General features: G+C 42.1%; 7 protein-coding genes and 1 long non-coding RNA gene across 18 annotated transcripts in view; 4 read left to right on the top strand and 4 right to left on the bottom strand.

Moving 5' to 3' along the window:
• The first annotated feature begins 4,718 nt into the window (after positions 1–4,718).
• On the top strand, positions 4,719–14,302 carry dna2 (DNA replication helicase/nuclease 2). The gene is made up of 25 exons (XM_061276962.1): positions 4,719–4,973; positions 5,305–5,355; positions 6,583–7,237; positions 7,310–7,418; positions 7,546–7,695; positions 7,778–7,961; positions 8,192–8,340; positions 8,420–8,542; positions 8,634–8,880; positions 9,250–9,364; positions 9,793–9,949; positions 10,024–10,203; positions 10,359–10,595; positions 10,688–10,801; positions 10,874–10,983; positions 11,096–11,205; positions 11,289–11,417; positions 11,481–11,573; positions 11,638–11,831; positions 11,963–12,052; positions 12,195–12,408; positions 12,479–12,568; positions 12,652–12,837; positions 12,907–13,053; positions 13,657–14,302. The coding sequence occupies exons 1-25, from the start codon at positions 4,944–4,946 to the stop codon at positions 13,708–13,710; spliced, it is 3,918 nt and encodes a 1,305-aa protein (XP_061132946.1). The 5' UTR covers positions 4,719–4,943; the 3' UTR covers positions 13,711–14,302.
• On the bottom strand, positions 9,400–11,374 carry LOC133152978 (uncharacterized). Of its 2 annotated transcripts, none has more exons than XR_009714230.1 (5): positions 11,251–11,374; positions 10,636–10,778; positions 10,349–10,553; positions 9,970–10,217; positions 9,400–9,879 (listed from the first exon to the last, which is right to left on the bottom strand). It is a non-coding gene; the product is annotated as an uncharacterized LOC133152978 (long non-coding RNA). The 2 variants fall into 2 exon arrangements; XR_009714229.1 differs by having other exon boundaries at positions 11,246–11,363.
• Positions 14,212–16,839, bottom strand: LOC133152974 (phenazine biosynthesis-like domain-containing protein 1). Its single transcript, XM_061276979.1, has 10 exons — positions 16,434–16,839; positions 16,237–16,336; positions 15,811–15,909; positions 15,513–15,622; positions 15,401–15,430; positions 15,251–15,339; positions 15,017–15,108; positions 14,716–14,799; positions 14,525–14,587; positions 14,212–14,435 (listed from the first exon to the last, which is right to left on the bottom strand). The coding sequence occupies exons 1-10, from the start codon at positions 16,515–16,517 to the stop codon at positions 14,323–14,325; spliced, it is 864 nt and encodes a 287-aa protein (XP_061132963.1). The 5' UTR covers positions 16,518–16,839; the 3' UTR covers positions 14,212–14,322.
• Positions 16,840–16,909: 70 nt separating this feature from the next.
• Positions 16,910–22,992, top strand: hnrnph3 (heterogeneous nuclear ribonucleoprotein H3 (2H9)). Of its 5 annotated transcripts, XM_061276975.1 has the most exons (12): positions 17,540–17,580; positions 17,944–18,011; positions 18,290–18,382; positions 18,922–19,077; positions 19,153–19,296; positions 20,015–20,153; positions 20,615–20,814; positions 21,204–21,302; positions 21,721–21,839; positions 21,916–22,051; positions 22,262–22,315; positions 22,387–22,992. In XM_061276975.1, exons 2-12 carry the CDS (start codon positions 17,999–18,001, stop codon positions 22,452–22,454), a joined length of 1,221 nt encoding a protein of 406 aa, XP_061132959.1. In that variant the 5' UTR covers positions 17,540–17,580; positions 17,944–17,998; the 3' UTR covers positions 22,455–22,992. The 5 variants fall into 5 exon arrangements, with proteins under 5 accessions (XP_061132961.1, XP_061132962.1, XP_061132960.1 ...); XM_061276977.1 differs by lacking the exons at positions 17,540–17,580; positions 17,944–18,011 and adding an exon at positions 16,910–16,995; XM_061276978.1 differs by lacking the exons at positions 17,540–17,580; positions 17,944–18,011 and adding an exon at positions 16,926–16,979.
• A 56-nt stretch (positions 22,993–23,048) lies between these two features.
• rufy2 (RUN and FYVE domain containing 2) lies at positions 23,049–40,599 on the bottom strand. 5 transcript variants are annotated; one of them, XM_061276968.1, is made up of 20 exons: positions 40,546–40,599; positions 34,771–34,938; positions 32,330–32,503; positions 32,124–32,241; positions 30,538–30,639; positions 30,279–30,402; positions 30,091–30,155; positions 29,948–30,013; positions 29,792–29,861; positions 29,598–29,699; positions 29,328–29,444; positions 29,152–29,244; positions 29,006–29,080; positions 28,834–28,931; positions 25,758–25,877; positions 25,531–25,660; positions 25,316–25,410; positions 25,022–25,070; positions 24,880–24,960; positions 23,049–24,797 (listed from the first exon to the last, which is right to left on the bottom strand). In XM_061276968.1, the coding sequence occupies exons 2-20, from the start codon at positions 34,844–34,846 to the stop codon at positions 24,654–24,656; spliced, it is 1,899 nt and encodes a 632-aa protein (XP_061132952.1). In that variant the 5' UTR covers positions 34,847–34,938; positions 40,546–40,599; the 3' UTR covers positions 23,049–24,653. The 5 variants fall into 5 exon arrangements, with proteins under 5 accessions (XP_061132952.1, XP_061132953.1, XP_061132951.1 ...); XM_061276969.1 differs by lacking the exon at positions 40,546–40,599 and adding an exon at positions 36,215–36,374; XM_061276967.1 differs by lacking the exon at positions 40,546–40,599 and adding an exon at positions 35,285–35,539.
• Positions 38,844–39,898, top strand: LOC133152977 (bone morphogenetic protein receptor type-1A-like). Its single transcript, XM_061276981.1, has 3 exons — positions 38,844–38,997; positions 39,070–39,180; positions 39,717–39,898. The coding sequence occupies exons 1-3, from the start codon at positions 38,949–38,951 to the stop codon at positions 39,824–39,826; spliced, it is 270 nt and encodes an 89-aa protein (XP_061132965.1). The 5' UTR covers positions 38,844–38,948; the 3' UTR covers positions 39,827–39,898.
• A 4,382-nt stretch (positions 40,600–44,981) lies between the features above and the next one.
• fam120b (family with sequence similarity 120 member B) lies at positions 44,982–55,024 on the bottom strand. Of its 2 annotated transcripts, XM_061276964.1 has the most exons (15): positions 54,886–55,024; positions 54,526–54,645; positions 53,797–53,987; positions 53,562–53,695; positions 53,368–53,490; positions 52,641–52,832; positions 52,298–52,562; positions 52,029–52,212; positions 51,862–51,963; positions 51,369–51,541; positions 50,417–50,509; positions 48,444–48,650; positions 48,017–48,158; positions 45,671–45,917; positions 44,982–45,610 (listed from the first exon to the last, which is right to left on the bottom strand). In XM_061276964.1, the coding sequence occupies exons 2-15, from the start codon at positions 54,641–54,643 to the stop codon at positions 45,580–45,582; spliced, it is 2,202 nt and encodes a 733-aa protein (XP_061132948.1). In that variant the 5' UTR covers positions 54,644–54,645; positions 54,886–55,024; the 3' UTR covers positions 44,982–45,579. The 2 variants fall into 2 exon arrangements, with proteins under 2 accessions (XP_061132948.1, XP_061132949.1); XM_061276965.1 differs by lacking the exon at positions 44,982–45,610 and having other exon boundaries at positions 45,859–45,994.
• A 5,534-nt stretch (positions 55,025–60,558) lies between these two features.
• LOC133152968 (delta-like protein D) overlaps positions 60,559–62,515 on the top strand; it is a 7,679-nt gene continuing 5,722 nt past the window's right edge. Inside the window, exons 1-3 of the mRNA XM_061276963.1 lie at positions 60,559–61,057; positions 61,212–61,520; positions 62,159–62,219. Of these exons, the coding sequence (XP_061132947.1) occupies positions 61,004–61,057; positions 61,212–61,520; positions 62,159–62,219 (424 nt within the window). The 5' untranslated portion in view covers positions 60,559–61,003. The remainder of the gene's footprint in view (positions 61,058–61,211; positions 61,521–62,158; positions 62,220–62,515) is intronic.

The raw sequence follows: 62,515 nt of genomic DNA, 5'->3' as shown, positions 1-62,515 counted from the left end.
CTACGTTCCTTTTCAAAGTTCATCTTTCCTAATGGCAGATACTCAAGCGGTACATAATGAAGATAGGACTTCTTGCAAGATTTCTCTTTTGGGTCTTTTATTTAAGTGTTGGTTGTGTTCATTTCAAACAGATGAAGATTTTCTTCCAAATTAAGAACAAGAAGTAAACTGGATGCTGATACTAAAAACAACCATCACGCTAAAGCAACATGATGCATAACTCACAAAATTAGAGAATAAAAAGTCTTTGCAAGCACTGATGGGCTAAAACTATAAGATCACTGGTGCCTGAACATTAAAATGTCAGATACAAAAACAATTCCTGCTCACTTAATAAATTTTACGATGTTCCCAATTTGCGCCCACAACACATTATTTCACTTTTCATGATTTCCTATGGGGAAATTTATCTTGAAAAATGGACTTTATTAATTTTTGGGTGGTCCCCTGTAGTTTCTTAAAACTCACAATTCAAGTGATTCAAATTTTAAAATGTTTGTCAAGTGTTCAGTAAAAAAAAAAAAAAGAAATTCTTACTATCCTATTCTTTCTCTACTCGGACAAAATTGTATGAAAATCCATTCATTTTAAATAATACAATTTATGTATGTATGTATGTATGTATGTATGTATGTATGTATGTATGTATGTATGTATGTATGTATGTATGTATGTATGTATGTATGTATGTATGTATGTATGTATGTATGTATGTATGTATGTATGTATGTATGTATGTATGTATGTATGTATGTATGTATGTATGTATGTATGTATGTATGTATGTATGTATGTATTTATTTATTTATTTATTTATTTATTTATTTATTTATGGGGTCTTTGTCACAGACACATTTTCAGATAGCTACTGCCCACCCCAGATCCAGTAATCAGAAAGTACATTTTCAATGTTTTTGACATTCTAAATGTCATCATGAAAACAAAGTGTGAACGTACAGCCAAGACTGTAGTGCCCAAATGTCCCCAGGAAAGCAGCACACGAGAACATTTGCTGGCTTATTCACGGTGCATAAATAATTTCTGTTTTTATGAAACTGATGCAAATGCGTACAACTTTCAAACTGTTTTGTTAAATTGATGTTTATCCAGGGAGATAATATGAAAAGATGATCATGTGCGGGGTCACGTACCGCATGGATTTTGTCCTGTATGTGGGGTCCGTTTAAAATTTTATCCCTGAGTTGTTACCACACAGCTGCTCATAAATGAAATCCCATTTTCAGTTTCACCCTTGAGTGCAGTGACTGTAAAACAGAGCTCCTATTACTGAGATTGCAGTGTGGCTAATATCATGGTAGAGAAAAATAAAACACAGAACCAGAAAAACTAAAAGCTATAATCAAAAAACACTTGGATCAAGGGCCAGTAGCCTTGTTGGCTCTTGAAAAACTCAGTTCCAAATGCCCTTGAGAAATACTTGAGGGCTGACCTAAACAAGGTTCATGTTTTTTTTCATAGCAGTCAAAAATAAGTATAGCCGTTAACAATTGTGGAGAAAGTTGTAAAGAAAAGACTTTAGCACAGGACTGAAGTTGAAATGCATCAATGGGTTTCCACGTACTGTTTGGAAACACACAAATACCCAACATGGTGCCACTACAATTTAGCAGTTGCTTTACTGTCTGCTCTGTATTCTTGCCAATCCATTCGTCCTTCTTGGTCACTATGGTGCAGACTGTCTGAGCACAAGTGTCTGCTGTAAATGAAGTCCCTGTAAATTAATTGGAACGGACATCAAATATTAATGATCTGATTTAGGATCTTTGTAATAAATATCCAGTAATAAAAGAGAAAAATGTCAAGCAAGACATTTGACATTGAGCAGAGAATACATGGAAGTGAAACACAAGGACAATTAGAAGCTGAAGCTTTTACAAAGTCATTCTTTGCATATTGAGCCGGATAAAATTAATCTGATTCCATTTGCCAGCTGATTTTGTCCTCAGGGGAGAGCAGTCAGGTTCTAATATTACATCCATTTTTTAACGCACATTTTCGAAACAATCTCTGATGTCGATAAAATATGTATGAGCACATGTATGCCCTCTGAGAAGTCTCTTTTCTCCTCCGTCAACTTTTTTCATTAGACATAAATTTCAGATCATTTTAATCAAAGTGTGACGAACTTGGTTATTCAAATCTGATCAGACCTGTGATTGGGACTCCTTTTATTGGCTTGGCTGGGTTTGTGCTCGCATGCTGAATGCAAATTAAACAAAGACACTTAAATATTAGTTATTTAAGACAACCATATAGCTTTGCCTTATGTCTGCTTAGCATTATGCAAAACCCATTCCTTAACCATAGATGGGTTAAGGAATAGCATCTCTGCGCAATACACATGCATACATTATTTATCCTCTGCAAGAATTTTCTTTATTTTTTTTACCGCATCTTACTGAGAAGGTGAGGCACAAGTCTGTATTCTACTGCCTCCAGGTGGCGAAGGCACACGCAACAGATGTAAATGTGATAGAGTGTATTGTGTGAATGAATTTGTATTTAAAGTGAGCGTGATTCATAATAGTAGAATTAGATCTCGCTTCAGAGTCTGCATGAATTGTAAAATTTTGACTGCAGATGAAGAGCTGGAAAAGCAGCTTGGCTCCATCTGAGCTGCTGGGCTGCAAAAAAAGTCCATTGAGGTTAGAAACTTGACTTTGTATTGGCGCAAATTTTGCACCTTGGAAAGGATGAAAAGAAATTTCCATCTTGATGCCCCTCTGGCATCACATTATTTCTCATTTACAATGAACTGAGGTGTGTGTTTGACGCCGTCATGTGTTTTACAATGCTGAGCAAAAATATTAAAAGCACTCATGTTCCAGTGGAATTGTACAACACTGCAAGTTTTGACGTGAATTCTGGTGGACGAGAGATGATGAGGTGAAGCTTGATTAAGATAATTATGATAACTGAAGCTTAATAGGAATAATGAATAAAAAAATACCTGTTTGTAGATAATTGGACAATTTTCCAAGCTGGTGGTTTTAGGCTGGAACAAGACAACACCTTTTTTAAATCCCAACTATTTGTGTCCAATAACTTCTGTGAAATAAATCCAAGGATAATAGCGAAATATCTCACATCTCAAGATCATGGGTAGGAAGTGCCAGTGAAAGGACACACAAAAATACACTGTGTATATAATATAATATGTAATATACTTGTTACTACCCACCAATGGCTGAGTACACAGACATGACTTATTAGAGTTGTGCAATTTGCGCAAACAACCTAAATATAGCCTTTCATGGAGACAGACTACATGAACACTGACTGATGAAGCTTTCCTTACCCTTTAAAAAACGGCCTTTTACCAGAGAACATTGTCGGCCGGAAGCTCCTGGAGTCATGGAGTTCAATTTCACTTACAATACAAGTCAGCCCACGCCATAGATTAATAGTTTCCCAGGAAAGGATCGGGGGCCACTAATCATAGCCTCCCGACCATGCATGTGTGTGTGTCACAAGCCCTCCGACAAGCTGAGTGTGTCGGCGCTGGAAAACAATTAACTCCTCCATTCTTTGCCTCCACCTGGAGGCATACAACACATCATCACACGCCGCTTCTGCTGCTTCACGCAGCCTACAGAAAACACGTGTGCTGTATTCCTGGAGTTAAGTACAAATTGAACCCTTTTAAACCAACTGCAATTTCAAGGGCTTGATTGACTGTGACTACATGCTTAATTTTCTCACATTGACAGCAATTAAAAAAAAAACTGTACTCTGGAATTACAAAATTAATTCTTATATTAAACGTCATTCTGATGGAGTTGTTTTGGCATCAATTTAGAAGACCTTGTGCCATGTTTGGTTTATGATGAGGATTTTTTTCACTATACTGCGTGTCAAAAATAATGAGGTAGTTAATCATAAGATCTGCTCTTCTTGACTTTGTATCTCACGGTGCTGCCAGACACACACGTCCACACACACACGGAATAGCTCAAATCACCTACTATATATGTATGTTCAAAACAGGCAGTACATTTACACACACACACACACAAACACACACACACGATTAACTCTCTCAAATGGGCAAAGTGGTGTTATGTTTTGCTTGTACTGTCTTAGGATGCTTAAGTGTTCAAATTAACTTTCCAAATATAGTTCTCTGGCCTATAAAGAGTGACATAACACTTGTAAAATGAAGCCTTGTCCATTTGTGGCATTAAAGGTTAATGCTTGTTGTGATTATGCACCATCTGGTGCAGAGATGTCGAGCTTTTTTTTTTTTTTTTTTTTTACAGCGGGCTGCATGAGATGGGACCAGTTGGAATGGTGAAATGCAAATAAAATATACAGTGGGGTTTTAGTTTCTGAAAGAACTTGGAAGATGAGGAGTTTTGTTTTCAAATTGAATGTCACATTATATTCAGTGGGGGCAGGGGGTTGTGTGGAAAAGGCAGAAAAGTAGGATTTTTTTTTTAATGTGTAAAATAATGTCCTGAATTTTGTAAATATTTGAAAGTTTGAATGAGTTGAGACAATTCGTGAGAATATAAGGTGTCTTCCTCAGACAGGCAGTAACATTTATAAGATGAAAATTGCTTAATATATATTTCTCTATACTATTTTATTAATAATATTGCTACCACTACCATGTGTCTTTTATTTGTGCATTATTTACTTATCCATTTAATTTATTTATACCGGAAGTCGATGTGACGTCATTTCCATTGCGCGAAACTCATTTTACGTGGCGCGCAAAGGCAAACCGCAGTATGATAAATATCGATGTAAAACAAAACTCAGTCTCGTCAACAAGATTCAGTTTTCTTGAATTGCGTCGTCGGTAAAAGTGCTAAGTTAACCGGCGCCGACTGGACGTTAGCGATGGTGCCTGACTTAGCAAGGAAATAGCCGTTTGTGATTATCCCTTACACACCCTGTATTTGATTACTTTGACCAACATGAACAGAACCAAGCTGAAACTTCCCAAGGTGAGTTTGACGTTGCTGCTATCAATATTAACCTCACACTTCTAATCGCCTTAGTGTATTAGTGATTTTGATAAATGATTATGTCTGTGTATGTTCTTCTGTGGGTTTTTAGCTTGTATTTTTTATCTTTTTATTCTATTTATTTTTTATGCACTGATCGGTTGGCACTTTTTAAATTTCGTTGTACATGTGTGACAATGACAATAAAGATCTATTCTATTCTATTCTTGTAAAGAAAGGCGAAGTGTGCTGAATAGGCGCTACTATGCTCTTTCCTTAGTGATAAAAAAAACTTCTATCCATAACAGAATTCTATTTCATTCTCCTTCAGGTGTCACCAGGACAGAGAGCCATCTCTACTTTCTTTACCTCTGGAAACAAGGTGCATAATGCTGTGATTATACTGAAACATCAACACAAATGATCAGGGGTGTCAAACTCTATCCGATCCATATCTTCACAGGCTGCTTTAAGAAAGTTCTTCTGTCCCCTCTAAGCTATTCCTACCTAGTGTCTCTTTGATTGCTTCAACATCGCTAAGTGTCTATTTTGTTCTCTTGTTTCTCATTTTGTATAGTGTATTTGTTTATGTATGTATACATACACATTCGTAGTATGTATGCATGTATAAATATGACGAATTAATATATAGCTTGTTATGCTTTTGTTTATTTACTTGTGCATATGTATGTGTGTATATGTGTATGTATGTATATATGTATATGTGTATGTATGTATATATGTATATATATGTATGTATGTATATATGTATATATATATATGTATGTATATATGTATATATATATGTATATATATATATATATGTGTGTATGTATATATGTGTATATATATATTTTTTTTTCTTAAACACTTGAATGACATTTGACGACACAGCACTTTGTTTGCTTTGTTTGTTTTTGCACTTTGTACATGAGTGGAGCTCTTTACAAGCCCTAGGCTTCGTCTCCCTCCTTGCACTGTTATTGCTATAATAATATGTGCTAAACAATAAACTAACTATAAAAAAAAAAACCTGATTTTTTTCACGGGCCGCATTGTAGTCATAGCTTCTTTCGGAGGGCCATTATGACTGTCAACCCAAATAAATGTATGAGCACCTCATATACACACCATAAGCTACAAAACAAACTGACAAATAACTCGTTTTCAAATCAGACGAGTAAAAACTGGTCAAATATTACAAAAAAAATAAAAAATACCAAAAGTAAAGACAATTTGCAATTCTAGTCATGACACACGAATTCAATGCACAATTTGTCTTTGCGGGCCGTATCTGGCTCCCGGGCCTTGAGTTTGACACCTGTGGTTTAGGTATTCTGTAAAGTTTACAAGTTCAAGAAATACTCATTTAGTTTAACAGAATTTTTACTTGTTGAAGGAACGATGAAATGCTTTTTTTATGCATTCATCCACTTTCTGTTGACGTGTTTATTTAGCTGGATGTGAGTCTGATATCTCTCACGGTTCATCTGGTTACCATTGTGTCAAAAGCTTTGTTAAACACCAGTAAGCCTTTGTTGTACATAGACAGTAAATATTGTAGGACCATTATGTTTGATTATTGGTTGATTATTGACCATGCTTTCAGGCTCTACGTCCTAAGTCACCAGGGACGACGTGCTCTGTGCTTTGCAAGACGGACGTGCAGGTGCAAAATGAAGGTGTCGTCGCCAATGAAGTATACTCTCCCTTAAAGAGAAGCGTCCTTGGGGATATCGAGAACTTTCTCCCCTCCTCTCCAGACCAGGTTCCCGAGACCCCGAGTAGTCAGATGATTGCTGACGTTAAAGTGCTGAGCCTTGAGCCAAAGACAGAATCATCTACTTTGTGCAATCCTGTCCACTTGTCCCCTGTCTGTCAAAGTCCTCGCTCCAAAGGGCTGAGTGTAATGTCAGACCGTGAAAGCGTGAACTGTGGCTCATTCAAAAGGTTCTTCAATCCTGAAGATCTCCCTGAAACAAAGAGGCCAAGAACTGCTGAAGCATTGGAACACAGCCCCAAGAAAGAAAACACACATGGGAGAGAGACTGTTTTTACTGCCATAATTAAGCAGAAGAAGACAGAAAGCAAAAGCGTAGGGATCCATGTGCACACTCCTGATGTACAAATTGACACACTTGCAGCACAGACGCATATAGAGGAAGAAGAGGCTGACACAGTGGAGAAAGAGACAAAAACAGCTTTGGAGTATTCAGATGTGGCCGAGCACAAACTGAAATCATCCAACGAGAAGCCAGCAGAAGGTGCGCCCCTTCAATAATTGTTGATGGTTATGTTTTACATGCAATAACACTCTTTATTTTCTGATAAATAAGGTGAAAATGGGACCACGTCAGCATTTCCCGTGGAGGAGGATCTGGAAGAAAGCTGGTTCACACAGCAGATGGAGCCAAGTGATTGTCCTGTCCCCAGGGAGAAAGCCTGGTAATGCCGCGTTGACACCACAGTCTGTTCTTCGTAAATTCTGACCAGTTTTTCTTTCCGTATTCAACTCTTATGTTTGTCATGTTTTATCATCGTATCCAGTCAGTGATTATGTTTATCTCTGCAGGAAGTTACCAGATCACCTGATCCTCTGTGGAGGTCTAAACAACCGCTACTGGGTTTTAAACGTGGAGGAGAGGCCTGATCAAAAAATCCTGACCATCACACACTCCAGATCTCTACAACCCACCGAGACGTGTCTGCTGAAAGACGGGTGGTAGGGCGTCCTCCACCACGCTTGCACATTTAGCTTTCCAAAATGATTTTGACAATTCCATTTCCTTCCTATTTTTTCCCAGGGAGATGACGCCTGTTGGTTGCGGCGACGTGGTCCACCTGGAGGGCAAAGCTGAGGCTGGATCCTGGGTGGTGGACCAAGAACACGGACTGCTGGTTTTACTGCCAGACTATCTCATTTCAGGCACCAGCATCTCCAATTCCATTCGCTGTATGAGGCGGGCAGTGCTCGGGGAGATGTTTAAGGTCAAATTTTGTTTTACTTTGGAACTCACATTGTTGTTATTATTATTCCAAATGAACATTATTTAGAAAGAAGACGAGAATTGTATTAATTTCAAGCTTTGGTTGATTACATAAAATTATTTGACAGGCCAAATTAAGTTGGCACCCCACCATTTTGATGTTTTAATCTGATCTCACACTCTTTGCTCTCCACTGTATCTTGTCCTCTGCTGCTTTATTGGGGCAAGTAGAGTTTTGACGGCGGCTCCAAGCAGATGCTGAACGGCACCATCGTCCACGAAGTGTTCCAGAGAGCAGCCACAGCGAAAGATTTCTCTCTGGGCACTTTGTCGACCATGGCTGAGGAGGCTCTGCACAGTCCCCAGTACCTTGGGGACATGTAGGTTTTTTTTCCCCCCAGCCTATAAAAGTATTACATGAGATAGTAAAAGAGCAAAGTCTGACTCTGATGTGTGTAGGTACAGTTTGGGTGTAACCCAGAATGAGATGAAGCAGGAGCTGCATGATTACCTGCCCTCATTGGAGCTCTGGGCAAAGGAATACCTCAACTCGCCAACATCAAAAGTCATCAGCCTCAAAATGTGACTATGCAACAATAAAAACATTTCCTTTGTTTTAAAATGCTTGCTTTCCCTTTTAAATTTGTCAATGTTTTCGTTGTTGTGACTTCAGGCCAAGAAATAGCGGGGTGGTAGCAGGAAGAACACATGACTCTGCCACCGCTACGATTGCAGAGTTGGCCGACATCGAAGAGAACGTGTGGTCGCCGCGATTCGGCCTCAAAGGCAAGATTGATTTGACGGCACGGGTTCGAATCCATAGGACCCCAAACGTTAGCCAAAAACCTTCTGAAGTGATGACTATCCCCTTGGAGCTGAAAACTGGAAGGGAGTCGAACTCGATAGAACATCGCAGTCAGGTTGGTAGAAATTGTTTGGTATTGAAACATTAGTGGGTTTGACGCCAAGTAGAGCAATCATTGTGTGACAGCCGTCAGGATCTCCCCTGCTAGGATTAAAATAAAATAAAAAAGCTGTTTTGGCATTTCTGAATAGAAATAATTACCGTTACAAACAAATACAGAGATTAGGAGTTAGTGACATCTGACCTCACAAATTCCCACAGAGATACGCGAGACAAAAGTGGAAGCTTTCAGTGCTCCAAAGGAGACAAATATCACTCCCCGTATGAGTAAAGGGCAGGTGGACCGATCGTGTTCATGATTCCATTGGGTGTTTGATAGAGGAGTGATTTCAAAAGGTTCATGTCGAGTCTTGTCTGTGCCAAGGTGATTCTGTACACGCTGATGACGTTGGAGAGATACAATCCCGCAGCCGGTTTCCTGCTTTATCTGAAGACTGGAAAACTGCATGCTGTTGTGGCCAGCCACATGGACCGTCGAGGTACTGTATGTGTATGTGGTACCCAAAAATGAAGATTGTCCGTTGAACACATTCCATTTTATATACTGTTAGTAAAGCAAATCTGGTCCCCAAATGTAGTATTACATTTTTAAACATAATCCATCGCAAGCAGACAATGTTCAGGCAAGGTATGTTTTGCTCAATTACACCATAGCCTTGGGCCCAAGGGATGTTGGAGGTCAACGGCAAATTGCCACTTCCTCTCGAGCTTTGTCAACACTCAACTAAGCTGACATTTCATGCTCGCAATTTTCTTCCAGTCAATGATTTGAATTGAGATCACCGCAGGGCAGTCTTAACCACTTGACCCAATACGAGGCTTGAAAATTACAAAATGTCTGATCCTACTAAAATTCCTTGAGGCAGGCGAGGCTGGAAAAAGCATCATTCATTTTTGTTCACGATAGAATTGCTGAAGCTGAGGAACACCATGGCCCATTACGTCCACAACTGCGTGCAGAAGGGCGTGGAAGGAAGTCGCCTGGCCCGACTTCCTGACATGGTGACGGACAAAAAGACCTGCCATTATTGCCCTCAAAGAAGAAACTGTGCTCTGTATGAAAGGTACACCGGTACATACATACTTGCAAAGTTACAAAGTTCTTCTCCATCTATCTTGGATATCGTTTGTTCACCAGGGTGTTGGAAGGCACATCCACAGATCTCAGTGATGACTTTATGCAGCTGGAGACAGGTCACCTGACTGGCACGCACTTGGATTATTTCGCCCACTGGCTGCTGCTGTGCAGCCTCGAGGCCGCCAGCATGGAGGCCAAGAATGGCCGAAAGCGTGTGTGGCTTCAGACGCCCGAGGAAAGGTAACAAGGCTTCGCTATTGTCATGATGTTAAAAAAACAAGGGAACACAAAAAGAGCAGAAGTCCCCAAGGTTTTACCTGTACTTTACTTTCCACCAATGATGGATATGTGAATGGATGACGTATTGGATTAAACTCCTAATTACCTTCCCCCAGCGAGAAGAAAGGAAGCTGCATCGGGAACCTTCATCTGATCGGCTCTGCAAGTGTGCAGCCATCGGGTGTTTTCCTTCATCATTTCCAGCGGGGGAACGAGACGCACGAGTCAAGCGGTTGCGGCCTGGCCAGCGGCGATCGCGTCGTCCTTAGCGACCAGGGAGGTCATTTCATCGCCATGGCAACAGGCTACCTCTGTGATGTAAGCAAAACATCCATCAGTTGTACCTTGGACAGGTGAGGGCATATCTGTGTCTCTATCTATATCTTTGAGTACATATTGTTCCAGTATGGCCTCCAGTCAAATAAGAGTCGTTTGTCTGTCGCAGGGATCTGTCAAAGCTCATGGAGGAAACGTTTCGATTGGATGCTGACGAAGGAGTGATGGGTCTCAGCACTCATCTCACCAATCTCTCCAGGCTGATGGAAAGCAGCCAAGACAGGTAGATTTGTGTATTTTGCAGTACATTTTGTTCACCTGACTTGTCTCCTGAAACGTTTTTTTGTTTGCGCAGTAATCGTCTGAGGGAGTTGGTTGTGGATCATCGTTCTCCGGAGTTTATTTCCAATCTTAGTGATGTCCTACCCAGAGAAGCCAAAGACACGGTGGCAAACATCCTCAAAGGTTTTCTTTCCTGTGTTCTCTATGGATGAACGTATTCTAAAATGACGTATAAACAGATTTTTTGTTTTTTATTATTATTCTAAATGTACTGTATGTGATTTAACATTGGCAGGTCTCAACAAGCCCCAGAAACAGGCCATGAAAAAGGTGCTGTTGTCTAAAGACTACACACTGATTGTCGGCATGCCCGGCACAGGCAAAACCACCACCATCTGCACCCTGGTATCTTTATGAACCTTCTTCAAAACATGAAAAATCATACCTTACCACGAGCATCACAATGTCATGACTTCACTTCTTTGCAGGTTCGCATCTTACACGCGTGCGGCTTTAGCGTGTTGCTAACCAGCTACACCCACTCTGCTGTCGACAACATCCTGTTGAAGCTGAAGCGCTTCCAAATTGGCTTCCTGCGTCTTGGCCAAGGGCAGAAGGTCGGCTTTACTGTCGTACTGTACATTGATCAAAATGTCATAACAGATTTTTCCTCTCCCCAGGTTCACCCTGATATCCTTCCATACACGGAGGAATGCGTCAGGAAGAAAGGAGTCCACACACTGTCAGAACTGGAGCAGCTTTATAACAAAGAGGTGAGCCACTTTGATTTTCTCTCGCTAGTATTGCTGAGCTGATGAGATTCCCCCCTTCTCCTAGCTGGTAGTGGGAACAACTTGCATGAGCATCAAACATCCCATTTTCACAAGACGGCGCTTTGACTTCTGTATTGTGGATGAAGCGTCGCAGATCAGCCAGCCCATCTGCTTGGGCCCGCTGTTCTACGCCAATAGGTTTGTCCTGGTTGGCGACCACCAGCAACTGCCCCCAATTGTGCGTCATCAGGAAGCAAGGTACTGTTTTTAAAAGGACCACCACCTTTTTTTTGCCGTGCTTCATTCTTTCAATTCAAAAAGGGAAACTCGGAGAATCATTGGAAACGACTTCTTAAGCTCAGAAATAGCCGCTTTTGTTTTTTTACCAGGTCGCGAGGGATGGATGAGAGTCTGTTCAAACGACTCGAGTGCCATAATGAAGCTGTGGTCCACCTCAATGTCCAGTACCGCATGAACAGGTACACCTTACCTTTTGCCTGCACCGTCACTTTGATCTTTTGTCTTCACAGCCATTGTAAAAACGGAAATGAACTGTGACTGTCACCAAAGATTCAAGTTCTACCAATGAATAATCCAAGCGGCTCTATTTCCTGCTTCCAGGCAGATCATGTCCCTGAGTAACTGTTTGATGTATGACGGCCGCTTGGAGTGCGGCTCGGAGCGGACGGCGTCGGCTCTCCTCTCGCTGCCCTCGCTGTCGTCTGTCCTGTCGGAGCTCGGCTTTCTCCCTGACGTGCGCCTCCAGCAGGATCTGGAGTGGATACGGGTCATGTTGTTACCTAGCAAACCTGTTTGCTTCCTGGATTGCTCGGTGGTATGTCGGGAATACGCGTCGCGTCCTGTTGGAATGTTACCCAGTTCAAAGATGGCCTCTTTCCCGAAAGGTGCCAGCTTTGGAGTCGATGCTACATGGAGGTATAAGCAATCGCACTGAGGCGGCCATCATTCACCTCCTTTTGTCACTATTGATAAAGGTAAGCATGCAGGTCACATGACATTAAAGCAGCTCAATTAATTCTTCTCTCGACCAAACCTGAGTTGCATTTCTCTCTCTCAGGCCGGTTGTAAGGCCAGTGACATAGGCGTCATCGCCCCCTACAGACAACAACTGAAGACTGTCTCAACTCTGCTGAAGTCATCTGCGTTTAGTGGCGTGGAGGTAAACACGGTCGACAAATATCAAGGACGGGACAAGAGTGTCATCGTGCTCTCATTCGTCAGGAGTACCACTGAAGAAGAAAACGTATGTTTCCATTGGGAGGCCTCCTTTGGGCAGAAGTGACCTTCGAGCTGACCTGTTTTTGTTTCTTAGCTGGGAGAGCTGTTGAAGGACTGGCGCCGCCTGAACGTTGCCATCACCAGGGCCAAACACAAGCTGCTCATGGTGGGCTCTGCGTCCACGCTCAGACGATACAGCCCCATTGAGAAACTACTTCGCCATCTGGAGCAGGAGAACATGATATCCTTTGTCCTCTCTCTGAGAACAGTTTGTTTGCTTTTTAGTTGGTTATTTGCCACCCCGCCACAGTTTGCGTTCATGAGCAAAGCATTTGTCATAGTTTTATTATTGTTCATAATGCTTTTTGGAATAGTAGTGAAAATCCCAACATCCGTCCTCCAGAATTGATCACTTCAGTCCTTATAAATGACCTACTGCCATCCCAAAAGCACCAACATTTATTACGCATATTTATTCTATTCCATAAGTGCATAAACAATAGCAGTAAGAAACACTTGACTTTATTGGCGTTTTTTTTTTTTCTTTACTGTAATCTTGGTTTCTTCTTTCTTTGTTTCTTTAGAGACTACAATTTCCTGGTTTTGGGTTTACAGTATGAGTACTTTGGATTCATTCTATTTCTCATTAATTCAAATTTGTGTATGAAACAGACCCATGAATTCATAGGCTATTAGTTGATTATAGCCATGATCTGTTCATTGTTGATTCATCGTGAATCTAGCAAGTTTGGTCTAATCCAAATGCAAAACCTCCATCCATGCACTTGTAATTTCAAAGATGTCCATTCTTTCTGCTGTCTTGACCCTCCTTAACTAACGTCACGTAATCCAGCTCCCTCCGTCGGCCCACAAAGCCTTTCCCATGATGCTCCTGTGATCACCTCGACGTCCGCAGCAATCGAATGCCGCCTCGCCGGTCACAGTGCAGTAACAGATGTCTTTACAGTACCTAGCATCTTCAATTAAAAAAAATATACTGATACATAGTTTATATTTGTGCTCACAATCGTGAATCATTGTGGGGTTTTTAATCAACTAATTTAACTGGGTAATGTAATTATTATTTTTTTATCATTACAATGTGATTACCCCCGTTAACCTGACACTATTTCATACTTGAATACATTTGAGTGAAACACACTCATCTGTAAAAACGTTAAAGTGTTGTACAGTAACTGTATAATTTATATTTTCGGTCATTTAAATGGTACATATGGAATTTGAAAAGACAAGATGCTAAAGAGGAAGGGCAATAAGAACTGACATGCTTTGGTTTCAACTTGAAGGTTTAATTAGATTAAGTCAAACATCTAATGTGATGATAATTAAGATTACTGACAATGTAATTCTACAAATGTTTTTTTTACCTTTCCGCCCATTTTTGTATAATTGGGTCGTCTGTAATTTTATCTGTCCTTTTGTCTTTTTTTGTCACCTATTTGAATAATAAAATTATTGATAAAACATGACCTCAGGTCTCTGCAGGTGTCTACAGTGTAATTGTTCCCTGCAGCACAGTGACGCTCTTCCCCGCAATGTTGAGTCTTCCATCTTCTCTCACCTCGAGCTGCAGCTCTCCACCTCGTCCAGAACATTGGAACGCTACACACACCAGGATGAAGAAAGAAGTTCACGTCAACACGGTGAGGTGACGACCATATATGTGAAATAACTTTTGTTCAATTAATGACCAAGCATTTTCTTCTTTCCCAGTTCTTCGGACCAGTAACTTGCCAGTACAGTGTGTGCAGAACCTGCATGTGCAAAAGTAGGTGTCATTTTACAGAACACTAGACATCTTTGAATACACACTGTAAAAAGTCAAGGACAAAGTCTGGCAGCAATCATGACAAGCGTATATTGTAATAATAAGAATCCTAACCGCAGACGGGATCCTCCGGAATTCCATTCCAAGGTGAAAAATATCTGGAGTAGAAGTCATATCTTGGCTGGCAATCTGGAGACCCTTAAATCAAGCAAACATGGATTTTACAATAGAGAAGATAACCATACTTAATGCTTTCAAAGAGTGCAATCCTCTGGTGACTATTAAAAACAAAACTGGCAGGCAGTTTATATAGACTTGATTGTTTGTTTAATGCAACAACTCACTGATCTCCAGCAAATGTTTTAAATTCAGCCACAGGCTATTTGTACAGGTCAGGTTAAGAGATTAAAGATACCTTTCATGGTGACTATGAGGCCTTTGACATGTCCGCTCTTGTCGCTGCTTAACAGAGCATCGGGTTTGACTTGAAGACCGGTGAGCACTGACCTAAAAGCAAATATTAGTGTCTCCAATATGCACCAACCATATTAACTTTGGTACTTAAGCAATACCAGAACATTTTTATGGATGTTGCTCCGTTTGGTTTATTGCAGTGACAGCGTTTGCGTGAGTGTGTGTAGATTGGAACCTGTCACAGGTGTCCTCCAGTCGGAGCAGCAGTTTTTTAGTGTTGGCGCTAAAATAAACATCCTGGACTGGGTGGTCTCCGACTGAAGCCTGAAGGACACATGACATGAACACACCTAAAAGAAAAACTACAAATGTTTGTTTTACTCACCTTGATAAGATCTGTAAATTGATCAGGAACCTAAAGTAAAGAAATAATATATCCCATGAAACTTCCATCTATCCATTTTCCAAAATTCCAATGATCTTTTCCAATAGTGTACCTGCTTGGTGGCTGGGTTGAGGGGAAAATCCATCACTAAATCCTCTCCCTGCTGTACCACAGACAGATCACCACTTCTGGTCTCAAACACCACAGTAGAATTCAGATTTTCTGAAAGGGCAAAAAGTATCCCGACAATGTAATAATATCAGTGCTATTGGATAATTTTTATGACCAGCAAAGAGCAGCTAATTCAGATATGTTGTTGTGGGTGCTGGAAAGCTGCCCACTGCGCAAGTGTCACTAATGGTGTGAAGGAAGGCTCAAGTTGGCAATGAGTGGGGGGAAAAGTATCTTACGTTTGTGCTTGAAGAGCACGGCAGCAGAAGCCAGAGTGGCGTGACCGCACAAATTGACCTCTGTGGTCGGTGTGAACCAACGGAGGTGGAACCTCGAACCTGTCCAAAAAGAAACATCATTGAATACTAAAAATGAATCATACTGGCACGTTTAAAAAATAACGTGCCAGTATGATTGACGAGCAGAGCTAATTCATCAATTAATTCATTAAGTTGACATATCTGTTGTCTTTTGTCATATGCACAGATTACAATGACATACTTACTTTTAAATAATTAATAAACGACAGCAAATGCATAACCAAATTTTGAGCCATGATTCATGATGTATTTAAGTTATTTTGTTGCCAAATGCTAATCTGTGCATGTGAAGTCATTCATTCATGTTTGTTTTTAGAGTTCAATGAAACAATTTTTGCATCTGACCCTTTGTGAAATCCGCAGAAGGCTTGACAGCGGTGATGAAGGCCGTCTCTGATAAGTTTATCTCTGCTGCTATCTTCTGGTACAATTCATCGCGCAACTCCTAACAGGAAAAAAGAACTGAAATTCTACAACTGTCGCGCAAAACCAAAATCAATCATATGATCAAAAATCTAATTTTCTATCATAATGCCACTCACATGGTTTAAAAGACAAACAGCTGCTGGGTTCCCTTTAAATGGCAAATTGGTAAAGGCATCCACTATAAAAATGGGAATCTCCATTGTGTGCAAAACCGATCCAACCCTTTTATGTTTACTTGGACTTTGACCTGGGCTGTTTGGTCTCACTAGTCAGGGGTGTCACATGCACAAAGAACATTGGGCATATTAAATGATTTTCTCATTATTTTCTCGTAATTTACCAAGTGTGGAATTTTTACTTGTTATGTTGAAAACAAAGCTGATGTACTTATGGGAAGCGATGCCCTTTTCTGTAGTATTGGCTCGTGAGTGAACGATTCGTTCAAAAGAACGATTTCTTTTCATTGAACGAGAGTGAACGAATCACTTCCTAAAGTGATTGGTTCTTTTTTCAGTTCATATGACTTCAACCAGTAGGTGTCGGTAATGCGAATTGAAGCTGGTGCCACCTCGCCGTAAAACAAAACGAAGAAGAAAAGACGTAACTTCCCGTTCTCGAACGAGTCGTGAGTTGCATTTCCCGTTCGACAACCGAATGGATCTGTGAGTGAACAAATCTGTGAGTGATTCGCATTTCCAGTTCATCGCGAGAACGGATCAGTGAGGGAACAAATCCGGACTTTCCCGTTCGCGAACGAGTTAATGGGTTCTTACCGAGCGAGAGCCCTTGTCATTAACCAGTCGGCTATTTCGACCTGGCAGCGTTTGGCCGTCTGCACTCTTTTGTACTAGTGATGTGCATTCCAGTTAAGTGAACTGAATTGAGTGAACTGATTCTAAAGATTCAGTTCACTTAAATTAACTGGAATGCACATCACTACTTTTCTGCTGCATGACTGGAAGGAAACAGGTTTATTGTTTCTCGTGCCTTAAAGTGAAAAAGTATGTTCTGCCTGTCATGTCGCGGGATCTTAGGCCTAATAAGTAATAACCCAATCTAAAATACAAGGGGGGAAAAAAAATCGTTTTTATTTTTACTTAAGTCTTTTCGTTGTGTCAAAGTAACGCAAGAACACAGCGGAATAGTGAACGAGTGTAGTGAAATCCCGGTCTCGCGAGAGTATGGCGGTAGAGGGATTACAGGAAGCGTCACCTGAGGCTTGCTGGTACAAGACGGAAGATACCGGTGCCACAAAACGATATTGTGAGACAATTTTGCCTTTTTAAAATATATAATGGGCAACTTGGGTTGCATTCGTCACCAGTGCCAAATTCTTGATATAAAATGTCAATGCATTGATGGGCTTGAATTGTGCTTGCGCGCGGTGTACATTTGACCGCTGTTAGCCGAAGCTAATTGCTACTCTTCACTAGCTCACATTCATCAGATAAGCGCTAGCCTAGCGAGCTGACAACAAATGTCGTCGTATAGTTATCAAAGAACAGTCATCAACTGTAGTGACGTTTCTCTTGATGCGCTTGGAGAGGCGTTCTTTGAAACGTCAGACATACACAAATATATAACTACTGTAAAGTTTAGGCGGTTGGTTTGCTTGTTGTTGTTAAGGTTTCCATAGGAACATTTTGGGTTTGTTGGAAACTGCCAACCTTGTTACAAAGATATGCCAATGAAAGGTAACCAACCTCCGCCATAACCACCAACAATTGTACACTTATGTGTCAAACAATTAGTAGAGATTTCGAATGATTACTGTTGCCCATAATTAGAAATTGTGTAGTTTATACATCAGTATTCCAAATTGTTTTCAACGAACTTGAATGTGACTTGTTATGCTCAAGAAGACTATCAGTCGCTACTGTTAATGATGCATATATTTATATTTTCAAAAAAAATATGCCTAGTAAGGCTTAAGTTTAATTTATTTGTTACTTTTGTACTTCTTGTGTGCCAGTGAGGATGTCTTCGAACGAAGAAGGTTATGTAGTTCGAATCAGAGGCCTTCCTTGGATCTGCACCCAGATGGAAGTGGCCAGTTTCTTCTCAGGTGAGACCGAGCAGACACGTCTTCACAGAATTTAATGTAAATCAAGTTCAAATTGTATTTCAATAGCAGTGATTCACAACAACCCTAGGGTACTGTGGATTTGGTGCAGTTCTAGAAATGTTATGCCATTCGACATTCACATTGCACAGCATGATGCAATTTCTATTATCTGTTTGTATAACAATTTTTACCACGCACTTGTTTACATTACAAACTAATGTGGTTTCTAATGTGAACAAAACACATATGCGACACAGACAAAACACGACTTAGAGTGACACACAAATGTCATGGATTGATTCATGGTTCATTAGCTTCTATTTTAGTGGGAGACTAATCTATAAGACCAAAGTTTATTCGGAAGAACATGGGAGGAGCACGCTAAAAAAGATCTCAGGGAGTGCAAAATGATTAATTGTTTGCAACTACATAGCTATAAATGGTTGAATGTGTTTGTCTTTAGCTCAGAACCTTTCTGGGCCTCTTCTTTTTTTTTTTATCTTCTTCAAAGTTAATGTAAATAAATGTCTTGTGTTCAGACTGTGACATTGTAGGCAAAGTCAACGGAGTGTGTTTTACCTACTCGAAAGAAGGCCGCCCCAGTGGGGAAGCCTTTATTGAGCTGAAAACATCAGACGGTTTCAAGAATGCTCTTTGTAAAGATCGCAAATACATGGGACACCGATACATTGAAGGTAAGGGATAGTTTGAATGTACTAACAAACTCTATTGAACTGCTCATCGTGTATGGTGTGTAATCTACGCAACAGTGTTCAAGTCAAACCGAAGCGAAATGGACTGGGTGCTGAAGCGTAGCGGCCCGGCTGACTACGACAGCTCCAATGGCTGCATGCTGAAACTCCGAGGCTTGCCCTTTGGCTGCAGCAAGGAGGAAATCGTTCAATTCTTTTCAGGTAGCTCCACACAATACACTCCCATTAGCTTACTATGCTTCACAAACCTTTTATCTATTGCTTGATTGGATTTCCTGTATGTAATATGAAGTACCTAAAGATAACAGAGAATCTTTCCGAAACTTGATATAGGTTGCATTGCATGTCTGCATACGTCTGATTGTTCTTGTAGTATGTTTACCTTGTTATGATATGTTGTTGACAAATGATTTTGTGTTTACAATCTATATAGAGCAGATTAAGCAATGGAATAGGCCGGGCTTGTTCGGGTCAGGGCAAATGAGTGATGCACGACACTGCCCTGGGGTCAGCTCCACTGCCCTTCACAAGTGACAAACGTCGCTTAAGTACTCAAAAATGCTGTCGAGCTGAGAAATTTATTGATTTGATTGATTCATTTGTGAGCTCCTTTTTTATATGCTTATTTTGGTGGCTCCCATTGTTAGAATTCATGTACAAAAGTCTACTTCTCACTTCCTTCCTAGTAATTACTACAAGTGTGGCACTGACTGAGCCTCTCACTATTGTTTGCTGACTCCAGGCCAGTTCTTGTTATCCTCTGGGCCTATTCCATCAAGCACAATCATGCATAGTTTGAATTTAGTCTCGTTAAAGTTCTCTAGCTTGTGGCCCTCATGAATTGTTCTCCAGCTGAAAGCTCCAGTGGGTTTTTGTCTACCTGCCTACCGACTTATGTATTTGTGTGCTTGGGTTGAAGGGTTGAGAATCGTGCCGAATGGGATTACTCTGCCAGTGGACTACCAGGGGAGGAGCACAGGGGAAGCCTTCGTGCAGTTTGCCTCAAAGGAGATAGCAGAAAAGGCTCGGGGGAAACACAAGGAAAGGATAGGGCACAGGTGGGACGGACGGCAAGGGGACGGCGGGCTGGACTGGGTTGGGCTTCTTCTACTCTAGTCCATACTGTACTATACTGTACTAGGGGATTTCTTCTGTTACTTTTTAATGCCAATAAATAAATAAATAAGGGGGGGTGGGTCTGCTAGAATAATGACACTTTTAAGTGGGGCTTTCATACAATGCATTCTGTACAAGTAATGTGTGTCAGCTCTTATGAACTGTCTTATTTCCTACATGTAGTCTTAGTTTAATGGGGGGCATCGGGATTGTAGAGGCAGTTTGCCGAGTCTGGGGTAGAGCAAGTGCATTTAAAGACATTTTGTCCAGGTAGAAGAAGAATGTTAGGCATATCTGTCTTTTCTGTGTCTTATCTTTCTGTCTGTTTGCTGGCCACACAAGCCATTTCCACACCCGCCTCACTCGCCGCGGTCGGCATGTCTGCCTGCCTCTCTCCTCGCAGGTACATAGAAATCTTTAAGAGCAGTCGCGTCGAGATCCGAGACTACCTGGACGAACCCCGACGGGTCATTGGGGGCCAGAGACCGGGGCCCTACGACAGACCGGTGATGGAGGGCCCCCGGGGGGGATACTTTAGCTCTGGTCCAAGTCGCAGCAACTCTCTCATGGATTCCATGAGGGGCGTAGGGGGCTATGGGGGAGGTAAGTAGGTTCGAGATGCTCACTGAGCTGATGTCACACAAGATTTGTGAAAGACGTCACTGAGAGTCAACTCGGAAGTTTGTTAAATACAAGAGCAGCTTTCCTCTTTAATACTCCCATATTAGCATTGAGAACTAAAAACAATATACTTAAAAAGTGATTCTAATAAAATGCATACACATAAGTAGAAATTGTCTGTAAATGTTTTTAAAAAGTAGGTAAATGCAAATACACTGTATTTAGGTAGTGGCCACTCGAGAGGTCATTGGAGGATGTTGCATTAAAAAAAGACAGTTCAGCTTTTTTTGCTGTCTAAACTTGGCTTATGGGTGTGAGACAAAAGTAACTTTTTTTCCGTTTTTCTAATTGTTATTGCTGTGCGTGTCTAGGTTATGGACATAGTTTTGATGGCTACAATGGATTAAACAACTATGGCTTTGGGAACTGCATGTATGAGGAGCGCGGAAGAGATGAGCGAGGAGCAAGAGGTAACACCTTCTGACCAAGATCGCAATCACTGTTAACTGGAGCGCTTAGTCACAGAGTGAAGGTTTATGAAGCTGCGGATGAAGACACTTTAAATTGCAAGGCACCTATGTAGAGGAACGTTGCAAAAGGGGCAGTGCCATCTGGTGGATAAACCAAAATAAATAATAAAAAATTGAAAACCAATATCCCAAATTTATGAAGGATTCAATTAGTTCATGTAAATGGGATTGGATTTTAATCTTGTTCTGATGGCCATTTTTTATCATTGAACATGTTTCCTATTTTAAGATCATTCGAGAGATGACAGAAAATGAATCAGTTGTTCATTTGATGTGTTGGTGTGTCCCCATTCCTTGATAATAAATAGTAGAGCCAGAATAAATAATTGGCTGATTATGGATTTGTATTTGTCACTAGGCAACAGTTACAGTCGTCAATCTGAAGGAAGCTCAACAAGTTACCACGGCAGTGGCGGTGGCCATTTTGTCCACATGAGGGGTCTGCCTTTCCGCGCCAGTGAGATGGACGTCGCTAAAGTGAGGAAAAAGGCGTCCGAGCGCGTTAATGACTCAGTGTTGCTGTTGTCTGTCACATTTTGTGTTTCCTTTCCAGTTCTTTTCACCTTTGAACCCGCTGAGAGTCCATATTGACATCACTCACAACGGCAAGCTGACAGGGGAGGCTGACGTGGAGTTCCGCTCCCACGAGGACGCCGTGGCTGCCATGTCCAAAGACAAGCACAACATGCGTATGGCCCTGTCTTCTCTCTCCTCTTTTTTTCAGCATAGAATTTTTTTTCCCAAGCACCCCCACATAATCATAATGCCAATTACACCTAACCCTACCCTACATGCCATAGCAATGAAAATAATGCCTATTTTTGTGAAAAGATCTTGCAATATTTCAAGGGAAAAAAAGTGCATCCACTTGAAGGGATCTTCGATTGTTTTCTCCACAGAGCACCGCTACATCGAGCTCTTTCTCAACTCGACAGCCAGCGGAGCCGAAACGAGTACGTGTTTGTCAAATCTCTGCTTAGTTGTCATGAAAATTAAACACCTAACGCTGTCCTGCTCTTTTTAGGTCGTGGTGGGTACTATAGTAACTCAGGAGGCGGCTCGCGGAGCGGCGGGCTGCGAGGGGCATACTGATGTCAAAACCTGACTTCCTTTCTCATGTTCCTCAATGGTCACATTTATCTCCAATCTGACAGTTTTGGTCTTTCACCACTTCTTCCTTTCTTACTTATTTAAAAATGCATACAGCACAGGGAAATTACGTTGAGTTATTCAGTTTTGTTAACAAGACTGAAAGTGGTAGAAGCTGGATTATGGTCTGGTTTTATGTGAAAATCAATCGTGGTTTTAGTTGCCAAGACCAGTTAGTACCACGTGTAGGAAGCTTGTGGCAAATGTCATACTAGTACACTTGTACCAACATTCTTAAGCAATTTGATTTAGAAGGTTCTAAAAAAGTTCGGTTTTTTTGGCATCTTACCACATGGATTAGAGACACATTTTCAGTTTAATTTTGCTTTTAAATTTGGCAAATGTGAGCCTGTATGTTAGAATTTTGTCAAACTGGGAAATGTTTTAAGGTTCAATATCTTGAGTGGAAAATGTATTACAACTGAATTCTCCCATTTATAGCTGTTGTACATTTTGCCCAATAAATTTTTTTTGTATTAAATGGCCTATCATTTATTTACTGTACATCGTATATGAAGAAAAGATGTGACAAAATAATCAGGTTTATCATTTCATTTAATCAAAACTGCTACAGTCAAGGCAGCATACTGTTGGCAATCAACAATGTGGTGATAAAGTTCACTTTTGGTTAACAATATAAACACTTAACAAAAAAACGCAGCTGCCCTTGAGAACTGGGACTTTTATAAATAAGAGCAAAATTGCAGTGTATAAAATGAGGCTCTTGTGCTAATCACAATTGGGTTATTAGAAAATAGAAAAACAAAAGTGGACAACTTCCATGTTGTCAAGATTGGCCAAGTACCAAACCAGAGTCCAAAAGAGAATGAATACTTGACCATGGATTAGAAATCAATTCCTGAAACAGTATTCACTGCAATTGTGCCTCGACCCACCAGCAACGTGTCATTGGACTAGTGAACTAGTACCTACAATGAACCTTAAAGCAGTGGTCCCCAACTTTTTTTGCGCCACGGACCGGGGGGGGTGACCCCTGCCTTAAGGTAATAACTCCAGCTTAAATTTGGCACTAAGTATGTGCACAAGCTTAAGTGGCACCAACACGAGATATGAGCACCATTCTTGGGGGGGGGGGGGGGGGGGGGGGGGGGGCGGCTTTGTTTCGGTGTACATCTTCAATTGGTGGTGGCACTCATCAGATGTGGTTGGTACTGTCAGTCTTTAGTGCTTTCATTAGGTTCACAGTCCCATCTTTTAAGTGCCTCAAGTGTTCATGTGTTCCAAAACACACTACATGGCACTGACAGTTACAATATATAACCGCAGCCAAATCCAGTTGAGAAGATGTAAACACAATTGGATAACAGGAACATTTGACCCTGAACAGATAAAACAATACGTACACTGTTGTAGACGATCACTATGTGTCCCATCATACCATGACTTTGTAATGCTCAAGGAAATGAAAGCTCGGTGTGTATCGGCTCCATCTTGTTGGCGTTGAATAACGGCCTATATCATGTTTAAATTAACGTCACAGTTATCTTAAGAAGTCATTCCTATGCTTGTGTTCGCTCATCCAGGTCATGGTAACATGCAAAGTCGTGAATTGATACAACTCAATTTAGATTTTCAAAAACCTTTTAAAAAGAACTTGGGCAATTATAATATTAGACGAACAAAATGATATGCAGTACATACATACTGTATTTCCTCTTGAACTGTTTTCTGACTGACGGAGGGTCGTTTCAGTTGTCAACAATAATATTATCCAACATGGTGACACACTGAGACAAATGGAGATTGATTAATGTTGCTGTTCAATTCATATTCCACAAATACAACAAGAACCAGAAGAACGTGGTTCTTTCCAACATTGAAATGTTGCGCTCCACTGGGTTCGAAACTCCGCTGTAAACTTCAGATTTACAGATATCAGGTCTGTAGTTTGGGTAATGGCATTTACTGTGGCAAAATGATCAAAGGGTGCCTAATAAAGACACATTGTCTAATTCAAGCGAAGGCCACTTTTGATGAAACACAGTATGTATATCATTTTAACATCTCAACTTCCAAATGAATCCAGTATAATCCCAGTGAGATATACTGTACGTCAAAGTGCATGCAAGATATAAAGAGCTGGACCTTGCAGAGGGCCGGTTGGAGGTAGAGGTTAACGCTTCAGGTGGGATTGGACGAGCATCTCTGGAGGAGGAGCGCGTGGCAGGTGTCGCACACTCGCACCGGTTTGGGAGACGCGGGCAACGGAAGTTCGTTGTCCGAGCAGCCGTTGCAGAAGATCTCGCCGCAGTTTCGGCAGTGGTGCTGCACGCACGACGACGACGATGACAATGCAGGCAACCAAAGCGAGTAAAGTGCCCAAAGTGATCACTGGAGGCTCGCTCACCTTGCGTCTTGAGATGGAGAACTCCTTCTCGCACAGCTTACAGTGACTTGCATCCTTGTCTTTTAACCACACCTGGCCTCCCTGCAACAACAGCCACGCGCGGAAGCTTAGGTACATCCAATGCAACTTCAATATGTTTTACCTGAAGAGCTTTGTTGGCTTCCTTGATGTCCTCAATCTTCATTTTGGATCTGTGTGACAACATGACGAGTATCAGAATCAAACAAATGAAACGGAACATTCAATAGAAATAATCGATAATCAAGAGATTAGTCTGTTTGTTTTGAATAATTTAACGGCAGAATAGTTGGTGTGACATGACTTCATGATTGCGTAGATGCTACATTCTTGGAGTCGATTTATGGCCATAAAAATGGAAATCCAATTCACCCATGACACTGACGCCAAAATACTGCGAGTTAAACAGCAGACGTACTCGCTAAGTTTGGAGCCAAGTTCCTCGAGAGCTTGTTCTTGGTCTTCACAGATGCTCTTCAGCTGGAAATTCTCATCCTGTAGGCGATGGAACTCCTGTTAAAAACAAAACATGGATTACATTCTCAATTACACAGTTCATTTGGTTGTTAGGTTCATGAGGTCATTGCCACGGATAATAGGCATCCGTCCATTTTTCTATAATTCTTCGGTTACCATTTTGAGACCGTTGATCTGCAGCGCCTGTGTCTTGAGCTGAGACACCGTTTCTCTCTCTCGGTGGAGATCATTCTGCAGCGTTTGTCTCCACTCCCGTTCGATCTTCAAGTCCGTCTCAAGCTGCAGACTGCCAACCAGATGCCACACGCACATAGAAAAATACAAGAATGTTTCCTCATCTCCCCCCCACAAAAAAACAATAACAGCGTGTCTTCTGGGCTTACAGTTGTTTTTCTCTGTGGTCGATCTGCTGCTGCAAGCTGTCAGCCTTGTTGGCAAAGTCCGTCTTGAAACGCCTGGTGCCCTCCTCGGCCGTGCTGCGGTGGCTCTCGGCCTCCTGTAATCTGCGCCATTACAACCAGCGACAAACTCAGGACCATGGAGAGAGGGGGATGGAGGATGATGGCAAAGGGGAAAAGAACCGGGATGATGTGCAAGGCGTTTAACAGAGGATGAAAGGTAAAAAATTAAAACGTGCAACCAAGGCAGATAATAAAAAAAAAGGTGGCGATGGTGGCCAGCGATCACTAAGTGAGCTTCCTGCACGAGCACTTTCAAAACATCACATTTTATTGATCGAGGTGGTAAAAGACAGTCATATTATGGGCTTTTACAAATTCCGCGACAGGTAAGCTTCACTAAACACGGACAGTATATCCCAATCTATCACGACAATCAATAAATAGCACGCCAAGTCTCGACATTGCGTAACATTCAGGCTCCTTAGTTAAACGTTTTACTGGACAGCGGTGTGACCAGTGGCCATTTTAAATTAGAGGGAAGTGACCCACCCGATCCAACAGATGGAACCGCAGTGGGGGGGAAAATGTCCTAAATATGAGATTCCATATTAACTACTGACTCAACTTGGCATTGTGTGACTGGATGATGTCACTTTTTGGTTGTATGGGTGGAATGATAAAAATAGACAGTGAGATGTACCACAATGTAGATAGATTCTGATTTGATTGATAAAATGAAATACTCATTTAGACAATTCAGTGACTTTTCCAACTGGGGCGTTATGAGTCAAGTGTATTAAGTCGCAGTGCGGTCCCCGCCATTGTAGGTCACACTTCATTTTGCTTGTACAATATTTCGGTGTATTGCTTTTGCTCCTTCTCAATGTGTTCGGAATTCGGATATGTTTGTATTGTTTTAAAAATTTGTGTAAAGACCTAAAAAAAAAAAAAAAGTAAGTGCTATAAAAACATGCCTAAGCTGTCACACATTTTTTTACGTTATATATCTGTATTAATGCAACACACTTCTTCTACATTAAAGTGGTATCTTCTTCATGTGACTACAGTATAGGATTTTTGTTTATGGGTTAAATGTACATACAACCGGAGAGCAAAACTCAGATTTACCCCAAAAAAATAAATAAATAAAAATGATGTATGGTTGGTGCCCCACCATGTAGTTATTGCTCTGAGTCGGGGGTTGTTCTGTGTACATCAGAGCCTGAACTTTATCCTCAATGTCAGTCATCTTAAAGTCAGCACGCTTGCATGTAAAGTGTGACAGACAATCGTGTTAAATGAACCTCCCACCGACAACGTCCTTCTAAAATCTTCAAGACGAGCTGACGTGACAATGAGAACTCACAAACCTGATCATCGCAAATGGATTTCCAACTACTCAGCCAATAACAATAATATTTCCCCCAAACGATGCAGTCCACAAAAACATGTGGGAAAAGGAAAAAACGAGAATATCTAAGCAAAGGTGGTGTGTGAGCTCAGAAGGAAATGTCCTTGACGAGCTTGTACTGGTGCTCGGTGTCTGTGCTGGCGCACTTGACAAACGACATGGCCAGAGTTCTGGTCTGACTTAACAGATCTTTATCGCTGCGCACGGGGAGGAAGAAACCAAACGCAAAGCAATGTGGGTCAAATGGATCGATGGATGATTTCATGGCATAAAAAATAAACAGGCAGGGAGAAGGAAAAATGGGGGGGAAAAAATCAGAAAGGAAAGGAAGGAAGAAAGGATGTCAATACATCGGTATTCTAATTGGCCCTCGTTACACTCGAGGCAAAAGTTGTACATTGTGGTTATTTTGCATTGCGTGAGTGATGTGAAGAGAAGCAGGAAAATGAATACAATCATGGCACAATACAAAGCTGCTGATCCATAAATGAAAGATTCCTTTTCAGCAGAGCAAAAAATAAGTCACTATGTAAGCACAGAGGAAAACATTGACAAAGGATGGAGCACATTCAAACTGATGGCTGGGTGACTGGGAGGTGGGGGGGGGGGGGGATGCGTTATGGGAGGGTCTTCTCACTGATGCAGTGAGGCGGATTCCTCGTGAATCACTTTAGACAGGGTGCAACAATAACTGAACGTGTCAAGCGAGGAAGCTTAAACATCAGTGGATTTCTCCCAGGGTATCGTGAAGAAGTCACAAAGAATCTTGAGCGGGATTGAAATATGCTCCAATATGCAGTGCATGCTTTTAAGACCATTTTTGGACAATCCTGTGTGAAAAGATCAATAATGCTTGGTTCATGGACCATGACATCATATTATCATATAAGAATTAGACCACAGGTAAGTCTAATATCTTCAAAATTCGCTTTGCCACATAAAGGCACCAGGGAATGTGAAGTGCAAACAGAAGGCACCACTAAAATGAAGAGAATTCTTTGAAACTTACTTTTGCACATGACAAAGTTCATATATTTAATCATTAACTGGAGATAGTTATCTGGTGAGTAAAGTTGAGACGCCTGTTCTGTGACACTTCAATGACCAACTTTATTGTGCATCATGTTGCCATGACAATGCAAACTGTATGTTCTGATTTCCCTGGGAGAAAGCGTGACACTTGTGACTGGGCTGTGAAGACCAAAATCATTTTTCTTCGGTTTCTCCTCTGCAAGGTTGCAGTCGAGACTAGGGGCTGCATTATTTCGAACTTTTTTTATTTTTAGACTACACTAATGTGATAAAAAAAAAAAAAAACCTTCAACTTGTATTACAGGATTCTTTTTAAAACAAACAGCAGGATGGGATGTGTAGCAAGAATCCATATTTATCAAAAATGGACAGCCCATACATCAAGAAAATAAAAGAAGATTGAAACATCCTCAAACATCGCAAAAACATGATTTGCGAATATTTTAAATCACACTCAATGAGGAGAAGTAAAGTCAACCCCTGGTCAGGAGTGGCGATTATATAAGACCAATTTTAAAATAGGTCAACAAGGGATTGGATGAATTGAGGAGATAAGAGGAAAAATAATTTTCTTATGCTCATTAGTTTGTGTTGGACACAGAATGTGTTGCTCACCTCTGCTCCAGCTGCTTCATGGTGGCCGTGATCTGATTGGTTTTCTCCTCAAGACGACTGATCATGTTGTTCTTCTTCTTCATTTCGTCATCGGAGGACTACAAAACGAGAATGCTTGGCAAAATGCTTTCATCTATTGAGTACGTCAAGCGACGTGTGCGTTTGTATGTACCTGCATCTTCTGGTACATCTCGACATTGATGGCTTTGACTTCATCCAGTTGATGTCTGAGCCCGATCAACGTGTCCTGTTTGGAGATAACTCGTCAACATTCGCTTGGCGTATGCGTACACTCTTTTTCTGAGATGCATCCTGCACCTGTTTCTCGTGAATATCTTTCTCCAGAAGTTTCATGGCCAGCTCCATCTCCTGCTTCATTGACACTTGAACCACCAGCTCATTTTCCACATCCTGAAATTGAGTCATGCAGGCAATACTCACACGTATTGTCACGAGACGGCGCATGAGTAAAAATGAGGTGCCCATTCTCTCACCTGTCTGAGCTGACACTCCTCCTTCAGCTGCCGTTGCGCCTCGCTGTACATTTCATCCAAGCCTTGACGAGACTGTTTGTATGTCTCTCTTTCCACTGACACGTCACCCTGAGACACCTGCATAAAACAAGTTGGTCAAGTTGAGCCTTCAGGTACTGTGACGTCATTTTTACACAATATTCATCGCAATACTGTTTTTAAATGAGGCGGCACACTAAACCTATTATCGTAAAGAAAAGCTTTGAATTTAAAATGTGCGTGTGTGCATACCTCCAAATGCTGCTGTGACTTCAGAAGAATGAGGCTGTTTTCACTCCTCAGTTGCTGGTTCTCTTCCTGCAGTTTAATGATGTTGTTTTTGGCTATAGCCAACTGCAAGCATGCAAAACGTTGACAGAGACGGATGACAAAGTTAAGTGGTGTCTTTCCTTTTCATAATTACCACCAGAGATGCCAAGTCTCACCTCCTCTATAAGTTTCGAGTTAGACTTTTCCAGAGAGTCCACTCTGCCCTGCAGCCCGTGAACTGTAGAACTGGACACAACAATATTAACCACAAGGCATAATTTCCTTGGATATCTATGAGATTTCATACTTTAAGGTCAAATGTAAAGTCTTACTTCAGTTGGCGGTTAAGTTCCTCTACATAGTTTTTCTGATCCAAAATGGATGCTATCTGGCTGTTCCTGTTGTCGTGGAAACAAAAATTCACATTTAAAGGGTACTGCATTGAAAGAGCGGAATAAAAAACAGGAGACTGTACCTCTCTTCGCTCCTGTAATCGTCAATGTCATTCTTTAGGTACATGGAGAAGTCAATCACCCCGACCTAAAAATAGATCACGTGTGATGATTGATTTTGTTGTCATTAAATAATTGTGTTAGTAGTAAGTAGAAACATTTAGACATGTATCCAAATTAGTGATGCTAGTAATTTCCAAGTTGCGTTTACCTGAGAGTCCAGATCTTCACCTTTGACGCACAGGTTGGCGTCAATGACGTTGAGGCCGACCAGCAGACCCACGATCACGGCGCCTTCTTCCTCCAGCATCAGTGCCGAATTCTCATAAAAATCACTGCAAAGGAAGGACAATGGCTTTTCAGAAACTCCACTTTCTGACGCACATGTGCTTTGGATGAACGATTCTTCATACTCGTTGTTAAAAGAATGTTTTGTGGGTTTCTTTGTTTGTGTGGGTGCTTGTGATTACCATAGTAAGTCTTTTCTGGTGATGAGGAGTCGCAGATAGTCGGCCAGCCGCTTCTGCATAAGGGCCAGTCGTAACCACGCTCTGGCCCGACCTAATGGAGTCCTACATGCAAAGAAAGCATTATTTCATCACATAATCAGATTTCATTCATTTCTTTCTTTCACGTCAATGTAGAGCAGGGGTCACCAAACTACGGCCCGCGGGCCGGATACGGCCCGCGGGACCGTTTAATCCGGCCCGCCAACCCTGAACAAATTGTATTATTAAACTTTTTTTTTTTTTTTTTTTGCTCATTTTGCCTGCAATGACTGCGTTTGCCCAGTAGATGGGGAAGCGCTCGCCTGCGCATTTACTACCGGAAGCCGTGTCAGAAAGCTCGGTGCACACTCACAAGTGCGTGTACGGACATGGCGCACTCGCGCTCTATTTGTATCAGTCCCGAATTTAGAGCGTGGGCTGTGACGACAGCATTCTTGTAATTTGCGCGCTGAGCTTTCAGATGCAGTTTTGCGCTAAAGCCACCCACAAACCTTCCCCTGGAATCCTTCCGTTAAAATGTCGCCCAAGTAAAGCAGGGTGAACACAGTGACGAGCGTTTAAAAGAGTTGCCAATTTGGCTCGACGTACGCGACGTGACGTTCAGCCACATGAACGTCAACATCTACCCGTCACAGATCGAGGTAAACGGACAAACACCTCGGATCTCGCCTAAGAATTGCCACAACAAATTTTACTCCAGACTATGACGCACTATCAAACTTTAACAAAAAAGACAGCAGTGTCTACAAGCCTACTGGAACCTACAAAAGGATTATAAGGAAGGAACACAAGAACTTTAAGAGACTGCTCATATGTGTCAGAGAGGTTCTGCTCTGACAACTGAGCTGAACTTTTATCTGTTAAGATTGTTCATGGCACAACAGAAAGTTAATGTTCCATGGTTTTTTTTCTATGAAGAACCCAGAGAGAGTTATTTAGTTATTTATTTCCTGTTTTTTCTGTGAAGAACTCAGAGAGGGTTTAGTTATTATTTATTTCATTAATAGTGTTATTATTTGTTTCCTGACTTTTTTTCTGTAAAGAACCTGGAAAGGGTTATTAAATAACCGTTATTTGGTTATGTGTGGCTTTCTGGAAAACAATATTTTTTTTAAGCTCCCCTACGATCGTCACACTTTTTCTGTTACAAACTGCCACCGGCCCGCCATCAGAGAAGGGAAAGGTTATGTGGCCCTCACAGGAAAAAGTTTGGGGACCCCTGATGTAGAGCTTTAGAATAAAAATTGTTTTTAAAAACAAAGAAAAAAAAAAACATTTGGAAATGGCATTGGACTTGACTCAACACAACCAACGGCAGAGGTGTTAAATCCAAGTCCAGAAAGTAGAAATCCTGCCACAGGCTGGCAGGTTGTCAAGTTACCAATGAAAAATGTTTAACCCAGTCTTGTTCTGTTTTAATGAGTGATTTTTTTTTTTGTGCAGTTGTAAATGAATGAAAAGATATGCTAAACGTGTGTGGTTTAAAGATACATTATTCTGGGAATTTTGGGTTGATTCCCTAAACACAGGCCATGTTGATTCCTTACTTGAGTCCCGGCAGATCTCGTACAGAGGCTGATATCTCTCCTGCTTCCGGACACAGTTTTTCCACCAGCTCCAGAGGACCCCAAAGAGACTTGTTAAATCCCAGAAAGGACTTTTTTGCTGGAAAAGTGTGCCAGCCCCAAAAAATACTTCAAACACACTATTGTAAAGGAGACATGTTGAGTACAGGAAGATGCGATCATCTCACCTCGCAGACCATGTTTGAGGCAGTGCTCCATGACAACAAAGAACTGCTGCAGGGGCGGGTAGTCCGAGTCCAGCGTTCTTCCAAAGCTCAGTGCTGACTCGATCAAGCCTTTAATACTCAACTTGGCCATGTTGAGCAGGTTAGCTCGCTCCATGGTCATCGGATCCCGCAGAGCTGTCAGAGAGAGACAGACATACGCCATTATTGAAGTTTGGACTCCGGGACTTTTAGCACGTTAATAAAATAAATAAAGTGCATTCTAAGGGTATAGCAGCTCTTGAAGGTTTCCCTGGCTTTGTAGACTCGAAGGGAGCAATGGTAATCTTAGCAGGTGCTTCGCTTAAATAAACCAGCGAGAAGCAACTCAAACATTCGTGACTGTTTGAACCATTGAGTGATGTCTGTGTGTTATCAAACAAAAGACAACACGGGTCATATTTTTCATAATAATAGAGAACGTCTTGCAAGTTTCACGTTATCACATCGGAGTTTGCGAGAGCAAGAATTCACTCACATGATTTATTTGAGACTGTTGTTGTTTTTCGTAATGCCAGGAGCCCTTTTAGACACAATCCACCCATTTCTTCCCCCCCCCAGGTTTCGGACTAGTAATGGTTAAGTATTAGAATCTGGCTGGGAATCAAACCCACACTGCCTACACAATATTCATGGAATAGTTTTTCTCAAGGAACCTACACATTGTTGTATCCCAACCCCCTTTATCACCAGTGCAACATGTGATGCTTTAGGCTGTCAACTGTTATGGTGGTGTGAGTGTGATTTCTGCACATATAGGGGAATGAGGTCATGTTAGCCATTATAAAAGGTCAGATTGTCATGCTTGCTCCTCATTGCCTCATGTTTCTTTGACTTGTGTAGAAAAAATTCACCCCGGTGATACACTCTGCATCTCAGCATCACCTGAAATCGAACCTTTTAAGCATTTCGAGTTAAGATATTCGGCTGCGCAGTGGCATAAAATTCTTCCTGCGATTGCGTGGGATTTTTGTAGCTTCCTCTCATATTCCAAAAATATGCAGGTGGCTGACGACCACTCGGGGGAGTACGCCACCTCTGCAAGGGTTACAGAAAATATACGGATGGATATACTGTACCTTGAGCGGTCCACTCTCCCGGCAAGGATGCTCTGTTCTCCGACACTTTGGGCAGGACGTGAATGCTCCCCGAAATGGTTTCGGAGGCTTTCCTGGCTAACGCGAAGATGGGAGCCTGCCATCGTCCGTCTCCTCCCCCTCCGCCCCCGCCTCCCCTCACGGTGGGGATACATTTCTCACCGACGTTACATTTCTCCTCTTGCAACCTCAAAATTCCGAACACCTGAGATTTGTCCTTGCTGCCGTCGGCCTCAGAAAGAGCCAGGTCGTGCTCGGCAGCAGATGCCATGTTTGGCTACGTCTATGCAGCTAAGCAGCCGCTGGTCTGGCCCCACGCCCGTGGGGGTGAGCTTCACAATGAGCTACCCGGAGACCGTTTACCGTAGTTTAGAAATAACAGCGATTGCATCGGCTAAACAATGACAAGTAGTGACAGGTGACGCGCGAGTCCAACAGAAATGACGAAAGGTGTGCCTTGTGGCTCGCCGACCGTGGCTAGGCGTCGTTCGGTAGTTTACATGGTGAAGGTCCGTTGCACCGGCGGAGGCAAAACACAGAGGTGGCGCTCCTCGGAGACGCTTTCTTTACCGTACATGGCGTCGCCGTGGAGATGTGTTTACAGCGAGCAAGAGTTAGCCGCAGTCGGCTTGTGACAGTGCCGCCCGCCTTGCAGCCTCTCTCCCGAGGGGCGGTGTCAACAACACGCTCACGAGACACACAAAAGGAAACACTACGTCATATATATGGCTCTGCCGCCCCCTGCAGGCTACCAATTACAAATGCATGACCGCCCCAGAAAGCTCGTTCTCGCGAGAATGTACGAGGACAAAAACCAACAGCTTTGTAATTATCTTATTTTGTAGGGTTATCTGAAAAACGTTGAATATTCATATTCTGTGCTACATTTTTGCCACTTATTGTACTTTGTATTTTTTTGCTGCCGGGCAGAAAGGTGACAATATATACATTTCAAAGAATCTAATTAAAAAATAGAAATGAGGTATGTTAAACACGTGTTCTATCTACTCAGTGGATATCAAAATGTTTTAATCACATTGCATTTGTGTATTTCAGGTACCCCATTGGCAAATAAACACCTCTACTATGACTACCTCTCAAGAAAAGCCACAATTTGTGTAATCATTTTTGCATCACAGGAAGAACATGCAACACTGTCGATAAAAACTGAGGCTGTGATAGTTATCGTGATGGAATTTCTCAGATTGTGCAGGTGTATCAAACATTGTTGAGAATCTTGTGGATAGAATACGGTGTATGAATTGAAGTACTGCATTTGCAATGTTATGTCATGCAGTGGCTGCTTACCTTGGCTGTAGGCTAAGCGTTCCATACTCTCGCTGTGAGTGATGCCCCAGCGATGGAGGCTCTGGGGGGAATACATGGTCAGCAGGAGCCTCCTTGATCCGGCGCCTCACTGCCAATGTGTTAGCAGGTCAGGCCGATCCCAGTTTCTAAATGGCTCACGGTGGTGTGCTTGAGAGGAGAATATGCGAATCATTCCAAGTTGCCCGCTTTAACTGTACAATATTTACATTGTAACATATAGCATTTATTCAAATTAATACAACACAACATTATTGCGCAGATGCACACTTTCACTGCCTCGTCCCCTGTTGGAAATAACATCCACACAGAACCTTTTGTTGTTAAGGCACAGGTGTCAAACTCAAGTTCCGGGGGCCAGACACGGCCCGCCACATCATTTTATGTGCCCCGCAAAGCCAAATTGTGCATCAAATTCGTGTGTCATTACTAGAATTGCGAAAAAAATAGTTTGACACCCCTGCTTTAAGGTATTCCTTATCAAATTCAAGTTTACCTTTAAGTTGTAGCTTTGGAAACAAGCACCCATGAGCAGATCTATCAAAGTTAACACCCGGTGGAGCGTCCGGTACAACACAACCTATGACTTGAAGCAATAGTAAACAATCTTTTGCCACTTTTCCTCTTCATTTGCATTCTCAACTGCGCACTAAGGCGTCTCTCCCCTTCTCTCTCTCTCGCACTAATAGCTTATGGGTGACCATGGATCATATGACTGGTTTACTTCCAGATCCCTTTTCACTGTGTTAAGTCCCTGCAGAGAAAAAAATGTTGGTCATGACTCAATGTTCACGCCCTCTGGCTTATAGACCACTTCTGCTTTATAATGTGTTTGGTTTGGCTTTTTTTAACTAGTTACTTTTCTGATCATGTAGATAAACAAGTTCAAATGTGTGAGCTGGGTAGGGCTGATTGTCACAGTGTATAAAAGAAAAAATTGTAGGTAAAAATTACTATGAAAGTCTACTTGTATCGTCGGGCATTTAAGTTACAGTAAAATCTTAGGAATCTTAGAAATTTGTTTCGGTTCATACAATAGCTGGCAAAAGAATTCACAGTCTCTTCTCCACCTCACAGCCCGTGCTCACTGAAACACTCCTGAACCCCGCGTACACAATAACATGCTAGTACTATATGAACATGACACAGCCTTCAATGACACGTGGCTCCACTATCCAATCAGGAAAACTCTCATTGCTCAGTGAAAGCTCTTTTCTCCAATTGGGATGGCCATGCTGTTTCATGGCAATATACACTTGCCTCTCTGCACCACTTCTAAAATGCAACTTACTGTATGTAGAAGGTTGTGGATAAAAAGTGAAGAATAAGCATGTACTTGAATATCTATCTAACATGAATGCCGCATTGACAGCACACATGCCTGAAATTACATTATGTATCATGCCATAAGACATATTTATCTTACCTCAAGAGCTCAGCAAATGTCAATATGTTACACTCCTGCAATGACTGTGGAAAAATCTATCTATCTATCTATCTATCTATCTATCTATCTATCTATCTATCTATCTATCTATCTATCTATCTATCTATCTATCTATCTATCTATCTATCTATCTATCTATCTATCTATCTATCTATCTATCTATCTATCTATCTATCTAATGCAGTCAGCCGGGTCCACGCTGTGGCAGAGACATCACGGAATGAAGCAACGAGCATCAGCCCACACAGCATCCAATGAGAGACGGGGGAGGTTACAGTCAGGAAGGGATGCGACAGGATGGAGGGAGGGAGAGAGAGATGGAGACTGGAAGATCCATCCACTCAAGGAGACAGAGGGGTGGATAGGTTTACTTTTCATGTGCTATAAATACACGAAGACGTGAATGGGTGCATAATGCACATTGGTGAACGGTGCTTGAGTAGTGCTGAATCTGATTCCTGACTGACTGGGCAGATCTGGAAAGACCTTGTAGACATGAATGACTTGCAGACTGCCATAATCAAGGATACTGTTGTTTACATAGTAGCTAACATAAGATTAGAATGTGCTCACAGTACAGTTCCACACTACATTACACAATATTAATAAATAAAATGAATATTGCTTTACTTTGTTATTCAAAACTGGGTGTTTATTGTTTTCGCAACAGCAGTCATTGTTTTTTTTTCTGAACGTTCATTTTCTTTGAAAATATAGCAAGAGTTCTCTAATTATGAATTGGATTACTGATACAGGACATATTTGAACGTATGATCAAGTGATAAAAAAAAGTGATGTATTTCTGCAAAACTAACGCTAGATGGCAGACTTACTCTGTTTGTCAACTGTACAGTAGCTCAACAACTTGACTGATGGAAAGAATGATGGAAAACGTAATTAATTTGCGGTGTTCTTTTAAATGTTTGAAAATAATCTGCGGTGGAGGAAGGGAGTTGCGCGGTTGCTCCCACCACATGGGCGAGGACAACTCGGAGGAATGACAGAGACAACTTTTATCAGCTCTTATCACAAGCAAGTTACGTGACATGCATCTGTAGATACAGCTACAAGTATACGAGGTGTGCGTGAGATCCAAGAGCATCATTTTGGCATCCAGAATCTCGAGATACTTAAGAGGCAATTTAGACAAGTATTTCTCAACGTGTGGTACGCGGGCGCCCTCTCGTGGTAACTTCTGCAAGCTTTTAAAAAGTTGTCTAAGAAAAGCTCATTGACACAAAACGACTGAAACCTCGGCCCTTAGGTCATTTTTGGGTAACTCAACATCCCCCGCCAACCAGACAAACACACAGTGTGAGTGACATATTTATCTGTAAAGGGAAATAAGGAGGAAGAGCAGGACAAGACAAGACAGACACCCATTAGGTCGAGATAAATACTCAGTGAATGAATGAATCTCAGCACAGACAAACTGTAAGAGTATTCAAGTGTTATAAGACATCTTTAGTTGGTTCTTCCTTTCTGTAAAAGTTCTTGTTTTGATACGAGAAGAGGAGAGGAGACGTGCATTGTTGCAGGGAAGCGCTTTCTCACACTGGTGAAAAGTGTCACCTCAGTGGGGGCTTTGACACCTGGTCTGCTGTAAAGGGGGAATTGGTAGGGGGTGTAGGAGGACATGAAAAATCCAGGCTTCACACCTAAGCGACAGTAGGAGATGAACCTCTAACTAATACACAGGCCGTCTTGAGGGAAATAATGGCTAAGGATTAGCATGCTCTGTTTTATTCTCAACATAATGAGGTCACCTGAAAAGAATCAATATATTTGATGGCACACCATGATGCAGAATACGAGAATCATATATATTATTAAGTTAAAGTCCCAATGAGCGTCACAAATTTGATTTGGTGAAATTTGTTATTTTTTCCCTCCATTATTATTGCTAATTTGCTAAGTATTTATTGTTAACCGATTGCCGTTTTGGTACTGCCTGAGAGTGAGGCATGTGGACTTAAAAATTATGGATGAAGGCTATAATCAAACATTTAAGTCTTTGAAAAAATACATAGATATGAGCATTTTCAGCTCAACACTCAAATGAAAAATTTAGTTCCTCCCTATAATCTAAATGTACTAAAACATCCCTACTGACAATATCAGATTTGAGTGGACCCACAAAAAAGTCTCCAGACTTCAACCCAAAAACATAAAGGAAGTTTGCCATTTTGGTTTCAAGTGTATGTTTTTGGCCATTTCCAAGGTGCCTCAAAAGCGAATATGTCTGAATGCTACCAAAAATGGTAATAAAATGCTAAATGATGTTTCACTTAAGGCGTATGCTGTGTATGACGTGCGCGCATCATACTGTCAGCAAAATGCTATCAGCAATTTGCTGCAATCTATTTCATTTTGTCACCGTAACACATATTTTTGTACTGGTTTCTAAATAATGTCCAGCCAATAAAATTGGAAGAGTTCATCTTAAACTTGTGACTTTCCCGCCTATTAAGGCGTATGCTGCAGATTACAAATGCTCGTCATGCTGTATTAACTGTCAGCAATGTGTCACAATTGATTGTTTTTCCACCATAACACATTTGTGTTACCGTTGTGTGAATAGTTTCCTGGCATTAAAATTGGGAAGGAGTTATTTTGAAACTTGTATTGGGAAATTTTGGGTTAAGATGGCTGCATATAAAGGAGGCTATGCGATAGACGAGCTCCAATCCAGTGGGATCATCGATTGAACAACATGAAGACCTTCCTTGTTGCTCTTCTCGTCTTTGTGCTAGTCAGCCAGGGTAAGTGCGGCGCGCTTCGTTGGTGCTCAGAGTGTTTAGTTGCGCTTCTGATAAACATGTTGCTTTGTTTAGGCGAGGCCCTCAAGTGTTATTGCGGAGGACGCAACAATTGCCCAGGAAATGAGGAGATCTGCACCACTTCCCATCATTTGTGTGCCAGTGTCGTCTATAATGATGGCACCTGTGAGTAGTTCCTGACCCTTAAGAATATTCTTTCACCTTCCAAAGATTGGGCCTACTTTTTTTTTTTTTTTAAAGAATTTGTTTTTTCTATAAAATAGAGTTTGGTACCGAGAAGATCATGACTTCTCTATTCATACTTTCTTGCAGTAATATTTCACATTACATTTTTTTTAAACTATTATGTCTGTTTTCTTCATTCACAGTTCATGTTCTTAAGAAGTCTTTGTTTGTATGAACAAAAGTCCAAGGAATAAAATGTTATCCTTGAGAGATTACATCTTTTTTTGTATTCGTGATTAGGACTTTCCTTGTTTTTGTCTTTAGTTTCATATTTAAAAAAAACAATGCACCTCAAAATTAGAGTTTTTTTCCTCTTGTAGATTTTTTTGTCAAACTCAGATTTGACCTTTTTCACAAGAGTTTTTTTTATTGCAGTCTTACGCTTATTTTTTTTGCTCAAACTACAATTTCATTGCCAATAAAACAATACTTTTTTGACTCTCCCCTAACATAATGTGTTTATTTTTTGTCCGCAGCTCCAGACTACATGAAAGGCTGCGCTTCTTACCCTGAATGCAACTTCATCAAGGACGAGCCCTCCGTCGCCTCAATTTACTGCTGCGGCACCGACCTGTGCAACACCTAAACTTGTTGTTTAGGAAGAGCAGTCGCTACTTATCTTCATGCATGGAGAATTAAAACCTGGCTTAGCTATCAATGAGCTTGTCTTTTGTGATTTCTTTCGACATATTTTTGGCAATTATTCTATTCTAATTATCCTAGACTTGTTTTTTTTTTTTTAGCAGGAAATTTGTAAATGTTTTATAGCTTCTCGAAGCACAGTAGATGGAGTAGATGAAAGATAAAAAAAAAAAAAATGGACTAGTCAACATTGTGAGCTCCCTCTTCTCATTCACACAGGCATCCTGTCCTGCTTTTGACAGTTACACGCTAAATAGACACTAGGACTCATTTGTACTATTTAAGGCTTCTCTGTCAAGTCCCGCTTCCTCCTGTGAGTATCTGAATTGATCAACTTCATTCCAAATGGTCTTTCTTTCTCCTGTGTGGCCACTAGTTCCAAACTAAAACTTTAGCTGCAACCAATCTGGCATTTCAATCAAGCATGACTTGTTACAAAGACAAGTTAGGGTTATTTTATGAACGCACCAAAGAGTGTGGCTTTGTGTGTGTGTATTTGTCAATCCTATGCTAAAGGGAAGTGTCTGTGCAAATCAAAGAGCAGGATGAGGTGACATGTACCTGCTGAAGCACTAACACTTCTTTTACTAAGATGTGACCCCCTACCTTGCACGCGAGCGTGTGTGTGGGTGTGTGCGTGCGTGTGTAGGTCAAATAACTTACCAAGCTCTGCAGAAGAATTTCCCCAGGCCCTCACAGGAAAAAAAACTTGGAAGCCTGTGTAAGATCACAAGAAAGCAACAAGTTAGTGTTCCATCTACTTCATTTTAAAAATATACACTTGTCAGATACAATTAATTCTAATTTGGAAGATGACCCGTATAACATAAAATGGACAAAAAAAAGGCACTGAAAATTTACATATAAGGATATTGTGAGTGGTGGCTGGTAAGACTGCACAGCACCTCAGTAGGCACTGCTGTTTTGGTTAGCAACATGATAATCATGGACTAATTCTTTGATGTAAATGAAATTGATTCATAGATTTATTTCCTGAAAAGGAACTGCAAGTGACTGCAAGCTCGAAAGACATCATTTGAGGAAATAGAGTGAATGAAGGAGGGACTGCATTCGGCAGACAACATTAAGATGTTCACATGGACAAGATCCAAATAGCTTCTCAGAGATTTCCCGATTATCCCGACCTTTGACCATGACCCTCTTTAGCCACCTCCCCAATCTGTCTGTCAGTTAACCTGGATCTTCATGCATGTGACCCACGGAGCACTTCAGAGACAGAAGCGGTCCAAAGACATCTGTGCAGCCTTAAAGCGTTACCGGCCCGCAGACATAAGTGAGAGAGCGGAAGAAAGAGACGCGTGGAGTCAAAGTTTCATGATTCATGCATCAACACAGGAATGGCGTGAGAGGTGGCGTACATGCAGCACTGGTGTCTCAGTGTGTGCAAAATATGACCTGCTTAAAAGGAAGAATCCACAGGAAAACAAGATCCATGTGTGTTGCCGTCGCAGTAATCTGTTGGAACACAGGCACATTTAAAATTTAATTGATTACATCAATAAATATGAATGAGTCAGAATAGCCTGTTGTCTTGCTAACTTGCATATGTACTGTAAGAAAAGTTCCTGTTTACATACATGACTTTTTTTCTTTTCAACAAAAGAGGCCGTCAAAACCATTTCGAAGGCCACCGTGTCAACACATTGGTGTTCTCTTACTAGAATAGAATGTAGATCACTTTCACACCTTGAAGCATTACAACAGTGTGAGAGCTTAAAGACATCTGTGAGGATGCCACTGGCAAATGGTAAATGTTTGTGCATGTGCGCACTGCGGCTCCGTTGACATAACATCCCTAAAAAGCAAAGATGGAGTGGCTGCTTAAGTGAAATTAAAGGTGTGGAAGGAATGAGGATTAGAAAATGTCATGAGGTCAGGGCCTCATGGCTGTCTATCAAACTGCAAAAAAAAAAAAGAAAAAAAAAAATTGTCAAATACTATAGTCAGGTGTCTGAATATTTTTGTCGATATGTTTTGAAACCTTTGTCGTCATAATGCATGTAATTATTTGAAGCGATTGTGATGATTTTATTTCCAACAGAGCTTACAAAACAGGCCCATAAAATATCCCCCAAAGTTTCATGATGAGGTAAGAAGTTTTATATGCTGACTACCGGCTTTAAAGGAAACATTTTCAAGTCACTCAATTTTCAACGGCAAATCACATGTCAATAAAATAATGACCCAAGTGCATTTTTGGGACAAATCTGTGTGTGATCTGCCTGTCTGTGTTGCCAGATAGTGGTGAGAAAGGCTGACAAAAAGGGAAAGAATTTAGCTCGGTTGACCCTAAAACCAACATCATAACAGGACTTGAAAACAAAACACCACAGTATGGAATGGGCCGCTTGCTGTCTGCCAAGGACCAGATGAGCCAATCAGTCCCAAATATTCCTCACAAGGGAACACAGGAACGTTCTCTTGGCGTGACAAATCAATTAAATCAAGAACACATTAGCACATCCATGTGATTTAGTGGTTGGTATGTGTTCGTGACGGGTTTGATGAGCAGTTCCGGCCTTCTCGTGTGAGGTTTGCATGTTCTCTCCATTCTTATTATTTTTTTTTTTTTGCTTCCCCGCCGCATTCCAATTAACATGCAGGTTAGACAAGAGTCTAAATTCTCTATAGGTGTCGATCACTGGTGGATCTAGACGGGGGCCCGCAGCGCTCCATTGAAATATGCATGGCCCTCCCAGGTGCCAGGCCAGATAATTGACTTTTGGGTATTTTATGATTTTCCCGGGTATTGATTTCTACATTTCCATCTCTCCCCTATATTGATTTTTTAGAGGGTACATTCATGTATATATACACTCCACTGTCTCCACTTTGCTGGTCAGTCTTCCTCTTGTTCTCAATTAAGTTTATCTTCTTATCATGAGCAATTTATGTTTGGCATACTGTATTACTGATACCCTGCAAGACCCCGGAGGTTTAAATGTGAATAATGGTAAATACTGTTTCTCCTATTTGGTATTGACAAGTATTGGCTCTATGCAGATGTGGTGCGGTCAGTTGCACTCAAACACTTGGAAGATGACAGTGGTTTCAAGATGGATCGAGAGCAAAGATGGCAAAAACATTAGTGCATGCATGCACGCACACATGCTCGCACACAAAAGAGGGCTCAGGGTCTCGGGAGAGGTGTCTCACTAGCGATGGGCTGACATATGGCCAGCAGACCACGGACCACTGGGTGGAGCAGGGTGTGTGTATGTGTGTCGGGTGGGGTTGCTGAATGGTCTGAGGGTGCAGCTGAATAGGCCAGTGATTTGAGAGAGTTGAAACTCAATATTCATTTCACTGTTGCACTGATGCTGTTTGTGTGTGTGTGTTACATGATTGCAAAATGAATTCAACCAAATGTACTAATACAAATGTTACTCCTAAGGGTTTAAATTGACAAGAGAAGAAACTACAGTGGTTATATTGAGAAGAATCGTGTTAAAATTGCACTTTTTTTACATGTTAAAAATAACTCACAAATAAAAATAGGAATAACCTGTGCAAGTCCACCGACAAATTCTGTCAAAAATAATTTTAAAAAATGTACCCTCTGCCTTACAAAAGAGCTCAAAATGTGTCAGATTGCTAAGGCATTTGTGGTAAAAAATAAATAAAAATAAAGTTCTAGTATGGCAGAATCATCAATTGAATGAACAAAATATGTCTGAATGGTCTCTCTTCACAGAGAATCATGTTTGTGGCCCGGGTTAGTGGTAAACAATCTAGTCAAACTCCCACCACACGTCTTCAGCAAAACATGGGAATTCCTCCACTCCGCCAGTCAGTTCCATTCCTGAACATAAACATAAATACACACAAACACACAAAACAGCCAGGGCTGGCTTGATGGTGCCATTTGACTGAATGGCCTATCGCCATGGTTACAGCAGAACTCCATCAGTCCATTCAAGGAACAGATGGCCGATGTGCAACAGGAGGCACGTTTCAATGAACATACACACACACACACATCATGCATTCTCTCTCTCTCGCTCTCCATCTCTCGCTCTCACACACGCACGCATAGATGTGCTCCTGCTCAGAGGGAGGGTATTGAACAACCAGCAGCATATGTTCCACTCGTCAAAGTGCATTCATTCAAAGACAGAGTGGGAGGACAGAGGGAGGGAGTGATGATGGAGGGTAAAAATGTCACAGGTAAGAGAAGAAACGTTCGTTACACCCTTCAACAATCCATCACAAGCTAACTTATTGATCTTATATGTATAGTCAATACAGTATTAGCAGAGATCAGATCTCATCAATTCAACTACAGACCTCTTTTAAAATTAGGTGACTTAATCTCTCCACCCATTTTTGGATGCTTGTGTCAGCATTGTGTGCGTGTCTGTATAATAATCCATCTATGACTGAGACAATTTGCCAATATGAGCACAGACATGGCAATAAAGCAACCAGGTTGTATTGCTCTATTTTGAGTGACAGTCTCTAAATATGTGTGACATAAATGCATTTAGGGTCGAAGTATTTTAATTCCCTCTCATTCCACTTTTTATTCAAGATGTTGTCTTGGCTCCAATCGCTTTAGAATATGTTGACATAGTAGACAGCTAATTGAATAGCAACCGAAAGAGGGAAAACAGTCGGATCCCAGAACGGAGGATTCCAATGTGTCCCCGCTGCTGGAGGAACCACACCCACGAACACACATATAGAAAGAGGAAGCCAACAGGGTTTCCTGTGGTTGAAACAACACAACAGACCATCAACTGAAAACCTGTCCGTTTTCTCCCGTCTCCCAACTTGGCTTCTTTTATACCATCCCTTCCTGTTTTGTTGTTGCTCTGTCTATTCTTAGTAGTTCCTCCATTGCATTTTCTGCCACGGTACTCCTCGAACCTAATACTTGACCTCTCTCCGACGACCCTAAATTTCCTTTCCTCTGTTGTCTTTTCCCCCCTTCTTCTTGAGTCAGCCTTCTCTCATTTGCTTCACCACAGAATACATCCTGCCTCTTCCGATTAGTATCTAAACATGGCCACTTCACTTGTAGGAGTCTATGCTGCCACACCCACAGACCTCTCCTGTGAAAGCAAAACTAAATCCTACACGCTTCAGATGGCGGGGTTTTATTCTGTGTGCCTTCTTGTAGTACAGAACAACGAGGTTCCGTTCCGACCATCACGGAAAAGCAGCACGCCGATCAATCATTGCCGACAAACGGAACAAAGCGTCACATTTGCGCAAAACCCATTTTTGTAACACACCTGCAAGGATACATTTTACAGTTACTGTATTTCTAGATTATAATATTCTAGATATAGAAATTGACACCAATCTTCTTTTCAGTGCTTGTTTTAAAAATCGTAATTAATTTTTTTTTAAAAAGGGCTAGGTTTGTTTCTTGACACTTTCTATTTTGTCTTCAGTCACAACAAGTTTGAACAGCAGCAACTGGACATGTTTCTTCTTCAAAAAAAAAAAAACATCTCCAAAATGACAAAATTCAATGTCCTTAATCTCTCAATTCTTTCTGCGTAATCCTCCTATTTTCAGATGCAGCATCCTTTAGGCAAACATTCTTGACAGCTAATCGGTTTGCTCAGACAAACTTGATTGTGTCATTCCTTTCATCAGCTCTTTCCTACCCTCTTTACTCTTCAAGTCCTGCACTCTAATCCTCTGCTCCTCTCTGTCAGGGTTGACTTACGTTCCAGGAGCAGGAGGCTGACACCATCTGAGAGGAAGAATACCAAATGAGATGATTCTTCCGTTAAAACACCTCCAGCAAAGTTACCTGGGAGCCAGCTGGTACCGCCCCCTGCTGGGACGCCGACGACTCCTTGTCTGTTCTGGCCTGATGTTCCGAGCGCCTTCATCCACGGAGGGAGGATGAAAGTAGGAATATTGGCCTCCTCCTCTTCCTCCGTGTGCAGGTCTCTCCTGTAGTTTGGCTCTGCTGTTTCCACCACTTCGCCGCCCACTCTCCCTCCTCCATCCTCTGAATGACGTCTCGCTCCTCTCCCTGCAGTTGTCATCGCCGTCTGATGGAACAAGTATAGAAACTCGGAATCACTTCGCTAGCCCCTCTCCTATTGGATGGGTCGCAGCGACACTGCACCTGAAATGATTTTTAATAATTTTTATTTAAGGGGTGGCACCATAACGGTAAACAATCACCTTGCGTGTTGACATGGCGTGACACAACGTGGCGTCGCCACACTGTCGCAGCAAATAGACGGGTTCGTCAACTATGCGCTGCGCTCTGCTAAGTGCAGCGTGAAGAAGACCTTTAATCTTCACAATTCTATGCTTCCAACTGGTGAGAATAGTTTGGTGTGGATGGACACATTTAGAATGAATGAGAAGAGGGACGGTGACAAAAATCAGTGACCTATGATTTAGCAAACTGGTTGCTCAGTTGAAATGTACAAAGAAATGGACATCATCTTTTGGAATGTTGGAAACTTTAGGAACAATTTTGATTTTTTTTTTTTTCCTTCCATTTTGTACATGCTATACATGTAAAAGCTAGATATTGATATTTGGCCAATTTGGAAACATTGTAGATAAAAGACTCCAAGGTACTATCAACGGCTGTCAAATGAGACCCCAAATATGTGAATATGCCCAAAATGCGTGATAGTTACTCTGAAAACAACTTTATCGATTTAGATGTCATTTTGTCCTTAGTAGGCAAAAGAAGAGGAGAGCATATAAACAAGAGATTTGTGGTCAAAGAGTAATTTGGGATGTCGAGAGATTTTTGCTGAGGAGACTAAATATCGGTGCTGATTACAAACACAAGCCAAGCAAGGGCTGCAACGACGCCACAAAGCGCCCGCGCAACTCTCACGCACACACATCTGAAGTAATGATGGGAATAGCGAGGGCACAGCCCTCCATCTTGTGCAAGCAGAAACATCCTACTGAGGCCCACAGAGCTTGACTTGAGTAAAGAGCAGACAGTTTGGGGTAAACCAATCTGGCACACGCTGGTGCTTTAAAAAAAAAAAAAAAAGCATTCCCCAAAAGTCACAGGGGTTGCACAAAATCGACGGGTTTATATTTCACGAGGCTGCTGCTGACTCGTGCCCGATGACTGACCACCAAGTGGCGGAGAGTTTAAGTCTATTCATTCATAATAATACCTTTTGGACAACAAATTGAAGTTATTTGAAATGCACCAAAGAGCCCAATCACGTCAATGTTGTAAAGAGGAGAATTACAAACAAACCTCCACTGCCGTTGCCCTCAAGAATTCACCTACAAATCATTTTTGTGAACTCAACACGGGTCACAGTTATATTTGAACTGCGGAAGTTTTCCATTTATTTACCCACTTACAGCTTCATTTGAGCTTCACTTGAGTTGTGGGTGGCATTAAGTGCATTTTGGGGTGGGACTTGGGACAGGATTAGAATAAAGGCTCCTGAGCTTATTGTTGAAAACAGATAAACCTACCAACTCAACATTGAGATACAGTGTCATAAACAATTGGGAGGAACAAACAGGGGGCCAAAATAACAGTTTGTATCATTTTGCGGCGTTAAAACAGTCCCATGTCGTTCATAAAACTGTTTTTTTTTAATTATACATACAGAAGGTAAAAGATGATGAGGTGTAAAAATGCTGCTAAAAACAAGGAGGTAAAGAAAGGACAGAGAAGATGAAAGGATGGGAACAAGTGAGGTAAAGGGGAGCCGACGGCCGAGTGGGGCTTGATGGGGGGTTTGAGACAGAGAGCGAAGCCTGTAATCATTGTTGTGTGTCTTAAAATAGAGTGCTCTCAGCCTATAAACAGAAACATGCCATTACTAGTGTACTGACAAAGCAAGTGTTGGATTCGGGCGTGCACATGTGCTTGCAGCCGTGTGCGCGTGTGTGTGATCAAGACCACAGCACACATGGAGATGGTTACAGCACGGCCCTCTGGGTAATGTGGTTCACAGAGAACGACCAGAGAACTACAACCACCGATCGATGGTCAGATTCAAATGCAATGGTTGTGCATTGTTCAGACTATTCTCAAACGAAAGAAAGGCCTTTAATCAGTATTAGCCACAAAAGTCCAAACATGCTTCAGAAAGAGAAAACTGGTGGACGATAAAAAGACAGAAGAGAAAATATGTCGCTTAGTCACCTGTGTGCTCGTCTCTGTAACAGGAACTTTGACTTTCCTCGAGGATGCTAACTTTCGGTTGAGACTGCAGGTCTCTGTTTCTCTTCTTGCAAACTTCTACGTGTTTCTCTCTCAGCTGGAGAAACAAGGCAAGACTGGATGGCTGGAAGGAGAGCAGACAATAACAAATGAGCCTGACTCGTGACATCATTTTCCCTAAAACACAGGGGACACAACTGAACGCACCTGAAGAACCTTATTAAATTCATTTAAATATAGATGTAAATTTGGGCTGAATGTTTTTTGTTGTGTTTATAATCATGATCCATTTGAATCATGATGTGAGCAGTACATTGTTATTTGAATTTAGTAATTGGAATTAATGCTTGGGTCATCATTGCAGCTCATGTTAAACTGTGGAGGGTGTACCTAATGAAACGGCACTCACATGATTGTCCAGCAGCACCATTTGCTCAGTGCCGCTATGTGCCAGCAGGTACTTTGAGTGGAACAACTGTCCATCGAAGCTTTGCCAAGGCATGAGGGCGGCGTTGGTCAGCGGGTAGCCGCTGGCACAGTTGGCTCCCAGCATGTAGCTCAGTCCTCGGACGTAGAGAGAGCCCAGTTGGATTGCTCGGCTGCAGAGGAATGGCGGCTGAGAAACAAACAAAAAAGGCAATCAAGCCTGCTTGGTCACACACATTCCATCTTTAATTAAATGCCCGATGCTTTGTTTGCTTTACTTGAGGTGAAAAATTACTTATGCAGCAAAACACACTATCTTGCATTAGATATCATTAGGAATCCAGCCAAGTAATGTGGCTTGCAACACTTTTCTATGTTCCGACATTATCTTTTACTAATCATTGAAGCAAAAAGCCAATGACAGCAGGCAGATGTTCACTGTGTGCGCACTCTCACCTGTCCCTTGGCAGATAGCACTGATAACGGCGATTATTTACACACACGCGCGCACACGCACACACCAGCACTCACACGCTGCCGCAGGCCTGCCTGTCACCTGCTTCCAGTCAAACACAGCCTCACACACTGGAAACAATGAAGCGCTGGACAGACGCACAAAAAGCCTGAAGCGCACAAACAAGCGGATACAAAGAAGGCAAAGAAGACTGAAAGAGTAAAAAGAATATGAGAAGGCAACGGACAGAAAAACGTGCGTGTGAGCATGTATATGAGCTGTTCATTGAGGTGCGTATGTGCGTGATGTAAATAGCTCCATGTGGTGAGCGTCAGCCAGGGCAGACGGGTGAGTGTCGCCAGAACACTCTCTCCCACAGACACACACGCACACAAGCATGCAACTCCATGGGGAGGAATGCTGCAACACAACCAAGGCATCCCTAAACCTACCCACAACCTCTTTCCGTAAAGCAAACACAAATGGTCGGTCTCATTTTACATTCATGTGAACACACACCACATGATAGTGACTTCTCTAAATAAACATTTCCAAGCAGAATGTGTAACAGAGACATAATAATGGACACACAAACATACGAGCACACACAAATCCGCTCCAATGAGCCTATGCGAGTCGATTCTTTTTGTCTTTGCGTGCTGGTGCAGGTAAATCAATACTGATCATTTTCAGGCCTACACCCTCCAAGCGCCTCCAACCTCTCCCAGAGATCACCTATTAACTATAAGACACTACCCTAATTACTGCGTAGGAAAAAAAAAAAGACCAAGAGGCAAAACACAAAATAAGTACGGTAATTAGACAGTGCAAATAAAAGGGTCAACAACAAGGCAATGACTAGTTTGGGGAACAGCTGGCAAGACACACTAAGCTATTTAGCTGGGGAGACTTTTGAAACAACTAAATAATTATGTATACAACAAATGAGGACAAATTATGAGATTTTAAATGTTACATGAGCTTTTGAAGAAAGTCAACAAGAAATATTGCTGCGAAGCCAATGACAGCAATTTCAAGCTGGTGGAAGATTAAACTTGTTACCGATACTCACCGGCCATTACATTGGGTACATTTGAACAAGTTGTCATTTATTACAAAAGTCCGATTGGAGATTCCGTCTTTGCAAAGATCATACTCAGTTTTGAAAGGTATCACTTAAAATGGTTTATGGTGAGCAACTGCACTTCATTAATGTAAGCACTGTTGGTAACTGTCTAGACAGACAGACACAGACATGATTAAAGTGACAGAAAAAAATAAAAACAACTCCATTTACATAACAAGCCCACTTCTAATTGTGATGTTTGTTTTCTCGACAAGATCCCCATTCATAACCCTATTTGGGTTTTCTTTTATGGTTTTTTTTTCTTTTCATTTTCCCTGACTGGAGGCATGTTTACTCCTAAGTATATACGAGGCCATTGTTCTCATTCATTGCATCACGAATTGAGCTAGTTGCAATAAGCGAGTACTTTGCTGACCTTGATCTGTTGAAGCTCTTGCAGAGATTTGAGCTTCAGACACACAGCCTGACTCAGGTAAGCATCCACGTCCTCTGAACACATAGATGGTACCTACAAAGAGAACAGTCGGAAGATAGCTGACTATATGGTTGCGTATAATAAATGACTTCCAAATTCGACCCTATCTCGGCGTGACTTCTGACTGGGTCTGTTGGTTTGGTCTGACCTCAACAGGGAAAGCAACAATCCTGAATGCAGCCAAGGAGGCAGCCAGTGTGTGTGTTTGTGTGTGTGTGCGTGGCGTGTTCAAAACAAACAAACCCCGAAGCAATTTAAACAGTCGAGTGGTGAGCGAATGTGAATGCTGCAGACGTCAGACAACAACAGGCCCCGTTGTTTGCTTGTCTGCCCGTCTATCAGACAAAGCTGTGTTTCTGTTGTGATGCTTGCCTGTTTGTTTTAGTTTTTATTTAATTACTTCTTGCACGGTCGCAAGCGCAAACATCTAACAGTCGTGCCAAAAATCAAAGGATCGCTATCTTGCAACCATTTAATCTATGTTAGGGCAAAGTTGTAAAAAATACTAATAGTCATGCTACATTAAAAAAAGCTAACACTTGAAAGCCAATATAAAAAAACAATGTGGTGAGGTAATTGAAAGAACACAGTTCTTGGGTGGTTATCAGAGCAGTTGCTGACGTGTCAATAGCTAAACTGGTCACACTGGGTGATAAAGGCTGCCATCAAGACGGAAAAAAAACTACAGAACACGCCATTAACAAGAAATGTTAAACGTCACATCACATGTTGACAAAAGAGCAGAATGAATCCAGCATGTTGATCAGATATATAATATTTTCACTTGCTGCTTTGTAAAAGTGTGGATTCAGATGTGAAAGCAACTTACTTTAAAATAACAAAGACAAGTAATTTAAGAGATTACCGCTCTAAAATTGTGTAAATCTTTTACCTGGAGGACAATATAGGTGACCAGGCAAAGAGCAGTCAGAAGAAAGTCTTCAACCACTCCGTACAACTCGGCAAACTCCTGGCAGTCAAATATTGACAAAAAGCTCATTAGACGAAGGCCGGAAACATCAGGACCAGAACCAAACCACAGCAAGTCCAGATTGGGCCGTTCACCTACAAAACCAGATGGATAAAATATTTAGGTTTGGTTAGGGATTCCGTAATAGTGAAGGAATGTGGCATGTTGCATGTGAATAACAATTCAAGTTGACTCTGACTGTTGAACAAATCATTAAACAACTCACACTTGAATACTAATTATTTTTGTAGGGGTGGGTGTTTTGGTTCTACTACATAAAGCAAGGTTTGACAGGTTTTTAATTATTTTCCAAACTGTATTTTTGAAACAAAATCCTGAAACCACTCCACAAGGTCTTTAAAGAGTGTATTAGCTGAGGGCATAAATATTTTCACAGGGACTGTAGGTACTGTACATGGGGTGCAGATCGGCACGGGGAGGACCATGTCGGGCTCCTTCAAAGGGTTGCCTGGATAGACAAACCACTCTCTGATGGCTGGAGGTTCCGCAGTGCTGTCTGAATACACGCAAGGTTGAGAGAGACACTTAACAAGCGAGAATGTCTTGTGCGTGCTATTTTACCATCGTGCCTGTTGAGCAGGAGCAAACCGTAGATGCGTTGTCTGGAGGACTTGAAGACAACAGCCTGAGGCAACAGTTCGCGATCCTCCTCATCCTCCAGACTATTACTACATTCAATCACCCCTTCGCACAGGACATTGTAAACCATAAACCCCTCAGCCGATACATGTTTTTCTCGACAAGCCTGCAGAAGACCCAAAGAGAAACAAATGGGTGAAACTCCGCTAAACGTTTCTAGATGACAAACATAGATATGGCGCTGAACGTACCTTTAATATTTCTGGACTGACATATTTCTCAAAGGTAGCGGTAATAAGAGGTGGGGAATTCTGCTGAGGAACTTCCGGCCCGGCCAGTAAATAGGAGCAAATTCCTTTTTCCAAGAGCTTTCTGTCTGCAGCTGGTAGTTTCAGACTCTGAGGGATAAGATGAGTCTCTTCCTCCTCCTTGCCCCACAAAGAGCTGACAAACTGGGATACAGCCAACACCTTCTGCCCCTGAGGAGCACTGCAGTGGGCTGTGCCATGTGGCTTCCTAAGAAAAAGTAGATGTTACATGTTTTACATATTCATATTTCTATGATGATGGTTAGACAGACAATGCGCCTCACACCTGTATGCTGCCATCGCATCGTTCCTGATCGTCTGCATACGCTCCTCCGGCACCACGTCATTACCGAGGAGACAAGCCAGTAGCGGTAACTGAGAAACATTCAGTCCAATGGCTCGGCAAAGCGTCTCTCGGTCATATAGGACAGTGGTGAGGCGGCCTAAGTGCAGTTTTGCCACTGATAAGTAAGGAACGCTGGAGAAAGAACAGAAATGATATATTCAAAATCTGGCGTCTTATCAATATTTTCATTTTTCTACAGCCAATTCGAATGACACACAGGATGAATCTGTGACCATAGATAGTTAAGATGCAAAAAAGCCAAACTCAAGGCATATTTGTGCAAGGCTGGACAAAATCTTCTAAGTCGCACGTCATGTTTTTCTCATTATTGTAACTAGAAATTTGTGTGTGTTTGGAATGAGGCGGTTTGAAAGCTGGCTTCTTTTCAAATTCATTCGACTCTACGTCGTTGAATTAAACACGTTTCTCCAAACGTCTTGAGGTTTTTCTGCCTCTCTTCTTTTATCTGAACAACAAAGAAACACTTTTCACATTGGAAAAGTATTTGCTTTTAAAAGAAGGACAGCACATTTTCATTACACTTAGGTGTGGGAACATTTTGACATATCAGAAACCAAGGTTTAGAATTTCATGTTAAAATATGCGTTCTGTCATGAATACATGACATTAAATGTGACTAACCAATAACAGCTTCAAGTGAACCAACCTGTCAAATATGATGAGATCTGAGTCCTGTCCCAAAATGCCCATGCAGCCATGTCGACGGGCATAACAGGCAATCTCATAGTCAGCCTCCTGCACTGAGCAAAATACATCCTGACCTAATGACCTGCCACAAAAAAAAAAAAATGAATCAATAATGTCATTAATAATATCACATTATAATCCCACATTGCAAACCTGAGGGCAAAACGTGTGAATGTTGCCAAGCCAGAGGGCAGATTGAAAAGATCTTTGCCTGGTTGCACTCCATTTGATTTAATGTAACGGAATATTTGAGACACCTCCCCATTCACTCTTTGTCGCCGCTTCACCTGTAATCAGATAATCGTTTTGAACCCCACGTTGAACGGGGATATATTCTAGCAGACACCACAGATTATAAGTAACAACATTGCAAGGTTGTGTTCCGCACCCACTCATGTCTTTTCTTCTCCTCAACCATGCCATCGAAGAAGAAGACAAGATGGATTCCTGCAGAGGTGAACGTCTCCACCCATCTCTGAAGGATGCTCATGTACTCCTTCCACTGACCCCCACAAACCCAGTTTTTGCACAAGTACCAGTGGCGCAGGCAGGCCATGCCATCCACAACCAGTGTGGGACCTGAAAGAAATGGAAATAGAAATGAATGCAAGTTGTAATTTTACCAATAATAAATTCACACTTATTAGAGAATTTTTTTGGCGTAATGTTCGGAGAATACATTCCTATTTTTTCAAGGATAATCTTAATCTTCACAAAAAAACAAATGAGACATTTTGTCTAGGTAAAAAGTCATTACCTTATGAGAATTTACTATACTTTCAAATCGTATCTAGTTGTTGGCGAGATGCTTGTCTGCTTTGTGGCTATTCTTAGAGTGCCCTTCAGCAAGGCCCAGTTCAAGTGGTGCAGCAAGCTTCGATGCAGCTTTCGGACACATGCAATTGAACATGCAATTGAGTGCAATGTGCATTTTTGTTTTCATTCATGAAGTGACTTCCGCAAAGCATGTCAACGTTATTTTATATCACCAATGTCGGGAATAATACTTTAGGCGTGTTTTGTTAATCTACCAATTGGACAAAGTGCTGAACAATCTTGAACACTTTAAGAACACCCTGCAAATAAACACAAGCCTTAAATTTTAGATGCACTCAACTGGAAGAGATGTTGGTTGTTTTGGAAACATGTTGTCTGGCGAGCTCTCTCAGGTTGACAGTCACGCAGGATTCTGGACAGCAGCGCTCCATGAAATATTGGAGACCCTTTACCCCCATTTCTACAAACAGAGACCAGACCAAAGCATTCATTTAGTAGCAAGGGATCTATTTGCTTGACATTGTCAGAACGAAATGCTTGTTGACATTCGCCTCTTTTTAAGGTTAAGGATTAGCTTGGCTTCCATCAGCAAGTTTTATTAGTTAAGATACAGCCGCCGTCCTCATAGTTTTAAACTGCCTTAGGCATATGATATGATGTCACCGCTACTATTTTAAAACACATTTTGCAGACTACTTACTTGGGAATATTTCGCATTATCCAGCAGCGCGTCCTGTTTGTTTTGATACGCTACCACTTCCTGCGTCGCACATGTGACGTCACGGCGCTCCAAAACAAAGCGCACGTGCTTGGCGCACGCTGCTACACTGGCTCTGTTGAAACGGGGTGATCTGACTGAATCTGGGATGCCAATTCACTGATAAAACACCATGCAGATCCAAACATACACACTTAATATAAAAGAGAATAGCTGCTGATACAATAGATTACATTTGAATGGTATAAACTTCTCAAGGTTGCATGAATATGAATGGACCATTGTGGTCTCGTGGCCTTGGTCCACCCATAAACTCCACAGGCTGGGATCAGAGGCAGACTAATTGCTCTCCAGGAGAATAGAGGCTCTTTTCTGAAGTCACAAGCTATTAGGTCTACCTTCCATACAATACACCCCCCGCCCTCTCCATTCTATTGTCTGAGCTTGGAAGAAATAAAGAAAGCGGCATATGCTTGCTGTCAGTCCAGCTGTCAGCATCTGTCGTCCCCCAGCCAGATGCTCAGTGGACGAGGAGGGCAACCCACCTCTCACAGTCAACTGATCTTCAAGGAAGGCGGAGCACAGTTATAAATCTGCCCCCCGTGTGTGCCCTCAAAAGTTACAGCCATGCTGAGATATCGTGAAAATATTTGTGTGTCAATCATAGCTGAAGTTGCACTTTTGTCTAGTTAAGAATTTGACTCGCAAACTACAAGACACATAAATACTGTGCAGAACAATACAAGACAAAAGATCATGAGGGGGTCAGAAGAGATGCTGGAGATCAGGACAGGTTTCAACTCATCTTCAGTTCTAATTTTTCAGTCATCATTGCTGAAAGTAGAACTGTTTCACCAAACGACAAATGAAAATTTTCAGTTTGTCCCAATTCCACCATATTGGATACCACGGATCTCCTTTCCTATCAAGACTCAGTTTTGGATAATGTGAGTGGACAAGCAGTCGATGCACATGGACGGAGTGTGAGGTGAACACAAGTACTAGTGGAAGGGGGTGTATACAGCAAGCGCACTGCCAGCTCTCATTGGATCTTGTCATCATTCTCCTCCTACAGCTTCGACAGACTCTTCCTTTTCTCCTCTTTCATTGCCTCCACTCAGCTCCCCTTCCCTCCCCCCTCTGTGTGCTCCCCCTCCACTCCTGACCATAGCTTGACTCAGGAGAAACAGAGGCAGATGTTCCAGGAGCACACGACAGCCCCCCCCCCTACCTCCCATTTGTACTGGATCAGCAGTTAACCCCCGGAAAGAATTGACCATACAAGCACGCACACACAAAGACTACCGCTGCCCAAATCTGCGCTGGCTCAACAGTTGTCCAACTCAATGAACGACGCACATACATACACACCGAGAGCTGTCCAAAATCCCCCTCAGGGTCCCTGATAGTAGCCACCCTGGGGTCAGGCCTTGTGTCAGCGTCCGAGGCCTGGGGTCTCTCTGGGCAGCTGGCCTGGCTAATCCTGCTGCTGGAGGCCACTAGTTCTCAAACTAAAGGCCAAGGACCCCCAGGGGGCCGCAGGGCAGGGATCTCAGGGAGCAAGAGAGTGTGCGATTTGTTCCCAATGTAGGGGGCTTTGTTTGTTTTTGGCTTGTTTTGGATTCAAATCAAACGTATCCGAGACTATACTGTGAAAAGGTGTCTCGTGAGGGTTGTAAATTCAATCATTGAGTAGTAAACCATCGTTAAAAGCAGATGGATGTACACTTGGTGTGGTCATACACAATCCAAAACAAAAACGCCAAACTTGTATATTAGGCCTTTGGTTACATCCAATCAGCCCCACTCATTTAATTATAAGTGAGGTAAATAACGTCATCGCCAAAAACAAAAATTTCCACGTGATTTGACGAGCCTCAGAATCCTGTTGTATATTCAGGCAAACAGACAGTGTTGGTACATTCCTGTTGGGCAGCTCTGGGGGTCTCTGCATCTTAAAAAAATAAAGGGGGATTATGTGTATTTTACGAGTCACTGTTTTTTTTTTTTTAAACTGAGAGCTATTTCCTGGCTACTGATTAATGCAAAGGGCTGACAGTTTGATTTACACTTCTGAAATAACTAATTGTCTCAAATTGGCTTTAATTACATTATAATTATGTCATTATCAAGAATTAATGATAGTCATCATGTGACGACACTAACAACTGTCATGATTTCTCACGATAAATAGGAAACAAATATCAATATGCAACACTATTTCTATAAATATCTACTAGTGTTTAAATTTTCAAATGGTCACTTCAACAGTTCCAACAATTTTTCCCACATTTACATTTTTGAATTGATATAGTGAATGGGGCTGTTGAGGTTAAGTTTTGTGAGCGTATGTATCAAGCCCACCCATTAAAAAAATATGTAACAACACAATTCAAGTGAGTCACAGTCCATCATCACCATGGTCATGTGATAATGCCTTTACTTTGATTTCTGCAGGCTGCCATGCGATGTGCAACAGTGTGTGTGATGGCGATGATGCAGGGTTTCCCACGACAGCCATCCATCCATTTCTTGGCACGCACACACACACATTGACACACACATGCACACACACTCACGGGCCATATGGCCACCCCATAACCACTGCATGCCTCCACTGTGATCTGCCCAACATGCAACTGGTTGCTTCCTATTCAGAATGCATTCAATCAAAGTGGAGGAAAATATAATAGATGAGACAGTAAACACTGGTTTGGATAGGTGAGTTAAAAGAGAGGAATTATTTGTAGAGAGATGAGTGGAGGGGGGGGGGGGTTGCCATTTGGTAGTTGGTGTTGTGGTGTTTGGGGGAGCAGATGGCCGGGCTCGAGGAGGGGCGTGTCTTGTCCTTGCGACCCTTCACAAATCACACAGTTTCCCCCCCGAGGGGCTCGCGACTCGTCCTTAAATAAGAATCAATGGGAATTACTAGGCCAGAGAAAGGGATGAATGGGCGGCGGGGCGCAAGACCTCTTCCTTTGTTGTATTGGTGCGTGTCACAGAGCCCCCTGCTCCACGCACACACACACGCGCGCGCGCGAGCACACGCAGCTACACGCGCACACATGGGACAATAATGTGCAAAGCACTCCAGTTAAACAATCGCTATCCAGTTAAACAATTTCACTAACTCGCACGCGCGTGATAGGGAGAGAAGTGGGTGGAGCTCCAAGTACAGAACTTCAGAATCTCCATGCGGGAACTGAAAGTGGAGAAGCGTGGTCGTGTAAGCGCAGGAGTTGGAGGGTGGGGAGGAAGGGGCGAGTTGGGGGCGGGGGAGGGGGGGTCTATACTTTCCAACTCGCCATACGTCCCAGTCACGCTTTGCAGGCCTAATTGCAAAATGTGTGCCACGTCATGGTGATGCATGACTGATGGCATACGCAGGCAGAGGGAGAGGTGCACAGGGCACCTCCGATAGTGGCGATGAGGTGAAATAATAAAAAAGGCTTCCCTCCGAAGGGGGATTTGACGACACGCCACATAGGAGCTTTATAACCCTTTGAGGCGCTCCACAATGCCGCAGGCCAAAATTGACTAGTTAAATGAAATCAGCCTCATAGCTAAACACACACTGGTATCTGCGATGGAAGCACCATGTCAGCCAAGGATAATGGTGTTAAAGCTCAAGGTTAAAGTCCCCTGAAGTCGCATGAAAGGGCACACTAGAAGCTCAGAGTTATTGTTTATTTGCCTTGAGCAAGAAACTATTTTTGGCTGCTTGAGTGTGGTCCGAAATGGACTGAGTAAGACCATAAGGTGGAAAAAAAAAAAACATTTTTAGTCAATCTTAATTTTATTAGGCACTGGTAAGCGATCAGGGCCAGCAATGTCTCCTCTGATGGCTTAAACACTAAGCACAATCTTATATTTACAAATCTAAATAGTTTTTCTATGATATATTAATATATTCCCAACAAGAATTACATTATGTAACTTATTTCTTGGATGTACTGTTACTAGTTTAATATTATTGGACTTTTTTTGTCCAAACAGATTTCAGCCTCAGATCTTACTGGTGAGCTGATCATTTGAATCAGTTGCAGCATCATGCATTTAAAAATGACAATGATGTCACTTTATTAATACCTTTTTGCATTGTCACCAAAAACACAAGATGCGATTGATTTTATTTTTATCAATTGATTTAAGATTTAGTTTAATTGCTTAGCAATTGTTGAGCTACTGTAAAAAAAAATGGAATAGTAAGTACGTTCATCCTTACTTAACAAGATTCAATACAGCGGATCAATGATGATGAAAAATTCTGCTTTTACAGAGATTGTAATGTTCAGTCATGCTAAATAAGAGCATCACAACGGTTTGTATGATGCAATGAGTTCTACACCACTACAACAATGTAAAACTGTCAAAAAAAAAACAAGTTTCTCACACTGTGAATAAAATTCAAAAATAAATTTCTCACAGTGTGAATAAAATTCACATCATTTTTCATTATAGACAGAATTCATGATACATAGTCGAAAGAGACTATTGACTGAAAAGCACACATACTTGTCATGATTTCAATATGATATAAATCAATTAAGTGAAGGAAACCTGATTAGATGCTTCACATGGCTCACGTTAAATGAAGTATTCAGTGATAAATGGCTGCCGCAAGCTCTTATTAACATCATGCAAACACGTGCAAATTCTCTGAGGAAACACGCACACGCACACACGCGCATTCCCAAAAATGCAGTGCAGGGATTTGAATTGGATCCTGTGACGTGGTTGCATGTAGAAACGGTGATATTATCAAACCTGATCAGACCCTCTCTCTGGTGTTGTATTATTGTGGGAGAGCAGGTGCTGCTGGCCCAATTACCATACAGCTGAAAGCACAAAGAGAAAAACTTTACTCCCTGTATGTGCCCCCCTACACACAGACACACACACACGCGCACACTACACGCGCACGCTCCCGGCTCCCCTTTTCTCCCCCTCAAAGTCCCTTAATGACAGCCACGCGAGTGACACACCACCAAGTCTCTTTTTACTGCCTGCACCAAAAGAGACGCAGTCCAACACAGAGGAGGACTTGCCTACTTGTTGGATGCGTATTTGCGCACGTTTGGGGCGCGTATTTAGGCGGGTGTTTATTGGTTAACGGAGTAAAAATCCGACAGACTCAATCAGAGGGGTAAATAACCTTGACAAGGTGTAAAGTTGCGTATTGCGCGCCCACAAACGAAACGATCAGACCATTAGAAGAAGCCTTGTGGAGTGTGAACATGTGAAAGCTGCGCCAGAGATTATTACACTGTAGGAATGTGGCCCGGCAGATGGTCCGAGGTGAACGCGGACTATGAGCTTGTCCCTCGGGGGTGTACCGGGCGGGCTTTCCGTACAATGTAACCCCAATTCGGGGTACAGGGTCGGCCCATTCCGCGCTTCAGCCGTGCGCAATGGTTTCGTGGTCTTAAAAAAAAATGCCGGAATGTAAATGGAGAAGGATGGGGGTATAAGGAGGGGAAGCGATAGGTTGTTGTACATTTAACAGCTCTCTAGAGCCATTTGGTGTGTTCCTTTGAGGAAAAAGAGAAAAGCGAGGAGGGGGTGGGCCTAGAAATAAGTTGTGTGCACCCCCCAACCCCCCTTTTTGTGATGGCCCCGGGGCGGACTTGTGGTGGTGGAGGGAGGGAGAAAAGAGGAGCAGAGGGGCTTATTTGCATCTTATTACCCTGAGCGCACTGGTCTGATATAAAAGCCTGTACAGGAGCGTAGAGCCATCAGACACACACACACTGTTAACCCGGGTGAGACCAAGAAAGGCTTGTTTTCCTCACTTGGGACCCGCATTTCATCAATCAAGAGGGAGGAAACAACAAGGACGCCCACCTTTTTTTGCGCAAGATTATATGGAATTATTTCAAACAGGGATTTCCCTCAAGGATCATTCTGTTGTGGATTATTTACTGACAAAACTAAACTAAACTAAACAACAGAGGCTCGTATGGGAAAATAGAAGACAATCAGAAGGAAAGTGAATTCTGACTGAAGGAAGAACCCTCCAAACTTTCTCCATGTTTTTTTGAGTCAAGCTGCACCAACCTGTGGATCTTTGAGCGATTGTTTTGAACGGGCTGTCAACACAATGGGACGCCTGTGTTTATCCTTGGTTGTCACTCTCTCCTTTTTCACCTGCCAGGTATTGTATAACAACGATTTAACGGCATCGCGCGCACTGGCTGCGTTTTTACGCGCCGATTTTCCTGTAATTGTTTTTTATTATTAACGCGCCTAAATGACAGCATCCTTATGATTGTTTGTCTGCTTGTTTCTTATATTACCTATCACTTTAGGTTTTGTGCTCGGGGGTGTTTGAGCTGAAACTGCAGGAGTTTCTAAACAAGAAAGGTGTGGCGGGGAACAACAACTGTTGCCCCGGCGGCGGCAGTTCGGCTCGCCAGCCGGGCCACCAGCAGTGCGAGTGCAAGACGTTCTTCCGGATTTGTTTGAAGCACTACCAGGCCAACGTGTCCCCTGAGCCCCCCTGCACATACGGCGGAGCGGTGACCCCAGTTCTGGGTTCCAACTCCTTCCATGTGCCCGAGACCAACGCGGACACCTTCACCAATCCGATACGCTTCAATTTCGGCTTCACATGGCCGGTGAGTGACTCAGACAGTAATGATATTTCTCAGGTTTAATCATTTAAAAAAAAAAAAATATTGTTGCCATTGTTTTAGATTTACGCAGTAGTGAAGCTAATAGAGCGATTTCTTCTTTCGTTTAAATTCGATCGGAGCGCATTTGTCCTAAAGGGTGCAAACCGCAGCAGATGCTCCCAAAATTGTGAGGGTCTTTGTCAACAGTGTGTGAGAAGGTCTATTGTAGTGTGTATGTGTTTGTGGGCTAGGGGGTGTCGGGGGTGTTGCGGGCGCAGGGGGGGTGCGGGGGTGTTTGGGGTTGGGTCGGGTGGTGTTTTCACCAAATGCTTTTCTCCAGCCAGGCGTGGTGGGAAATTTAACATCCTCCGAGTTGGCACATCATTGGCAGCGCAGCGTGAAATTCCGCCTCGTTTGCTTCACGACGGAGCCCTAGTGCGATAGTAGCAGGGTCGTGAAAGGGAAGCAGGTAGTCGTGAGCCTTATTAGGCCCCTAATCAAGACCGTTCAATGAGGCTATGAAGTTTATTGGGAGGCGTCACTATTGCACTAACCCCCCACCCCCCCACCCCCTACTTCACGTGGCTCTGCAGGCTGAGCAGCTGTTGACTCTCCTTGTCTCTTTTTTTTTTCTACCCCAGGGGACATTTTCACTGATCATTGAGGCTCTGCACACAGACTCCCTGGACGACCTGGCAACAGGTGGGTGACAGCCAGCGAAGCAGCAGTGTAACCTGAAGACACGCCAGCAGGCTAATTGTGGCAATGTTTTCTTCTTTAATGGCCCTTTTTTTCACTTAACTCAGTCATTGATGCTGGAAAGAATAACTTGTCATTCAATATCTGGATTAATAACTTAATTCTGAGTTCAAAGGAGAGTGGACAAAGAATTAAGAGTGGGCATGATAATAATGACACTCACTCCGTTACATTAGTTAGGCAAACAAAGGTGGCTGTAACATGTGAGCTAAAGGATACACTCTGGGCAGGTGTCACCT

Source organism: Syngnathus typhle, linkage group LG4 (genome assembly GCF_033458585.1).
Source record: "Syngnathus typhle isolate RoL2023-S1 ecotype Sweden linkage group LG4, RoL_Styp_1.0, whole genome shotgun sequence".
In the NCBI taxonomy this organism is placed as follows: Eukaryota; Metazoa; Chordata; class Actinopteri; order Syngnathiformes; family Syngnathidae; genus Syngnathus; species Syngnathus typhle.
The sequence above is the reverse complement of the archived record's forward strand: the minus strand, read 5'-3'. Positions and strand labels throughout refer to the sequence as shown.

Excerpts from the sequence above, each read along its gene's own strand:
- rufy2 (XM_061276966.1), bottom strand. The coding sequence starts at position 33,733 with ATGGCATCTGCTGCCGAGCACGACCTGGCTCTTTCTGAGGCCGACGGC. Across the intron at positions 32,504-33,444 it reads GGGAGAGTGGACCGCTCAAG|CTCTGCGGGATCCGATGACC; the intron begins GTACAGTATATC and ends TCTCTCTGACAG. Across the intron at positions 24,961-25,021 it reads AAGCCAACAAAGCTCTTCAG|GGAGGCCAGGTGTGGTTAAA; the intron begins GTAAAACATATT and ends CTGTTGTTGCAG.
- LOC133152974 (XM_061276979.1), bottom strand. The coding sequence starts at position 16,517 with ATGGAGATTCCCATTTTTATAGTGGATGCCTTTACCAATTTGCCATTT. Across the intron at positions 15,623-15,810 it reads CGTGCTCTTCAAGCACAAAC|AAAATCTGAATTCTACTGTG; the intron begins GTAAGATACTTT and ends TTGCCCTTTCAG. Across the intron at positions 14,588-14,715 it reads TCCGGAGGATCCCGTCTGCG|GTTCTGCACACACTGTACTG; the intron begins GTTAGGATTCTT and ends TTGCACATGCAG.
- fam120b (XM_061276964.1), bottom strand. The coding sequence starts at position 54,643 with ATGGGGGTAAAGGGTCTCCAATATTTCATGGAGCGCTGCTGTCCAGAA. Across the intron at positions 52,563-52,640 it reads GATGCGATGGCAGCATACAG|GAAGCCACATGGCACAGCCC; the intron begins GTGTGAGGCGCA and ends ACTTTTTCTTAG. Across the intron at positions 51,542-51,861 it reads CGTGCCGATCTGCACCCCAT|GTGAACGGCCCAATCTGGAC; the intron begins GTACAGTACCTA and ends CTGGTTTTGTAG.
- dna2 (XM_061276962.1), top strand. The coding sequence starts at position 4,944 with ATGAACAGAACCAAGCTGAAACTTCCCAAG. Across the intron at positions 7,419-7,545 it reads GTCCCCAGGGAGAAAGCCTG|GAAGTTACCAGATCACCTGA; the intron begins GTAATGCCGCGT and ends TTATCTCTGCAG. Across the intron at positions 7,696-7,777 it reads TGTCTGCTGAAAGACGGGTG|GGAGATGACGCCTGTTGGTT; the intron begins GTAGGGCGTCCT and ends ATTTTTTCCCAG.
- hnrnph3 (XM_061276974.1), top strand. The coding sequence starts at position 17,499 with ATGGCGGTAGAGGGATTACAGGAAGCGTCACCTGAGGCTTGCTGGTAC. Across the intron at positions 18,383-18,921 it reads AGTGGCCAGTTTCTTCTCAG|ACTGTGACATTGTAGGCAAA; the intron begins GTGAGACCGAGC and ends TCTTGTGTTCAG. Across the intron at positions 21,840-21,915 it reads GTGAGATGGACGTCGCTAAA|TTCTTTTCACCTTTGAACCC; the intron begins GTGAGGAAAAAG and ends TTTCCTTTCCAG.
- LOC133152977 (XM_061276981.1), top strand. The coding sequence starts at position 38,949 with ATGAAGACCTTCCTTGTTGCTCTTCTCGTCTTTGTGCTAGTCAGCCAG. Across the intron at positions 38,998-39,069 it reads CTTTGTGCTAGTCAGCCAGG|GCGAGGCCCTCAAGTGTTAT; the intron begins GTAAGTGCGGCG and ends TGCTTTGTTTAG. Across the intron at positions 39,181-39,716 it reads CGTCTATAATGATGGCACCT|CTCCAGACTACATGAAAGGC; the intron begins GTGAGTAGTTCC and ends TTTTGTCCGCAG.